General features: G+C 38.7%; 2 protein-coding genes across 3 annotated transcripts; both read right to left on the reverse strand.

Moving 5' to 3' along the window:
- Positions 1-9,245: 9,245 nt before the first annotated feature.
- On the reverse strand, positions 9,246-27,613 carry BLOC1S5 (biogenesis of lysosomal organelles complex 1 subunit 5). The gene is made up of 5 exons (XM_082044851.1): positions 27,406-27,613; positions 26,094-26,176; positions 23,802-23,931; positions 20,212-20,270; positions 9,246-11,296 (listed from the first exon to the last, which is right to left on the reverse strand). The coding sequence occupies exons 1-5, from the start codon at positions 27,518-27,520 to the stop codon at positions 11,117-11,119; spliced, it is 567 nt and encodes a 188-aa protein (XP_081900977.1). The 5' UTR covers positions 27,521-27,613; the 3' UTR covers positions 9,246-11,116.
- A 7,613-nt stretch (positions 27,614-35,226) lies between these two features.
- On the reverse strand, positions 35,227-50,524 carry EEF1E1 (eukaryotic translation elongation factor 1 epsilon 1). Of its 2 annotated transcripts, none has more exons than XM_082044515.1 (4): positions 50,363-50,524; positions 48,433-48,633; positions 42,581-42,676; positions 35,227-35,885 (listed from the first exon to the last, which is right to left on the reverse strand). In XM_082044515.1, the coding sequence occupies exons 1-4, from the start codon at positions 50,507-50,509 to the stop codon at positions 35,745-35,747; spliced, it is 585 nt and encodes a 194-aa protein (XP_081900641.1). In that variant the 5' UTR covers positions 50,510-50,524; the 3' UTR covers positions 35,227-35,744. The 2 variants fall into 2 exon arrangements, with proteins under 2 accessions (XP_081900641.1, XP_081900642.1); XM_082044516.1 differs by having other exon boundaries at positions 50,338-50,489.
- Between the last annotated feature and the right edge of the window lie 21,565 nt (positions 50,525-72,089).

Here is a 72,089-nt window from a genome sequence, read left to right on the forward strand (position 1 = left end):
GCATCTTTCTCCCAGCTGGTTTCAGTAAATTTTAAATCTAGCATATACAAATAGTCAACATTGTTCTTAAAATCACTTTACACTGAAATCACAGCTCCAGCATCATGTCAGATTGCCTGCTCTCTGTTAGATCCTGCTACATTTCCTTCTCATCCTTTCTGAATATGACTGAGTAGTTCTTTTCGGTCATGTGTTGATTTTACCACCCTACTGCTTGTGTCTTCCTCCAAATCAAATATTAGACAGTGCCAGCACCAGTACCTTGGGGGAACTCTGCTTAACCTTACTTAAACTCTATGAAAACAACTTGTGTCCATCTTTTTCCATTATAAGGCCTTAGACCTTCTACCACAAAGTAATCTGAACTGACCTTTTCATGTTAAAGAAATTTAAAAAAAAGGAAAAAAAAATTGGAACCGTGCAAACCCAGATTTAGGCTTGTTGAGGAAAAGCTCAGTCAGGGATGAGTTGGGTAAAAGAGGAATGTCAGAGCTCAGAGGGCATCATTGTTCATCAGGAAGCCAAGCACAGGAGAGAAATGAGGGGAGGAAAATCGCAGAAGTGAATGTGCCCCTTGGGAAAACAACTCTCAAGGGCAAGTCCTACATCACGCAAGGAGGCCCTTCACATGGTGTCCTCCTTTCTGGGTTGTGCCTCTGACAGGCTGCGTGGTGGAAGAGGGGGCTGATCATTGCTGGGAGCGTACCTGTCCTAGAGGAACTCGTCCCCTGCGAGTGCAAAGGCAGCTGCTGTACCCATGGCCACGGGTTTATGAAATGCAAAAAAACAAGTCATAAAAATGTGAGGGAAAAATAAAAGTGCCAGAACTCTCCAATCCTCCCAGGTATAATTAAAGAAAATAACAACAAAAATAGGGTGGCTTCTGGCACTTTTGGTGTTCCGAGGTGTTTACAGTTTTGAGTCTCGACTGCGGTAACGTGTAGGACGCATAAACAGTGAAGTTGGCCAACCAGATGGGGCACACCACCTGCTAATTGGGGAAAGTCCGCCCTAGTATCCGGCCACCGGTTGACAACACAACAGCCCCCAGAAAGTAAGTTTTTACTTCGATTTTTTAAATTATTATTTTGAATGCTGGCTCGACCACTGATCTAAAAATTAAATGGACATCCATTTGGTAGGCTTTTTTTTTTTTTCCTGGATATGTATCAGTTTTCATCACTTCTCTGTTTATAGCATTTAATAGCAAGTACTACAGGAAAACAATCTAACTGCAAATGTCTTATCTCAGTAGTACCACTGTCCCTGCAGGTTTAATTTTCTCCTTTTCCTTACTTACACAGAAGACATACAGATCCCAGGAGCAACATATTACACTTATCAGAAAACACAGCTACTCCAATAAGATATTCAAGAAAAAAAAAAATGACAAAAACACCCCCCAAAAACCCAAACACCCATAGATCCACAGTACAGTTACCTGTTGGAAAGAAGTATGATTTGAGATCTATTCTTTCCATTTCACTTTTATAGAAAATAAATTTTGGCCTACATTACTCAGTTATTTGCAGTGTAAGAAAAGGTGAAAATCCTGTTTTTTACAGACATTAAACCAACAGATAATCAATTCCATGTTGTCTTAAAAAAAAAAAAGAAGAAAAGTTTGCCTAGGTTTTCTGGACCATATATCCTACAATATACTTTGTTTTCAAGCAAGCTGACACGTGAGTCTTCTAATGTAATCTTTAGCTGGTTACCACCAAGTTATTTTTTTTCTTTTATCAAATGGCTTAGCAAAATATCATTATTATAGAATATCAACATGTAATATTGACTCTTAGCTTGCTTCTGTGACTGTCTGGGTCTTTTTATTTTGTATTCCTCTTCTTCACAGATCTGTAATGAAGTAAGGATGTGATTCTCATACCAGGCTTTAGCTAATAATCCTTCATGCACACCTAATTGCATGGGGTCACAAACAGAGTATTATGTAGGTAAACAACATAATTTTAACTGTGAAAGGTAGTAACTGAAATCATGTTCCACATTGTAAATTATCTGACTGTTCAGTTAAACATCTGTTACCAGCTTAATGGCCACTGAAAGTGTTTTAGTAATGGAGATAGTTTACTACATTTTACTCTTAAGATTACATTGCCAACTTAATGAGCCAAAATCAAGCTGAAGCAACAGTACCTGTGAAAAGCAGAGCACCGAGTCCTACAGGAGGCTTGAATCCATCATCAGTCACAAACATCTCTGAGACCGTTTGGAGAGGATGGAGGGGTAAAGCTTGTTAGGTTCCACCAAAAGAACCATGGAACCTATGAGCACATCACCTCTTTACTGTAAGAGTACAGAAAGCAAAATGAGAACAAGAATTTCACCTTTATGTAGTCATGTTCATGCATCCAGGGCTGGCAGGTAGGAAAAGTTCTATTTAATGGTAAATGAAATTTAAACTTACTTTTTTTTTTTTTTTTCTTACTATCCACACTCCATGGGTAGTCCCAATACAGTAGGATGTTCGCAAGGTGTGTTATGAGTCATGAAATATGCTAAAGGTGTTTGGCCACACAATTGATGAGATGCCTATCAACGTTGAAAGCTTAGAAAAAGCTAACATTGAGTTGTGATGGATTATTAAAGCCTGATACAGCAAGCAGCATCATAATTTTCATTTATTTCATAAAACAGAAACGAAGTAGGTAAATTACAAACCAGCAGCAGCAGATCCAATTTGAAAAAAATCTAAATAGTATGGGCATGAAAGTTAAATGGTATGAGAATAATGATTACGTTAATCACATTCTTCTTCATCAGGAGAGTGGTGAGGCACTGGAACAGGCTGCCCAGAGCAGCTGTGGGTGCCCCATCCCTGGGAGTGTTCAAGGTCAAGCAGGATGGGACTTTGAGCAGCCTGGTCTAGTGGAAGGTGTCCCGACCCATAGCAGGGGATCTGGAACTAAAGTGTCTTCAAAGTCCCTTCCAACCCAAACCATTCTATGATTTATTTACTGTGGTTCAGTCACTATTAAAAAAAGGGACTGCTTGTGTTCATCCTTGAAGAGGCATGCCCAATTCCAAAAATGCTAACTAAGGTCTAGCTGAAGTGAAATTGATGGAATTTTTGCTGAAGTTTGCTACAGGAGCAAGATTTCGTCCTTCTCTTTCCCTGGAACAAACAGAATGCACCGTGGATACATGCAAACCCCTTTGCTGAGTTCGGGTCTTTCTGGCCAAATGATCCCTTGTAAATGCTGAATCCACTTCAAGATGTTAACTACAGAGCTAGACTTGGCAACCTCTGCTGGCATGTGCCAAGTGTTGACATAGGAGGCTGGTAGGACTGCTCAGTCAAGTTCTCGCAAGGGAGTAGCAAAAGAAAAACACTCTCAGAAAAGCTATATGATGTGCGCATCTTCTCATTAAATCAGAATGATCACTTTTCTAAATCAATTACATATAATTTATATATTTCCCATTCATGGCCACTTTCTTCAAACTTCATCCAGAAGCAGGAATAAAAGCATGTGCCATTAAGAGCTTCTGGCTAAGTAGTATTTTATTCTAATGCGCATTGTTTTGCAGTCTTCTTGCTAAGATTTTGAAATTTTTTTAATAGTACCTTGCTAAAGTGCTTCGCTTTGTATCCAAAGATACACTTCTTCAGAATTATTTTCCATCTGCTTATTTAGTACCAAAGTGAATTCCTCAAAGATCAAGAGCATCGACTCTTTTCCCAGGAGCAGCATTTCACTTTTCTATATGCCTATATAAGGTCTATCGTATGATCCAAACTTACGGTCCCAGCTAAGAAATATTCAAACTTGAATTAATGGGTAAGCTGAAAATTACGTTTGACAGAGAACCTGTGAAAGCAGTATTTGAATCCTCTTCAGTATATTTACTCTTCTTTCCTATATACTAAACGAAAAATGCACAAAATGAATACGGGCAGCAGATGTACCTGGTCCTTCCTGAGTGACAGAAATGGGACCAGAACAAGGCTGGTAATAATTGCTTTCTTTGAGAGCACAAGAGAAAGTGCTAAAGATGCTTTTTCACTACTCTTCCTCCCCCATTTATTTTCCTGTTACAGCGCAGTTCTCAAACCATATTACTGACTTTATTCCACAGAAGTGAAAAAATAAATCTTTATTATAATTTCCTATCTCTAAACAAATTTTGTTCAAGGTACTTGCTGTCAGGTTCCTGTTTCTTCTACGTGTAATTCAAGCGATTGCTGCTAAAGCCCATTAAGAAAGAAGTCGAGCCCATCACCCGACAAAGGAGGATGTAAAAGCACTTTGTTGTTCCTGCTCTGAAGAAAAACAATTTGCCACAGCCAGACCCCCCTCCCAGCAGTGCCAAGTGCCCGATAATTTATTACCTCTGGATGTCTGATTCCAAGTGAAGGAAACTGAAATGTCATACCTTCATTCATAACACCGTCTCATGGAATTATTTTTTCCGGATTCCTGGGAAGTTGAAATATTTGAGAAGAATATCAGGAACTGTTGTTTTAGCCTGTTTGGCGAGTAGATAATTGCCTTCCAACTCTATTCTTTCAGGAAATGATGTGAGTGTTGTATTGTTCCTAGACGGGGGCAGCAATGTTTTTTAACGAGACACATACATATATATTTTTAAAAGAAACAAAACACAACAAAAACATGCAGTCTAAGCCACTGTACTGAACCAGACTTTTTGAATCTGGTGTAGATAAGAGGTTGGCCCAGACAACATGTCCACGTTTCACATAACTAAAAGCATTCTTTAGAAGGGATGTAAGCAACCCTTTTTGTGGAAGAAGAAGAAAAAAAAGCTAAAACAAAACCCTTTATGATGTGGGAGTAAGAAGCTCATTATGTTAAGTGATATCAAACATGACCAGAAAAGACCCTAGGGAGAAATTACACCTTTTTATTGGATTCTGTGGGACAAACTAGCCTGGGAACTTGAAAGCACTGAGAAGACGCACGTTGAATTCACATCATGTATGAAGAATAATTCCTTACCGTGTGAAAATTATTTGGAAATAGTTTTCAGCTAAAGTTTCTCTTTGTGGCAGCCATTTCAAAGGGAGCACGCTGAGGCAATGACCTACAGTAGCACTAATACAATAGCTGCTGGATAACCTCTTCGAGGAGGTATGTGGTCTCAGTCCAGTTCTGTGCTGACAAGCAAAATATAATCAGCACCGAAACCCTTTAACACCAGAGGCTCGGTTGGAGCCACTCACTCTATTTTGAATGAAGATAATGGCAAAAGTTAAACTCAGTTTTTGAATTTCAATTTAAGTTTGGATAAAAAGTAAAATTTACCCTGAAAAAAGAGTAAAGAGGGAACTACTACTTCTTCAGGAGGGGCTGCAAAGAACAAATGGGCAGCATACAGAAACTCTGCTGTGACTTTTCATGCTCCAGTTTGACCAGGACATACTTCTCTAGATCTTGTGTCCTCTAAAACCATACAAACTCAAGAAAGATTTTGCATTTTGTGATCTTGTGGCGATGGCGACTGCCACCTCAGTGACAAATGCCAACCACCATCCTACAGCAACCTGACGTGGTGGGCTGCACCATCCATATCCTCCCTACTTCAACACATGGCTAGGAAACAAAAAAAGCCCATAATCAAACAAACCTCATTACACAAAATTCTATCTGCTCACAGATGTTTTAAAGTAGATTGCATTTGCTGGACCTCCTGCAAATCACAGCCACAAGAAAATTCCATCCTGGTCACCCCAGGAGGGAGTGGTGGTGTGCAGGATGTAGAGCGGGGTTTATAACCAGAAATGGCAGCCGGTCCTTGTGCCCACTTCTGGATACACAGATACGCAAAAAGCCCTACACAAAATGAGAGGAAGGTCCTGTTCTACACTAGGTATCTGTGCAGTGTTTGTATTCTGCACTGGAGGTGTCCAAGGCAATGCATTCAATAAATTTACCTAATACAATGAGCACCTCTAAACTTGCTCAGGACACAAATATCTAAGTCCTGATACCTGTGAGTGCTTCCTGTTTTCCACTCTTGTGATATATTGTGGGCTGCTTATTCTGAAAAAAAATTTGAACCATTTAGACTTTGATAGTTTAAAGGATAATTGCTCCTTAGGATTCCAAGTGCTAATTAGTTGTTTGAAACCCAACTGCTATCTAGGTGTACTACTGTACTTCTACTTTACACTTTTTAACATTGCTTTGTGAATATGTTCTTAATTATGCTCAATTTTCTTTCAAATCTATACGTTGGATGGATGCACAGCATTTCCTATTTATGAAACTCAGCTTAGAAACTTTCTAGGTGACATAGTAAATATTGGAACAGACTTAGAACCATCTGGAGAGGGGATTTTCAGGAACAGGAATTTATTTAATGAGGGCTAAAAACATCTGGAAAGGACAAACTTGGGTCCACTCATAAAGGATTTCCTATGACCTCAAGCAATCTGAAACTAAATTTCCCGAAGCTAAAGCTACTGAAAAGTGCTCTTGCATATTCTAGAACACATTACAGCAAGTGGCATTTTTGCATATACTAGCGTGGGAGAGCACTGGCTAGGTACCACCCTACGAGCTTTGCAAATGTTTTACAATTAACTCAAAACAACTAGAACTTCTTCTCCAGGTCCTGCAGTGTTTGCTGTGGCAAGAACAAAGGTTATTTTTCTCCTGATTACAGAATATAGGGACCATATGTCATGAAATGCTGAATAAATTTATAGATTATATGCATCACAAAATGTTAGTAATGAGTAACAAGTGAAAGCCATAAATAGTGCTTTGGTTCTCACTAAATTCCATTACACCAAGTTAAATGCAATGTCTGTTAAAAAACACAATGATACTCAGTTGCAGGTCTCCTTGTATCCACCCAGTGAGTCATTAGCAGAGAAGACTGAGATAATGTAAGATATTATTTTAAACCAGAGTTTTAAAATACAGTATTATACCTCCTTTGGTGCAATCGTCTTGAAAGTTCATACTGAAAGGGTCAGCTTTTTTATTTAGAATCATTTTATAGACAGTGAATAAAATCTGAACCAGCCAGGTTCTGATTTGGTCCAGATAAAGCACTTAAAGCGGCCATTTGAAACCTAGGCGTATGGCTCTACTAGATTGCTAGTTAGGAAGCACAAATCTGAGCCCTGGATTTTCAAAGCTACAGCTTTAAGCCCTAGCAATACTTCTGCAAGCCCATCTTCTTTCTAATGCTCACCACTGTCTTGAATAAATTTGTCCTACTTTGCTCATTATGATATAGAAAACTGTAAACACAATGCTAGACACTCTTCAGAACTGGAAGATACGTATGGGGAGAGACGAATTTCTAAAATATTTCTTTCAACCCTTATAAAACTCCATGAATTGCCCAAAAAGAGATTCACAAGAGAAGGGAGAAGTCAAAAACACTTAAGTGTCTACGTTATTTGGAATTTCTGAATAATCTTATGACTAAACTATTTAGGAAGTTGTGTTATTCATTAAAATCCTACTGCAGCTGCTGCACTCCCATCTTCCTGCAGATTCTGCTGTATCTTGACATACAGAGTAGACGGCAGGCCAGCAGCACTGAGCATTCTGCTTCTTTACTACTTTGAGAAGTTCATTTAACTATAAACAATTAAAATAATGGGCCTATTTAAAAGTGCATGGCATGATAATTTTGTTCACGATTTTTTTTTTTAATTAGGGTACAATCTGTATTAACAAGCACAAACTTTTACCTCAGACCTTCAGAAAACCTGATCCGCTAAAATGAACAGCAGTACAATGCAGCTCTTGAAGGTTTTAATCTCTGTCATCGAGTATAACTTCAGATTATAATAAATCTTAACTACAACACATAAATATTGTGAATGACATTGTTCAGATCAGCAGACCTTCCATAAATAATTCTAAGAGTGACTGGTTATAAGCTTTTTTGAGAACTAATGGGGCAAAATGCTGCTGATTAGTGTCATCTTTTATTTAAAAGCATGTGGTTTCATCCACAAAAATGTACAAAATACTGTATTACAACTGAACATAAGCATTTACATTCTGTAGCTCACGTAAAACCAGACGGGCAGAATTTCTAACTTTCCTTCTCAGGCTTCCACTGACACCTACTGGCAAATATTTGTAAATCTCAATATCCACAGGCTTGAGATGGGAAGCTTTTCAGCTCAGGAGTGAGCTGTACATAATTCAATTTATTGCCTGATTATGCTACATACTTGGTATTTCACTACCGAAAAAAAATCCACAGTTTTTGAGGAAAGATTTAACAAGCCATAAATTAAAATATCAGAAGATGAAATGCTCCAGCTGTAATTAAGGAATTTTTCTATAAAAAGTATTACCTAGCATTGAGAGAGAAAGAAACAGAGTAAGAACGAATGCATCAGCTTTCTCTCTGCTAAGATTAAAAAAATCTGATAGGCATTAGATATAAAAGATTCCAAGGAGAACAGCATATGTGTTCATTGTTAAAACAAGGCAGTTAAAAAACAAAACAAAACATTAAGTATTTCTTTAGTTCCTCAGTTTGTTATTACTTCTAAATTCAGGCAAAGATTTTATATAGCAGTTCCAAGGAAGATACCAGTTTCTTGCTACGTATTCATTAGAACAGAAAGGCTAAGAAACTATTCCAGTGATTACATGACATCCAAATCCACTTCCAGTACAATAAACAGCACTAATAGTTAAGCAAAAAGTTCTATGCATAGTCTGGTACAAAGACAGATTTGCAAAACTCACTTGCCACACCAGAAGTTGACTTAAGTGTTGAAGACCCTTTTCTAGCTCCTGTTGGAATCCAATGCAAACTTCCAAAGAGTTTAACAGGGATTACACACATCTCAAGGTTTTTAAAACGATGAAATTCAGTCATGTAAATATTGCAAGTATAAAGTAAAACACTCCCTTCATGCACCAATGACATAAACCCAACTTTTAAACTATTAGTGTTTGGTTTTGTTTGTTTGTTTGTTTTCCCTTAGGCATTTGGACAGAATAGGTTTTCTTGCAAAGTTGGCAAGTTGCTTCAAAGACAATTAAGCATTTCCAAGTACCTCAAAACCTACAGTGCATCATATGAAAAAAGTGAAAGTCACTGAATAAAATAATTTAGCAATGGATGGTTTTCAGGCAGTCCCCACGATGAATAGGAGTAGGCCAACAAGCAGACAGACTATGCAGAAAAGAGTTTTCAAAGGCTCTTCAGCATAGAAACACCTTTTCAGCATTAATATTTAGCAGCTTTTCAAAGAATCAGGAGCACACACCCCAGACAATTTTGGAAAGACAGCTTTATTTTCCAGTGATTATCCAACTTGCAACACTTGTATCATTGCTTAAGAGCCCTCAAACGGACGAAATACTAAAATTTACAGCTCCAGTGCACAGTTAATTAGATATCTTAATAAAAGTTATCAGTGCAAAAGTAAAAAATAATTCAGTATGCAGTTAAATGCATTTTGTTATAAAGATATTTGGGCTTTGAGCGCATATACATCAAATAATCTGGTAAGATAGAAGCCTTCTTCACACTGTGCTCAAAACAATCAAAACTATTCCAGACCCAGTTCTAAAGACGGGCAAGAACTAACTTTTTCTTTTTAAATTAAAGTCTGAGCTTAGTTACCACATTCATCATGGGTACATAAGCTGAAAAATGTTACAGAGGTCACCTTCTATTCAAACAGGGGTTGTTCTACAAGAGGCTTTCCTATTTTTCATGTGTGGGATACTTTTGAGACATCTACATTTTTTCCATCCACAGCAGAGAATTAACAGCATTCCAGCGTGCCCCAGTGTCGGCAAATCCTCTTTTCAATCCAGATACAGCATGATGATTGATGAAGCTGTTTGGCCTACAGTAGTGGGCAGAGCAGCTTGGCAAGAATTCAGTGTAATTGAAAGAAATCTCAAATACTTATTCCATCTCGTCTACTAACTTTAATCACACTATCAACATGCTGCCAGGAACGGAGCCTTGACACCAAGCCATAGACTCAGACAAGCAGCCACTGTTGGCATATTACTGTTGCAAGACAGGTAAAGCGTTTATTTTTACCTGTTTCCATTCTATATTGGACACCAGTTACATTATGGAAAGATATTTCCCGTAGTACTGGTTAGCTTGCAGCAAATTTCATTAAGGTACTGTGTCTCATTTTGCTTGGTTAATGAGCTGATTAAGTTAACTTCTTCAGTTACGTTGGTGTTAACTGCAAGTTGTAAATAAAGGAAAGCAATACAGGAGCTTCACATACCCCGTTAAGAGTAACAGTTAGTAAGAAAACAGATCAGTACTACAGGCATTTTACCACTAATCTGCTCACTTGTTATGCTGACAAAGAAACAAAAGTCTTTCCTCAACTGCCCTATAAAGCTCTGACAAGCTTATCCTAAATAAACCAATAGCATGTCAAATATTTAAGGTAAATACTGTACTAGCTACAAAGCTAATACAAAGCCTGATATGCTTCTCATGATTACTTTTGAGTTTGTTTTGGCTTTGCTTAGAACAGTGAAGCTTAAAAAGAGAGGTCCAAGACATTTACATGGCGAGAAAATAAATGGAAGTTGTTGTCCAAGCCCATTTAGCCATTTTTATGTTAGCAAAAACCAACTCCCAACCCAAAAGTTGGAATTACAACTGGATTTAAAAGTCTGTAGAGACCTTTCATTGCTGAAGCTTCAAAGTAAAGTATTCCATAAAACAAGTTGGTTTTCCTGAAATCTATGAATGGGAGTTGCAGTTTTCCAAGTGGCTGGAAACTTTTACACCGACTTTTTGGGAAAGGGCTGTGGCTGTACACTGGGATAGCTAACGTTACATTAGTCTCTGTTTTCCCAAATGATACGATGGAAGAGAATTCCAGTTTGCAACTCCCTGAGCTGATGTAGTCACACAAGGTAATTTCCAGTCCCACCTTTCAACAAATGAAGAAATACTGGCATTCCACTTGCCCTGAACAAAACAAGCATAGGGAGGCACTTAAGTTGAAAGTATGCAAAACTTTTCTTCCCATACTAAACCTGTAGAGGACATTCTCCTTTTTTCTTCTTTGTTTCAGCTTTCCAAAAGAATCTCAATTCAAGTCAGAAGCAACAGAGTATTGGCACAAACCCAGCATTATTAAAAAAGAAAGGTCTTAAAAAGAAATGTATTTGGCCAGTTCCTTCTCCATCTCAGAATACTGCTCTTTGAGGCGCTCCATAGCTTTTCTGTGCTCTTCATCCACCTCGGCTCGTTTGTTTTGTTGTTCTTTCATGAATTCCTCCCAGTGGGCTGCGCGCTTCTCTTCACGAGCCATCAGCTTGTCCGCCTCCAGCTGCAAGGATGAAAAGGTACAGTTTTAAGAATCATTTCCATACAAAACCAGAAGGTTTAATGAGAGCCATACAATGTTATGGTATCAGAGAAACTGGACTTTTAAGTTCAGTAGAGGAAAGTGAAACAAGCAAGAAAACATACAAAAAGGTCAAATTAGACAGAAAACATTGAATTTTATAAAGCATACTCCATCCAAAACAAATGATAAAATATCTATGATACTATTAACGTGATAGCACCAGTAACAATGGTTTTTCTAGATAAATAATTTTCTATATAAATAAATAAATAGACACTTAAACGTTACTACCTCACTTAGTTCGCTTCTGTTAGTTTCTAAAGATCATTTCTTTTATTATTTGCTCCTCTGATTACTGACAATGTTCGAAGTATTGTAAGTAGCTGATACAAATCCATATTATAACACAAACATTTTCTTTCAAAATGAACTTCTGATTTCAGGAACATAGTATTCAGTGTTTTTAGCCCTTTAGTTATGGGAGGGGGAGGGAAAAACAATCAGCAAATGGACACTGCTTTTTAAATTTTTTTTTTCTTTTATATTTTTTCCTGCCTTTCTTGTGTTCACACAGAAAGAAGCCGCCTACTGTCACGAAGAGACTCGGTGTCCACTGTACTGAAAGTAACCAAAAGAAAAATAACTTAAATAAAATACAGCTAATTTCTGGTTAAGTAGTCTTAAAGAACTGACAATCTGCATCTAGTACAAGGAGTACGGGCAGGCCTGTGTTATATATGACAAAAATGCACTGGAAGCATTACACAGTCTGAGTTACAAGGAAAACACCAGGCCCACTATATTTCATATTTGTGAGTGCCAGAAAAAAAATTTTGAGAGTTATGTATGTCTAGTATTTAGGACTAAATACTAAAGAGACTAAAGGATCCACTTCAACACTCAAGACAACACTTGAGATTTCATGTCGAGTACATGCAAACAGAATGCTTCTATGTTTCAAACCAAATTATGATAGTCAATAAAACTCCTATAACTTATATGTCAGTCAATCCTGCAACACATTGTTCCTCTTTTATTGATATTCGCTACTTTTCCCTTGAATGTCTTGTTTGTTGAAATAAATTGTTTTCTACATTCTTGAACACATTTTTAAAACTAGAAACAAACCTCATTTCTATTTTACCACAATGCTTAGATTCAGCGTAGTCATCAGATACTAGTCTTGATGAAAAGCCTTTAATACAAAAAGGAAAGAATGAAACAGAATATAACGACATAGATATTCTATGTTTTGAAACCAGCAGTTAGTGTTTCTGCTTTAGCCAGCTAGCTCTCACTGTGATTGTCTTCCTTTATAAATACGTTATTTTTCCCTTCATATTTTCATACTGCTTGGCTTCTAGTAAGTCTGATTTCCTTCACTCTCTGATCTTGAAAAAAGAAATCTAGCTATCTAGAAAGACAGAGCATACACACATTGAATATACATGTCAAAATGAGACATACTTTTGTGGATTCCTTGCACACAGTATCAACAGTCTGGCCTCCTCCTATTATAGATGCTGAAGTCACAATAAATCTAGGCAATTGTTCTTATAGTTGTTCCATCTTCCAGCAGAAGAGAGGATTAATTTTTTACTTTTCCCCCCTCTTTTTAAAACATCAGCAATGACTATTTTCTATGTACAGTATTTCTGTGTAGGAACAAATATTATCATACACCTTTAATAGACATCTGGCATTTTTGTCAACTCAAGGCAATGGAAACCCATTTATGTATTCTTCAACACTCTGTCAGCGCTGCTCTGCAAGATCACATATGGTGGGTTAAAGACAGTGTTCTGGCCATGGAGCATTTTCTGTACATTGTAACAACATTATGTCAAGATACATTGTTTGCAACAGATGCAACATCAGCTACCAAAAAAATACACCAGTGTACACTAATAATTTGACTAGTACACTACTTGATATTCAACAGGTTTCAAAACTGTTGGTGCATCACACATTTTTTGACAGGATGACACAGCAGCTACCCAAACCACACTTCAGCTGGACTAACTCATGGCCCTCACAACATTAACAGTTTGCAAGGAACACGAAACTCATGTTACTACTTTCTATTTTCATTTTCCACTGCACCATTTTTTTCACCAGGATTTAAATTATTTACCTGGTAAAACAACCAAAGACAGTTCTAGAACATGAGATAGCAAAGTTTAGTTTATCTAAAGTCTGCAGTCTAACTCCTTTCTTCTCCCAAAAAACCTCTTGCCTTCCCCTGCTCAGTCTTTAGCTTGCTCTGGCACAGGAGAAGGAACGTTGTGAATTAAAGGGATATTAACAGCCAGGCTATGTATATTGCCTAATCTATGCCTAAATAAACGTGTAAACAGTTGAGCAGTGAGAATCAATTGCTCTAAGTACTTACTCTTTAAATACAAAAAGGCGAGCAGCATTCCACTTAAATAGTAACTAATTCTATAGAGTAAGACTTATTGGAAATAAAGTAACTCCAAAAAATTGCAATTTACACCTTGAACAAAAGTAAAAAGTTGCAGATATTAATAAACACTTTAGAAATTAGAAAAATAAAATTAAGATATGCTAGAGCAAACAAGTAGGAGTGACAAGAAAACCAAGTACAAGACACCAAGGATTTGAATACTGTTTTCACTCCCCGATCCTGGTAACGCTTTGGAAAACCCCACTGTAGAAGCTCAGTGCAAACCTAGGGCGCTGCAGCTCCCTCCTTCCTAGAAAAATTCAAACCCAGCTGTTCCCAGCAGCACCTCCAGATCATTGACACTGACAGCTGACAAGTGGCTCTGTTCGTGTGGGCAAGACAGTCATCATCTTGAAATCAAGATTCCTGTTCCTACCAGCTGAATAGCTGCATGAACAGCAAAAATAATGAAGTGTCATTCTTAATGGATGCGTGCCTTAGGATACAGACCATTCCGCCAAAGCATATGTTACAGTGTAAAGTTGCTTCTTATCAGAAGTTAAAGAATCCATGAGGGAGAGACCTGTGAATGCTATAGCTGTGGGATAAACTTCAATGGGCACTTCAGTCTCATTAGGCATCACAGAACAATATGAGAGAGAAATCCTGACCAAAGACAGGTTCCTCCTACACCCGCATCCAACTGCAAGACCCAAGCTACAACAGATACCACCCCTGGAGCAAAGGTGCCAAAAGGTTTCCCCCATCCAAGTCTTCTCCGGTGACTCGTAACAGCTGCTACTGTGGTACAGCCTTTTGCTTAGCAGAACATCACTCACAGTCTCTTGAGGACCCAAGCTCCCACACAGGACACTGGCACCTAGCGCTCCAGCCACAACAAGATTCAGCTTCTCAGGACAGAAAGATGACTTTCACTACGCAGCTCTGCAAGTACCCTTCAGGTTTGCCCTATATTGTACTTTCTGACCACGATGCTCTCTACTCCTACCACATCCTCTTTGCCCCCAGTGCTATTAACTTCACTGCTTTATCCAACTGACCGTGACACACAGGAGGAAAACCTAACAAAATCAAGACACTATGCAAAAAATATTGTGCCCTAACTGTAGTTGCAGCTGTAGCAGAGCTAGAAAACACAGAGGTCCACACAGGTAGATAAACAATCTCTCTTGTTAAATATGCCATTGACAGTAATGAAAAATCTTTAAAATGCAAAGTTTTTCAAGATGTATAGACATCTTGGCATATATTTGTGTTGGTTAATCAAAAGTTGCTCTCAAAAAGCAGTTTTCAAAAGTCAGCATAATTACGTATATTAGTGATCTGTAGAGACAATACTGAGTGTAATTTATACTATCAATTCATAATTTCCAAAAATTTGTTTTCCAGAAAACAATACACATAGAATTTGATAGTGTGCCTGGCAAATGAATTTCCAGGGTGATTTAATAAAAGTGAGGAAAATAACATCTTCATTTTAAGATAACAGAACTTCAGGTTATTTTCCATTGATTTGTTATTTAGGAAGCTTTCAAATATCATATCAAATTTCTCACTCATCAAGGTCTGACTACTTAAAACCAAAGAAATAACCTCAATCAGTTTGAATATTAATACAAATTGGTGCTGCTATCTTAAGCATCAGGATCCCTAGTTATAAAGCATTAATCCACTGCACACTTAAACTCATGCTGAGTAGAAAAAAAGCACATGAACATCATCTAAGAGGAGTAATCTTTGAAATATATACCTTCTCTTGCTAAATAAGAACTGAAAACTGAAACAAAAAATTAAGGCTGTAGGTATCTCATACAGCTTGCTGACACAAGTATGACAACATTAAGAAGAACAATCGATTTCTAGAGATCTGTATCACCTCAGTGAATACTTTTTCTGAAGTCCACTTGCAGTTGTAATAAATAACTTCTGATCTGTTGAAAGGAATACTTCTTTATTGTAATGAAAAAGGAAATAATTCCTGCATGTTTGAAAATGAAAGTATATTTGCATGAGAAAGCAATTAATTTTTTTCCTTTAAAAACAAAAACCCACCACATTTGGATGAACAGTAATTCAATGTTGATTTTCATTATTTTTAAACTTGTAACTTTGCAAGAGCAACCCAACTTTGTAAAATATAAATTGAAATAAATTCTGGCCCATGCAGAGTCAGAAAAAAACTTAAAATGAAATAAAGATTTATACGACTTGCAAATTGATGAAAACTAATCACAAATTTTGCATTGCTGGTACCCTGTTTCCCTACCCCAAAAATATGCCCTAACATAATTTTTCAGGTTTTTTGACGAGGCTCAAAATATAAGCCCTACTCCAAAAATAAGCCCTAGTTGCAGTTCATTAAAAAAAATTCATTTAAATAGTGTCCAGGCAGGTGTACGTGTAAGAAAGTAAAATTAATTGGCAATAGAATGCAGCAGGACAGACAGACCCTTCACCAAGAAAAGATGGCACCTGACAGACAACTGACAGTTGCCAATGTGCTATGAGCAGGCTACAAGGACAAGAGGTGCTCATTTAAGCGAAGTGCTGTTGCTAGACATGAGAAATTGGTGCCGATGGTTCTAAAGGAAATAGGAGTCACCAGAAATTCATGATGGAATTCAAGGTTTGGAGAGTTATGATGATGTTCCAGAATGTGATGACATGACTATATTTGAATAAATGTTGATTTTTTGTTCAAGAATAAACACTGACTGTTGTTCGTGGAAAAATAAGATACCCTCTGAAAATAAGCCCTTAAGCATCTTTTGGAGCAAAAATTAATATAAGACCCTGCCATATTTTGTGCGAAACAGGGTAATGACTCAAAAAACAGAAACAGGTGAATCTGTGTTTTTGGTTTTGTGTTTTTTGTTTTGGCTTGTTTTTTTTGGTGTGTGTGTGCGTGTGTGTACGGTTTTTGTTGTTGCTGTTGTTCATTCTTCTGTTTCCAGGGCTGCCAACTGAACTTGTAGACTAACAAAATATCACTAAGAACAGCACATGCAAACATGAAAATCAGTATACTTTCATAGAACAATTTTTCAGAGGATAGCCTAATTTTAATTCCTACCTTTTGCCATCTCAAATGACTGCTAAAACAAGCAAACAAATCTGTAAAATAAGTAAAACCCCAGCCAAACAGACAGAAGTCTCTTCAAATAGCCTTAATTATAATTTAGAACTAGCACATAATAAACCAAACACAGGCACCTCAGAAAACATGTAAGTTTCCGCTAGTCTCCTCAGACACTCAAGAAGTGTCTAAAAAGCTATTTTGGTATTTAATTTTATAACTATAGCAATGCAAGATAACAAAACAGAAGCCAGTATTATGATATCACCACCCAGGCTTCAGAACACCACATTTTATTCTTAGGTAAAACCTTTGTAATGTAGGAAAATTGCTGAATGAACTAAAGTGTGTAGACAGATGTACCTGAACCAAGAGGAAGCCTGAGGCAATTCATGGTATCAGTACAAAGGAAATTACCTATAAATTATAATGTTTTAAGCATTAAACAATCCAACACTTCTTGCCATGCTGTAGATTTCTATTTGAACCAAAAAATGGTTAAACTGTCAGCAACAGTACATTATGCTTTAGGCTTTTATTGTGTTACTGACTGGCATTTACTATCATCTACTGCACAGAAAACAAAACAAATTTACCCCACCTGAAAAGATCACCAAGGTAGTACAAATTATACTTCTCCATGACTGTTAATTTGACAAAATTTGGATAATTTGTTTGTTTGTTTAATCAGAGAATCATCTCCTCACCCTCAAACACTCTTAGAACTCTAGCTCTATCCTCCAATAGAGTTTCCAGCTCTGGACCTCACTGATAGAGCTTTTGCCTGTCTTTGATTGCTGGTTACCCATTCTTCCAGCAATTCCGCTTCTCCAAAGAGCATTTCAGTTGTTCTACTGCAAGTTCCTGCAGTCACCCAACCAAACACAAGCCATAGCAAGCTGCTAAACTTCACTTTTCACACACAACCTGAATACTTGGCCTCACTGTCTTTTAGTATAACTACATAAATAGAAGAGTTTGGCAAATTCTAACTAAACTGTGTTCATAACAATGCCTATTACATTTATGAGTAGTTGTTTTCTAAGTTATTTAGACATTATTACATTTTCAGCTTTAATCTTCATATAAAAAGCTGAAATTAGTTTTGAGTTAAAGTTTCATAATTTGGTTTAGATATAAATCAAAGCTTGTCTAAATTACAAACATAGCTATTGCGTTATTAATTCCTGTCCTGGGGATTCCCTTTGGTGTGTTAGCAAATGTACATATTTTGGCAGTGACCTCTTTCGTATTCCTTTTATACCAACATCTAAGTTCAGACATTAGTTATTTGGAAAAAATCTAATCTGCTTATGAAACTATTTTTTCACTCAATAGCACATACTGCTTGAACTTGCAAGAAAGTAAAGCCGCCTTGTATATAGGACAGACTCACATGAGTTGGTTGCATTTATTTCTACCCCTGTTTTATAGTCATTGGTTATGCAAGAACTTAACATTTGTAAAATCATAAAGATTTTCAGTAAACATTGTTCTTAGTATTACTTGGGCTATTTTTCCTGAAACTAAAAAACACAAAGAAAAACCAAACACACATCAGAACCCAAACCAAAAAACCCACCACTTGAGGCAGACACAGGCTTTGAGAAATGCTACCATACTAGTTCATGCCACAGGCAATTCAGAGGTAGGACCATATGGCAAGTGTTAGGTAGCTTCCAGTATAAGCCTGTATCCTTCTACATAAAAATATTTAAAGTAAAAAAAAACCCCAAAACTAGTATATAAAACCACGTTTACAATATTTCTTTAAGTCTTCTCTAGTTTCTCCCACAAGCTTAAAGTAATCCACAGCTTGAACTACTAAGTAAATATTACTGATCTGGATGGGCAGACTACTCAATGAGATAGGAGATTCCAAGAATACTCCTTACACTGACACTCCCGTAATCTCAAATTACTTTACACCATAGGTGAGAATACTGTAGGGACAACATCGTTTCCCTTTTGTTACTTGGCTGATACTAGCAGCTGAAAGGAACTGCAAAGTAAAAAAGAATTAGTAAAGCAAATAATCTTAAACCTCATTCTATTCAGCAGAAATTGAATTCATTTCACTGAGGCCTGTTCACACTAATCACTTGACACTAGATCTTACCAAAACCCTCTAATTTTTTCATAACACATGATTTTAGAAAGGAAAAGTATTTACCCTCAAGTGGCTCCACTATCATGACGATTCTTACCTATAATTCAAAAAAAGTTACCTACCTGTTCTGACTCGCATTTTGAAAGTTTCAAGCCAAGAAGTTTTACTATACAAGCTTAAAGAAATGCTACAAATCCTGAAGATCTGTTAGTATTCCTACACTGCATATTAAAAAAAAACAAACCAAAGAGTGGAAATATACAGCTAATATTTTTTAAAAAAAGAATAGTTACAATTCTTATTGAGTGTTCATTTTATAAGTTATAATTTATTTAATTAAAGTTTTACTTCAAACAAACAGTGGCAGAACTATAAGAATTTCCTACTTAACTTCTCTACCAATATCTATGCTAGTGTTAGACAAAAGCAAACTTTGTCAGGGTTCAGCAGTGTGCTAGTCGCACAGTACCAGTATTCAATGGCAACTGGACTGCCCATCTTCATCGATTACTAAAAGGAAAGAAAAACATGACTATCGGCTTACATAAATCAATGTGCAGCCTGTTTCGCGTGATGGCCACAGAAATGTCTTTGGTTTTTCTGAACTAAATGATTATAAATAACGTTTTGCAAGTCAAAAGATAACACAGGAACACAATCATCAAGGAGTAATGGGAAAACATAAAACTAATTACTTATATAATTTTCCAAATTTTAGATTCAGAACACATGTATTTCAAATAAGCAAAGTGTAGCCAACTGAAAAGATTCCAGTGATTCACATGTTCCTATAATATAGTCCTTCATTAAATAACCCATCCACAAGTGAAAAACACACTTCCTTTTCAGCAAGCAATATATATAATATGGTCAATGTTCTTAGCTAACTAGGAAAGATTTACATTTCCATTCTGGTAGGTTAGTAGGTGCTTTTTGTTCCACAGAAAATAACTTTTTTATACTGAAGCTTTCCCTTTTTGTGACAAATATTGTAGTCTGAGCTTGGAGGGAAAATAAAGCAAAGGAAATAGAAAAAAATAGTTTCCATACACCAGGAGATTATAGGAAGAGCTAGCAATCCCTTAACTCTGCAGCTGAATACATATATGGTGCTGCCGTAAGCGTTTTATAAGTGCAGAAATCACCCCAAAAGAAGTTTTACTGCAAGTATATAAAATATACTTTTAAGTTTTGGTGTACTGAAGGCAGACAGACTTGCTGTAGAAGCACAAGACTCTTAGTTAGATCCCATTATAAGAATCTAGCCATCCATCCTTTACCTTCCTCTCTTCATGCTCCCTCTCTTGGAGTCTATGCATCATTTCATTGGCAGCTTGCACTGAAATAACAAATTGCAGTACATCAGTCTGTTGTTCTAAATCAAAGAAACTTGCCTGAAAGGGATTTAAAAGACATGAGGCAGTTGCAAGTCAAAGACTATATTCCACTGTGTCACTTAACTCTGCACAAAAAAGATTTGTCAGTATTTGCTGGAAATGCTTTACACTGATAACTGCATGGGGGCATAACACCAAGTTCAACTCTTGTGCATTCTAGAAGCCAAAAAAAGAAAGGCAGCTATGTCCTCTTGTGCCCATACTCCTTAGTGCTGCTGATGAACTAGAGTGTACTAATCAGCACCTCAGAAGACAGGAAAAAACCCTCAAATCACTAAGTAGAAACAAGTGACCAGGCTCTATGTTTAGTTGAGTTTTTTTCTTATTTTTTCCCTATCAAATGTAAGAAGTGATTTAGTATAAACTATATACATGGAGAACATCTTTATGATGGTGCCAGTCTCTTCTCTTGTGAGACTAAGCCTAGGAAAATTTGTCAATAGAAACAGGAAGAAAACCTGCATAAGAATACAGTTCCTAACTTATTTAACACTTAACACAGAATTAAATAAACTAATTTTCCCAAAGCAGGCATTTCTCCCACTAATGCATCCTAGTATTGAGAAATACTGTACATCGTCTTAAAGCTGGTGACTTCTCACACCAGGAGGCAGCCCTCGTAGCTGATGAGGAGCTGGGAGCACCATGAACTGGAAGATCTCTGCTGGCTGACTTTGAGCCACTCAGGACCATTAGAAGACAGTTGCAAGTGACAGTTATAGCAGACTCTCTACAGCAAAGGATGGAGGCTCCCCATCTGTTCATGTGATTTGTCTGTCATCTAGAGAGGCTTGCCAGGATGTTGCAGAGAGGCTACTGAGGCTTGGACTGGTGTTCTTCCATGTAGACACCAGTGGTACTCAGAGTGACCTGCGAAATATCAGGAATGACTACAGGGATCTGGGTGCAGCGGTCAAAGGCACATCGGGGTCCAGGTAATGTTCTCCTCAGCCTTCCTGGTGACAGGGACTCGATGGATCTTTGGGGTTAAAAGCTAGTTGCACAGTTGGTGTTGGCAGCAGGGGCTAGTTTCTACAATCATGAAACCCATTCTGAGCATCAACGGTTGCTTGGAAGAGATGGGATCTACCTGATTAAACAGGGTAAAAGTATCTTTGCCAACAGGCTGGCCAGCCTAGTAGGGACAGCTTTAAACTAGAAATGACAGGTGAGGGAGTGAAAAAAAAAACAAAAACAAACAAAAAAACATAGCACCCTTTCCAAGGATCACGTCCTCCAAGCTCAAGAAAGGTCCATTCCAACCAGTAGGTAATCAGCAGAGGGAGCAGGAGATCTGCATGGATGAACAAGGAGTTTCTAACTGAATGGAGACTTAAAAAGTGTACAAGAGGTGGAAGCATGGGTAGGTGAGCCAGGAGGAATATGTAGTTGCTGTATGATCATGCAGAGACAGGGTTATAAAAGACAAGGCTGATCTGGAGTTGGATCTGGCAAAGGATGCAAAGGGCAACATGAAAGGAGTCTACAAGTACGTAAACAGCAAAAGGAAAACTAGGGAAGATAGAGCTCCTCTGCTGAAAGGGGCAGGAGAGCTGGTGCCGAAGAACATGGAAAAGGCCAAGGTATTCAATGCCACCTTTCCTTAGACCTTACCATAAAGACCAGGCTTCAAGAACCCCAGGCCTCTGAGACGAGAGGAAAATTTGGAGCAAAGACAACTTACCCTCGGTGGAGGAGGACGAGCTTAGGGAACACTTAAACCAGCTGGAAATATTTGAGTCCCCAGGGCCTCACAGGTTGCATCCATGAGTGCTGAGGGAGCTGCCTGATGTCACTGTAAGGCCACTCTCTCTCTCCCTCTCTCTGAAGAATCACTGCAACTGGGAAAGGTTCCTGAACACTGGACTCCGACCCTTAAGAAGGGCAGAAAGGAAGATCTAGGGAACTACTGGCCAATAAGCCCACCTCAACCCTGGGAAAGGTGATGGAAAAAATCCTTTCGGAAGCATTTCAAAACACATGAAGGGGATGAAGTCATCAATAGTAGTCTGCATGAATTTATGGATGGGAAAACACGACCAACAGGTCTTCTACAATGCAGTGACTAGCCTGACAGATGTGGGGAAAGCAGACAATGTTGTTTACCTCAGTTTCAGTAAGGCTTTTGACAGTGTCTCCTCTAACACCCTCAATAGACCAGCTAACAAAGTATGCATTAGGTAAGTGGACAGTGAGGTGGACTGAAAATTGGCTGAGCAGCCCAGCCTAGAGCCTGCGATCAGCAGCACCAAGTCAAGTTGGAAGCAAGTCACCAGTGGTTTACCCCAGATGTCAGCACTGCAGTCGATACTGTTTAACATCTTCATCAGTGACCCAGATGCTGGAGCAGAGTGCGTCCTTAGCAAGTTTGCAGACGATACAAAACCAGGAGGAGTGACTGACAGATTATATGGTTGTGCTGTCATTCAGAGGGACCTTGAGCAACTGGAGAATTGGGCTGAGAGGAATCTTTTGAAGTTCAACACAGGGAAATGACAAGTCCTGCATCTGGGGAGAAATAATCCCAGGCAGAAACACACACTGGTGACCAATAACACAGCCTTGCAGCAAAACAAAGTGGCCAAGAGCATCCTGGGCTGCATTAGGAAAAGCATTGCCAACAGGTCAAGGGAGGTGATTCCTCCTCTCTGCTCAGTGCTGGTGAGGCTGCACCTGTGGTAGCGTGTCCACTTCTGGGGTCCCCAGTAAATGAAAGAGATGGACTTACTGGAGTAAGTCCAGCACATGGATGACTAAGGGAGTAGAGTATGTCTCATATGAGGAGAGGCTCAGACTGTTCAGCCTGGAGAAAAGAAGGCCCAGGCAGGATCTCATCAATGTGAATAAATATCTGATTGAAGGGAATAAAGATGAGAGACCCAGAATGTTTACTACACTGCTCACTGACAGGACAAGAGGCAGTAGGTACAAACTGAAACACATGAGAATCTATCTGAACACAAGAAAACACTTTTTTCCAGTGAGAGTGGTCAAACACTGGCATAGGTTGCCCAGAGAGGTTGTGGTGTCTCCATGAGTAGAGATATTTGAAACTCAACCAAACATAGCCCTGGTCAACTAGGTCTACCTGCCCTTGCCTGCACAGTGATGTTGGATAAAATGACCTCCAGAGGTCCCTTCCCACCTCGACCATTTTGTGACTTTACTACTAATGATCTATTGCACAGCTGACCATTAGAAAGTCAGGTAGTACTCCATTCAGAAGGCATTAGAGCATATGCATTAATTGCATAGCTAAACTTTACGTTTCAAATATTTTCCTGCCATTGTTTTATGTGCATAATCTACCATTTGTAATTCTGCCAGATGCCATACAAACAAGTTATATGGAATTAAATACTTATTCAACATGTTACACATAAAATATAACAAAATCCACACACTGTCATGTTTCAACTGCATAAATTTGGCAGCTAAAGCTATACAGCCAGAATAAGAAGCAATGTGCTTACATCTCTTGAATATTTCATTCAAATTGCCAGGCATGGCCTGCTCACACTTAGGAAGAACGTGTTCATTTGTTTCAAAGATTGTGTTCTTTAGATTTTCAAGTACTCGTAGTTCTCGGAGGCCCCGTTTTTCCTGCCAGAAGAAATGAAAGAAAATGAGTGGCTAAGAAGGAACTCTACTTTCAAAATAAGATAGTTTCCCAGTTGATAAACAGATATCTTTAACTCAAAGACTAAACAGTTTTCTATTAAAGTGTTACTCTATTTATTTAGCACAATTGACGAAATTAGTTTTGTGAAAAACTAATTCTTCACAATGAAATACAGTAATACTTTGAATGACACTTCTAGCCTTTGTGAGAAAAGTTAGTATTTACTAATGAAAACATTATCTATACAAACCTGCACATTTTTCCACACAGTGTAGAGCAGTGATGCCAAACTCATTTTCACGGGGGCCACATCAGACAACCTTTGAGGGCAACCGCGAGGCTGATGTGGCACCCGGTGAAAATGAGTTTGACAGCCCTGATCTACAGGATATCAAAAACAACAGAGAGAAACAGAGCTTAAAAGTATTACATTTTGTAACTCAGCTGTTACAGAGAAATAATACAGCAGTGATTTTGCTTGCTTGATGTCTGACCTTCCAGATATAGCATGGTATGAAGTTAAAACAATGCAAGTAAAATTGTTTTTACTGAAGTAATGCAATGAAGTCAACACAGCTGACTAAAGAGGCAGCCCTTCTTCTGGTCACTGCTGATCATGATTAATTACATGAAGAACAAGCTTTGCTTTATTGCTCTGAAGCTATGGCACTACTTCCACTCTAAATTTCACCTGTACTTTCCTTTAGATAATGAAAAAAATTCTGAAATCTGCTGCAGGCTGCTGCCTGCCCCCTTCCCCTTCTTCAGAGTTATGAGTACAATTACACACAAGCATTCCTGCACTGAAAGTTGCTAATCATAATGCAATTCTAGATGATAAAAAAAATGCTTCAGCACATGAAGTGGGCAACTGGATCACCACGCCCCATTTTAAAACTTCACAGAGGCACAGACAAGTAAAGCTTCTTAAGTAAACAGGTTCCCAGCTTCCTGAATGCAAATCTACATTCTTCACTAGATGCTGATCACTGAAAGAAGGAGCTTACATCCTACTACAATTAAAAAATATCTGATGTCTCAAAGTTAGAAACGTGTATTTTTTTGAAGAAACTCTAAGTTGCAAAAATGTAAATAATTCTCTGGTTTTGCAAAAAAAAAAAAAAAAAAAAAAAGATTTAATACATGAAATTTGTCTAAGAAATTCAACAAGACACTGGGTACAATGACAGAAATATATGAATTATAATTATAAACACATAAGTTATAATTCTGTGACTGAGTTTAAAATTTTCCTTTCTATGAAAAACCATGTGAAATTATTTACTCTATCCTCTAACTTATATAGAAAAGTTTAGTTCACATACTTCTTTTGTACAGAGACAAATGAGACGTGCTTGAAATATTAGCTATGGGGTGGGGGGAAGACATTTTAATGTCATTTTTCATAAAAACAGCTCTGCACACTACAAGTTTGAGGTATAACTGTATTTTCAGGACTAACGTTAAGATTTTAAAGTCCGCTTTCTGTAAGAATGAAAATCTACTTTGAAATAGCCTTTTGCTGACACAAGATTCTACTTTTCTAAACTTTTGCTGCCATCTTGTGGAAACCATATTACACTCCCCAAGCAAATTTGGATATAAACGCTTTTACACCTTCAGTACTTCAGCCTTATTTGCAGCCAATCAGAGAACATTCATTCCATTTTTAATGATTTTCTCATTTTGCATAAATTGTTGCTCTTCTCTTCTAGAACTATTATTTTCTTTCACAGAACAAAAATTAAAGCAAAATTAAATCACAGCTATGCCAGCTGAGGCAGAAAGCAGTTTCTTAGTCAAATGTGAACCTGTATCAGCCAACAATATTTTCCTTAAACCAACCAGATTTCTCTAAGACATTAGAATTACATCACTCTCCTACATCAATATTCTTGCCAGACTTTCACAGGAAAAATATCTGTGACCCCTTCAAAACTTTTTAAATAAAAAGACTTAAATTACTGCCTTGTTTACTAAAGTTGTAGATATAGATTATAGGTGTGTCATTTTTGGCAAGAAATACACGTCAAGTGTTTCTGAAGAAAATTACATGCATATTATAAACTCTAAAAAGATGCTAACACTGTTTAAGGTCTCAGATTCTGAAAATTACAGCACCCAGTAATATACAAATACTTACTTCAAATTCTTTAACAAAGTAACGTATTTCTCCCTGAATTACTGGTCTGTGATCCAGTAGTCTTGAATAGATTTCCCCAACATCTAGAAGATTAATGGAAGTCAGATTTTTAGTTTTTCTCTCACACTACATACTAAGCCAAACGACACCAGGTAGCACGACATACTTGCAATGCAATAGGCACTACTGCTCACCAAATACATGCAAAATCAGAAGAGCACCACAATAACATCTGTAGGCTGCTCTACCTAATCAGTAAACTAGCGGTTTAGATAAAATGCAATGAAACAATGTTTTAGGTGCCATAGACACCTTTCTGTGAAACATTCTCCTCTGCTTCTCAGCACCCTGTGTTTCAGTCCTCTGCAGTACAGCTTCCATATCTGACTGTTAACAGTGGTAAAAATTGGATGCAGAGCAGAACTAAAGGCTACAGCTCAACAGAGATTCACAGTTTAGGATATGGGAGTTTTCTGCAGTGAAAGACAAGAAGAAAGCTCACTACCAAGGAAGCCTGTTAGCATTTTTTTTTTGTATTCCAGGGTCAAAGATTTAAAACTTACTCTTGGGGAAGAGTATTAACAACATAAATATACACAAGAAATAATCTTGGCTATCACACAGAAAAAAAAAGCCTACTCAATTTAAAAGCAATCTGATAGCATAGCATTTAAAGAAATATACACTGTAGTTCAAAAAAGCACTTTAAACTGATGCTGAACTGGCAGTACCATCTGAAAAACAGTCCAACTTTTCCTCCTGCCACCAGCTGTCTATTCCCGCCGTGTGGCTCTCCCTGTCTGCTGCACCAATGAGGATTTCTTCAGCAACCTGAATCTCGCCCCATTCCAAAACCAAAGTGCTGAACGATGACTTCAAATTGGGGAAATAACACGGTTACAGTAAACAAAGCACAGGCTAAACCACTTTCAAGTTCGAACGCTTCTGTGTACAGGTTAACTAAGGCAAAACACGGGTGCATAAGTGAACAAGGCACAAGAGTTTCCCAGTGGCGAGGACTCAGCTTCCCGAAACAAAGCCACGCAGCTACCCGAGTGTCAAACCAATAAATAGGTTAAAATAAAGCCCGCTGAGCTTCTTAGGAGCCTCACGTCACACTTGGTGGCGCCGCGGAGGGCCGGGGAGCGGTTGAGGGGCCCGTCACCGCCCGTTTCGGCCGGGACACCCCGCCCCGCTCAGGGGACGCGCTTCCCCCGGACCCGGCAGCCCCTCAACGCCCACCCCGCCCGTGCACCCTGGGCTCGGCCACCGCAGGGACTCGCTACCGAGCCGGGCCGGTCCCGCTCCTCACCCTTTATGATGGGCTGAATCGGGGATCCGGCCGCCAGCGTCTCCCGCTTCCTGTCGCTGGGGGGCGGCGGGGCCGCCCCGCTCCGGCCGGGGGACGCGGGGCCACCCTCGCTCATAGCGCCCAGCGCCCCGGCTCCGGCGGCGGCCCCCGGGCAGCCCGGGCCCTTCCCCGCCCGCCGAACTTCCGCCTCGCCTCGCCGCCTCGGTGTGAGGTCATCGCGGCGCGCCCGCCGCCTCGGCGCCCCGGCAGCGGCGGCCGTTGCTGCGGTAACGGTGGCGGGACCGGACGGGCCGAGCCCGGCGGCGCCCGCCGAGCTGCGCTGGGGAGGAGGATTTTCACACGGAAACAGCCGCGGAAACAACCAACCCGCGAACGAACCGAGCAGACAAAACCCCGCCGAAACAAAACAGGGATGGCTTGCTTACTTGTTGGGTTTTGTTTCAGCAGAAGAGATGAGCGTTCAGATAAACCAGTTTGCTTCTGGGTGTTGAGAACGCGAATAGCCACTGGTGGACTTGTGGTCTACAAAAATTAAGAGCAGAAGTTTTTTAGTAACTATTAACAAACAAACAAACAAGGCAAAAAGTACTTAAAAGCTCTATAGGTTTCTTTTAAAACCATTTGACAGTGTCAGGGTATTTTCAACATACTTCCCTCCCTCCCCTTCCCCCAAATTACAGTATATTGACTTTCTTTTAGTGTTGTGTGTGTGTTTGTTTGTTTGTTGGGGGGTGGTGTGTTTTGTTTGTTTGTGGTGTTGTTGCTGGTTTGTTTGTTTCTTTCTTTGTTTTCCCATGCTACACGTACTCAATAGAACAGCTTGATCTGCCTTTAGGTCATTACATCTATTGTTTTATTTATTCAGATATTTTTACACATTCTTTGTACTTGCAGTTCATACCCTGCACTGTTTGGTGTCTGTGGTAAATGAAGGAAGAACTGGACCACTAATTCAGCTAAAGCTGCTACGACCGACAGTGTCGTGACCTGGAAAAAGCCACTTCAGCTGGAACAATTCCTGGTTTATTAGTAGAACACAGGAGTAGTAGTATTTCTTTGTTAGAAATTAGTTCTGCCCATGTTGTATTCTGCAAAACTTTTATAAGTAAAAGCAATTGCCTGGCTGAGGAAAATAAAACAAACTTTTTATGCTTTAAATTTTATGAAGCTATTATGACACTCACAAAATGATCCTATTATTAAATTGTGTCACATCATCAAAGCTCAGAAACTGTTCACTGAAATCACTGTAATGTTTTTCGACAATACTTCTAAACTCAGCCTTGAGAATGAGTGAACTAGTTTTGCTGAAATGCTTTCTCCCAAATCAGTCAAAATATGGTTACAATCTGAATAAATAATAAATGAATCTTACATTGGCAAGTGTTGAATGCTTCAGCAAACATTATTAAATTCAGTATAAACATAACCCAAAATAGTTTTTCATTCCTTCACTGTTACATAGTTTGCAAATACTAAGTTAAATAGACAATAATTAACACAGAAAAAAAAATACTGTTCCCTTTCACATATCTTTTTGTCCCCCCAAAGTAACCATCTTTTGCAATCTATAGATTAGTATTTATATTTTTCCACTCTGATCTAAAGTACGTACGCACTTGACAATCACTAATAAATCGCATTAGTGCTCATATATTAGTAATATTTGGAGGACATTCCAGCTGGCTTAAGGATCACTAGTAATGAGGGATAGAATTGTTCAAATGTTAATTTTATTCCCTTCCAGTGTAGCTGCCATCCTTTGCTAGTCTCTCTCTCAGAGAAGTTATTTCCCCCTCTAAGCCCTGCACTCCAGCTATCTTTTTATTTGCTAAGGAGGAAATCCTGTGGCAAAGGGGGTTAATAACTACTGCATTTCTAGGAAAGATTTTTTACATCACGAGTAATGTCAGGTTCAGAATTACGGGACTGCAACAAGGGCAAATCCTGTGGCAGATAAGTGCATTGGTTTCTAGGATTTCTGTCCTGAAACCATTTCTCCTCTTTGTTTCAGTACTGTTTGCTTTGGTTTTTTTTAAAGGAATATGCTTTATTTGCTGCATTTATGCAGTTTTTTGTTCTCCCCCGCTTACACTCACTGCCCTGTCAAGCTTATTCTCAAAACATATTTAAAAAAATTAAGGAAGACTTAAAGAGGTGATGGCTATAAAAAGACAATACTTGCGGAGCCCCTAACCTGTCAGTTTGTAGGAAGTAGTGATCAAATCACAAAAACATGGAAACAGCTATGGCTTGGAGCATGAAAATCAACATATGTAGTCATCATGTATTTTTTTGGAAGCTCGGCTAAACAACCTCTGTCACTTTTGCCGTGCAATGGAACCCACTTTCTCTTTGAGGGATCACCCTGCCACTCCCCATTAGCATCAGCCACACTCCAAATTGCAAAAATCTCAGGCTGACCGTGCCGAGTCCTGTCATTTCCCCCACAGGCTGTCTGGCGACGATAATCCACTAAAGGATTGTTTCCTCCCAGTGGCAGGGTCCGAGTCAAATGCCGGCAACAGGCAGGGAAACCCAAACCTGTTGAGGCAGACGTCTGCCTGGACAGAAGGAATCGGAGCGATGGACCCTTAAGAGGGTGAGGCGGGGGGAGGATGGACAGGCTTTGCGCCAGCAGAATAATTCCATGGGCTGCATCCGAGATGGGAGACTGAGGCCGCCATCGTGATGGCTGGAAGTTTGCAGGCTGCGATGCCGGCCAAAGTGGGCCCCAGGCTGGGCTGTTTGGAGGAGGTGCCTCGTCAGATTAGCCGTGCGGCCACTGTATTTGATGCTTGAGCTGGACGGACAGGCCTGCCAGGCAGAAACTGCTCAGGCAGATGATGCCAGGGAGGACAAAAATTATCCAGCGCCAAGACTAAGAAGACAGATGACACCCAGCAGGAGCAGCAAGCCAAATCTGCAGAATCCACAACGCAGCTGGCTAGCCCCGGGCTACCTGCCTCTTTGAAGTGGAATAGACATCACCGACGAGCTGTCAAATTAGATCACCAGCCTGGAAACGCTGAAAAAGGTTTAGTTCTTCCAACAGAGAAGGGAAAGTTTAATAGATGAAAATCTTCCTAAAGGGGCCAAGGTAATGTGGGAGGGGAAAGGGGAATCCTTCAGATGCAGCAACAATGAAAAATTACTCACCATGCCTGCCTGCCGAGCGAGAGACGGGACGCACGGTGTTCTGCAGAGGCTGTATTCACCACCAGAACCAAAAATAAAGGCCATGCCTGCAGGAACGTGCACAGAGCAGCAACAAGTAATCCTTGCTACAAAATCGATTCCCCTTCCCTCCAAATCTGTGATATCTTGATATGTCACCCTGGAGCTGGGCTCTGAAGTACTATAATACTCAAGATGTGCAGCGGCGGGATACAAAGACCCAGCCTGAATCCAACAGCTCGGCGCAGCAGAGGCACATGATGGCATCTCCCCTCACACATCTTTTGCAATAACATCCAAGCACAAAAAAATGTGTGAAATACAACTCAGTTTCGATAAATCCAGAACAAAAATTAAGATTACCAAGTGAGTAAGCATGTGCTAAGGTGTATAGTGAATACGAAACCTGGCGTTTCCATTAGGGACAGCAGCAGCACGATCCAATTATAGATGCAAAGAAGAAATACTGCTCTTAGGAGGAAAATATTAAATGTATGAATCCATTAAGCAGCTGCACCATTGCAATTACACTTTGAAGTTAAAGACCGTGAAACAGACCAGAGATTAAAAGAAGTGATAAAATAGAAAACCAAAAGAAAAAAAAAAAATCAAATAGGCTTACAGATCCCTCTTCCTAGCAAAAAGCCAAAGAGGTAAAAAAATTACATATGAGTCTCTCTATACACATACAATTATAAAATCAAGATAATGTCTCTATTCCCAACTTCAGCATTCATGTAGCAGATAAACCATAAATCACCTGCAAAGATGCAAACAGAAGATGGTAGCAGATCAGAAAGAATATGAACCAGACCTCTGAAAAAAGAGCTTACAATGTATTTCTTGATAATGATTTCATAGGCGTTATGGATTCCTTTATTTTAATCTCTCTCAGCTAGCCACTTCTTAAGTACCTTGTCTTTGTCTCTTCCAAATCCACAGCACTAAGGAGCAACGTTCTGATCCATCTATTGCTTTTTCACGAAGAGGAAAATAAAGACGTGCAAGTTTTAGAGCTCTCATCTGTAATGTAACCTGGGTGTATTTTATATCACGGACAAAACAGTGTTAACCCTTCTAGGTCACACTTTCATATAAAATAGTTAATATATGTGGGTGCCTTGAACTGCAAAGTGCTCATGTCCATCTTAAACCTTGGTCTCAACCTCCTGCTAATAACCCAGGATCCACACCCATGCTGAAGAGTCTAGATCACTCTTCCCTCAGCTATAATTATAAGAAATGTGTGTGTAAGAGAGAAAGAAAGAGAAGCTGAAGAATTATCAAGACGCTTCAGTGAACTATAACACCTATTAGGAAGTTTAAGATTTACCTTAAAAAATAAGTTCCCCGTTTCTATGCCTATGTTCTTCCAAAGATTCAGATGGTAGTAAGGAATTGCTTGATGGGACTGTTTCAACTGCTAACCAGAAGTGGTATCTCCTAACTGTGTTTCTCTGTCAAAACTTGGATGCCAACCTAGTAGGTAAATCACTGATGACATAAAAGGAACTTGACAAAAAGTATGTTATGCATTTAAGCTATCATAAAAAAAAATTCCTTACAGTTTTGCTGCTGAAAAGCCTACACTTCAGTTCCATCTGAATGGCCAGATTTTCTTAGTATCTGGGTCTAAACTAGAACTATTTTTTTGTATGGTGTAACACAGATCATCAAAAAATTTCTCACTCCTATTCACTCTTCTCTAATCCCATATTAAACCTGGATTTTTCTATAAATCATTGTTGCCCAGTTTTAAGTGTCAGTGCAAGAACTGGCCCTAGAGACAAAGTGAATTCTGACATCTCACTTGAAAGTGAAGTTACATGTACAAAGATGACTAAAAATCATCAAGACATTTCTAACCTGCCTGATGCAATACTTAAACATCTGTTTCCACCTGGATTGCCTGCAAGCAGTGGTCATCGGCATCACAGGGAAAAAGACAAGTCACAGTGGTAAGTGTTAAGATTTCACTGAACACTTACGATTATCGTATTTGTTTCACTGTTGAATTCTTCAGTTGCTGAAAGGTTGTCATGCGGCACTATCTCACCATATGGCAACAACCTCAAGTCCTAGAGGCACATACTTAAAAGACCATAACATGTCAGGTCCCTTGAATAAATTAGATAGAACAATTATGCAAAATAATAATACTGCAATGATGAGATACATTAACACATGAGTGTCACTCTTCATGAAATGCTGTGAAAATAAATTCCACACATCACCGTGGTCGCCATCATCATCAAACTGCAAAGCAACAAAAGTAAAACAACATCACAGTATTTACTGTGCCCTTCAGCAACCAAAATTTTAAGAAAGGAGGTTGCAAGGGAGGAAAGTCACTTTTAGTAACATTCGAGTGAAATAAAATATTACAGAAAGACAAGCAGTAGTAGCTTTAAAAACAGCAGAACATTTACTCATGCACACTCTCTATACAGGCCATCAATGTTAATTTCAGAGCTCATGTACATACCTCATCTGTGAATAATTGGAAGCATCATCTTAAAAAGTGTACCCGACACAGTCTCAGATAGGCCAAGCTATTTTTTTATGATTTTGCATAAGTTTGTTTACAGAAGTAGTTGTCCTTGATGATCAAAAGGCATTGGACAAAGGGGAAGAGGGAAGAAAAATCAGCATCATCTGCTTTTCCTGGTCAACTTCCTAAAAGCAAAGTCCCTTTGCTTTTATCCTCCTCCCCTTTCTGCTTCCCCATGCAGGGGAGAAATAATTGAATTAGTCAAGTTAGCATTGGACAATGACCAAATGACTTGTAGGCAATATAGAGTTAAATTTTGCTAATCCACTTCTAAACATTTCACCTGTTAGCTAAAGGTTGTTTTTTTTTTTTTTTTTTTTTTTTAAAAAAAAAAAAAAACAACCCAACATTTCAGCAGCAGGTAACACTTCTACACCAGAGCAAAAAACTGGCAAAAGAGGCCAGGGGATACTGCAGCAGTAGCATGTAGCCACCTTGAGAAATCCTGATACTTTGCAACAGCAGCTCTTCGGGATTTAAAAAAAAAAAAACACACACAACTTTGTAGCATCATCCCTATAAAACATGTCTAAAAAGATGACAGTGTTGTTTTCTGCAATATTTTTAGTCCCGGTTCTATTTCAGTGTTCTCAGCTGTAACGTAAGCTGCTATGTCCATGGATGAAGGCTTGCACATACACTTTCCAAATGAGAATTACTTCAGTTTTGTAATAGGATATATAATCAAACAATCTTTAAGATGAACATGAAACTTCCCCAAACCCTGACCAAATGCATGATAATTCCCACTCACGCTCCCCTTCAGGAACAGAAAATGGCTCATAAGAGTAGAATTCAGTGGAAGAGCAGGTATTTGAGTCTAAGTATCTAAGTCTCATCATCATTTGCTCCCAGTCATAAGTGGGGATAAAGCAAACTCACTCACATACATACTACTAGGGAACAAACATTTAAAGAAATTTGGACTTGAAATTGGAAACTGAGAACCGACAGTGAAAACCTGAAGCCCTGCAGTAGTCAAATTTGGAAAGTTTGGAGTATGAAGCTTCTAATATACATTTGCACTAAAGCTCACTCCACAGTTCTTGCACAGATCTCAAAGTTTCAGTGAGATCTTCATAATTAAGTACATAAGGGCTGCTTCTAAATAGCAAGGAACAAGATTAACTAACATGAAAAATGGTACAGGATGAGAATTAAGTCCCCTGGGAAATGACAACTTTTTCAAACCAAATAAGAATATTTTCATTTTTAACAATATAAGACATTCCTAAATGTAACACTGTGTGCCTGTTAACCCCTAAGAAGTTCCATATATACAGAAAACACCTACTTGAGAGCCTAGAAATGTCTAAGCTCAGCTTGCTCATGCAATTTTCTTCTGTTCTTTCACATGTTAGGATATATATTAATTACCTCATCTCATTATCTACCTACCTTTTTCCAAAGGCCTTGTAACATTCAAGACACTCAAACAGCTATTCAAGATGTCTTTATATCTACCTTACTGGGTGGGAGGCTTCTGAAGTAGCACCCAAGTTAACACAAAAGAATGTATAAATGAGACCTTGGTTGCTCAAGACTTGTAGAAACTAACACAGAAGTTTATCCATTGAAAGAAATACAAAAATATTTTGATATTTTAGTGTTTTAAAAGAAATGTTAACTGAGTTGTGCAGAAGCTAATTATCTATTCAGATGTATCCTTAGGGCATTACGTTAACACTTTTAAATTTGTTACAAAAAATGGAGGGACCCCGTTGTACAGTGAAATGACATGTCCAAATGTCCAATTCAACAACAGTGTCTTTGTTTTTAAAACAAACTTTAAAACATTTAAAGTAAACTTGACAGACTAGCTCATTATTAAAGCTGTGGAAGGGGGCTTGGTTGATTTTGCCTTTTTTTTGTTTGGGGTTTGTTTGTCAGGTTCTTGAAACTTGCATTTGCACATGTGAGACATGCAAAAATCTTGAAAAACGCCAGGTTTGTTACCCAATTTGAAAGAAAATGCTTCTAGAATCTAAAAAAATCCAGACACCACAAAATGAAGCAGCAAGTGAACTAACCTTTTACAATCTTCATTTTGCTTACTGAAGAAAAACTAAGAAGTTTCACAGCCAAACTAAGACTACAGTTTTTAAATAATTTATTCGGTCACATAAATACTTTGTAACATTTGCATGTTCCCTTTTTCACATCCTTGGCACACAATATAGCTCTTTACTTTTACAAAACTAGTGTAAACATCCATGGCAAAAAATGAAAATAGAGCAAGACACATGTAAAAATTCAATAAATAGCAAAAGGAGTGAATAACTGAAGGAAAGGAATTCTTTTCTACAAAGACCATGTAATTACATTTGAATGTTTACTTGAAATAACTTTTCATTTTTAAAAAATAGTGAATTAAAACTCTATTTCCATCTTTTTACCATTGTTGCTTTTAAGCAGATGCATGATACAATTCATTAACTAGTTCAATTTCTTGAAAGAACAATAATGATTCAATGCAATTGTATTATTTGAGGCATCAACAGTTTTGGTTCACATACAGAAGGTTACAAACTAGTATTCGGAAGTTAGTGGTTTTGGACAGCATAACTTCTAAACTCTGAAACACCCTTCCAACATGACATTAAGATTTTCTTTAATGAGCATTAGTATATAATCTGTTCTTGATAAAGATGACATTAGACAGATGTTGTCGCACACCTGGATAATGCTGAATGTGGTTGAACCAACGCGACACATTCAGGTATTTCTCCTTTTCTTGCACTGTGAGGTCCACCTGCACGGGGAAGAAATACAAGGCACCAATAATACAAGGCACTGCAATAATAACATTTAGTAACATAAAAGTGTACATTTTTACAGCTGATTTCCACTCACATGAAGTTGTTACAGTCTGGCAGTATTCTATCTTAATTTCACATACTAAAATTCACAGCCCAAAATACATATTTACTTTTAATTTACTCCAATGAACAGACCTGGAGGGTGGAACATACATTTGTACAATAGAGAGGGGCAAAAAGGGCCTTAGCTTGCTTGAATTTAATGCATCTATATACTCATGGGGTTAGCATGCAGTATTGGGAGGAACAGGTAAGAATTGCACAACATGAGCAAGTCTTTCACATTAATCCAGCAGGCAGTCTCACAGGCAAAGTGACAACTTTGTATTTCAAGGTGTATTGTAAGTACAAGAATAAGTTTTTTCAGGCAATTTCAGACTGGATAGAAAACTTAAGTTGTTCCCCATTTTGAGCAATAGTTATACAATAGTTACTAAGAAACAGCACAGCTTCACACTGAACTGTTCAGATATACTGGCTCACATTAAGATAGCAGTGGCATGACTCAAGTTACTACAGTAAAACAAACTGAAAACCTGTCCATATTTCATAAGTGTATTTAAAATACCATCGCTCCTACAGTTTGAGGTCCTGCTTTTCACCAGAGTTCTCAAGTCAACAGCACACGCTTGTTTTAACCCAGATCTAAATGCAACAGCTCCTTGCCACAGGAATCGTGGCTGAGATTAATGAAGGGCTTCAAGCCTACCTATACTTTTGTCTGAGGACTGGCACAGCTGAAGTCATCTACAATTACCCATCTTAACTATACCTTTCTAAGTCATCTACATTCAAGTCAGCAACATCCTCAAAGCTTCACTACAAAGTCTCTCATTACTTTGGAGTCTTTTGAGACAGCTGTAGAAGAACTATTCCCATGCTGCATCACCTGTATTCCTTAATGAGCAGTTCCAGGTCTCCTCATTCTTCTGGAATGAAGTTCGCTTATCAGTTTAGACAATAATCCGCTTCCTCACATTAACCTACTAAAACTGAATTGTAAGTGAGGTAAGCCTCAAAACAGACTACAAAAACTGCATCCAGAACAGAATGTCATCTTCACACGAACTACCCTATCTTATCTCACCAATGCTTAAATCAATCAGTGCAAGATTCACCTCACTTCATTTTCAGTTAGCTAAGCTAGCCATCAGGCTTAACTTAGTCATCTTGACAATGCCTGCAGTCAACAAAAAAAGGGCACACCTGTAGAGGATAGTTTTAAGAGACAAATCACTAGACATGCCTCATATTTTTCATGTTTAGACTTCTAAAGCCAATGAAGGTTAACCCCCTCCTGAAAAGCTAGCCAGATGGTGTATTCCTTACATCTTGTTCTACACACACCAGATTCATGGGTAATGGAGGTTCACTGCAAATTTGATCTTGGGCACAGGACAGCTGGAAACAAATAGGCTCCCATAGACTTGATATCACATACTCATTTACTCAGCTGTAGGAGTGAAAAGCTGGTGTTCAAAACTAAGTCTCGTGACAAATTTCACCTCATAACACGCCAGACCTTTCGATTTCAAGAGCTGGCTGTAACATCTGCCGCTTCTCCTTACTGTTCTCTCACACAGCCCAGCACTTGGCTTAGAATTGGAAAGCTTTAAACATGTAGAGGTAAAAAGAAGATAAAGGATATATACTAGAAGACGAACCACTGGAAAAATGCCAAGGAAGAATTTCAAGAAGTTGCAGGAAGGAGTTCTAAACCAATGCCACATAACATTAGAGCTCTAACAGTAAGTTAGAGCATAGCAATTACACCAACAACTGAAAAGCAGGGATCTCGCACCTGCTCCTAAACCAAGTAGCTCTTCTTCCTACGGAACTCACTGATAAGGGGAAAAACTCCAGAATTTTTCAAGGCATTACAAACAAGAAGTGGAAGCTATCAAAATGCAACACCTGAATGCTTCACAAACTGCCTCAGCTTCTGCACACACAGCACTCTCAGGACAAAAAAAAGCCCATGCAGTACCATTTAGGGGAAGATAATTTTGATCACCTGCCGTTTGTTGTAAGCAGCAGCAGCTGGAAGCTGCTGTTTGGTATGAATCTGTAGAACCATTTACAAAGCAGCTCAGAACACGAAAAGAGCAACATGTATATCCTAAAGACATCTAAAATTACTGAAAGTATTTAAATATGAGTATGTACTAAAAATACCATAATTTTAAGTTCCATGAGTGCTGCACAGTAAAGTTATAATTACAATACCCTTTATCAGTCTTTAATAGGTAAGCACTTGGAAGTTTAGTTCAGCATTTTCACAGCCAATTTTGGAGCAGATATTTTCTCCCCATAATTTTATACTGATAATTCTCAATCTTCACATTTCTCTGATGTAAATTAAAAATGAAGTCTAGAAAACTAGTCCTCCTCCATTCTGTTAGCATAGTGAAAAAACATCTGAAGGGCAAAACAGACAGCTACTCTAATAACAAAACCCTTTTTGTACTCCAGGCACAACAAGCAAGATATTTTTACTTATTTACATAATGTACTCTATCAGTGAAATATATTAAAAAGCACTCTGTGGCATGCTCTACTTTTTACTCTGAACATAACTCTTAGGTTAATTGTTTAGAGATCACTTCCATGGCTTTTTTTTTTTACATTTTGTTAGATGGGTATTTTCTGTTCTTCCTCATTAAATTAGAGAATTCCCCCAAGTTAAGAAAGGCTGCTGTTCTGCTGTTAAAATAATTATTTGCTATTAAAGCAATTATTTTAATAGCAAAGAAGCAGACACTCAATTTGATAGGCTTTTTTTCATGTAATGGAAAAAAAGTCTTATTCTTCAACCACAAAACTCACAAAGGGTAACCAAGGTGGTCATCATACAATGCAGCTAGAAGAGCTTCTAGAAAGGCTATAAATACACAAACTTTAATTATATCTGCTTTCAGTAGCATTGGGGATGCAGGCATAAATTCCCATTCCCACAACCCGCCTGTGCACCGGAAATCTAAAAATACCTGCCTGCATCTGCAGTTCTTCTTACTACTATCTCTCTCAAATTTAGCCTTTAGATAGGAGGGAAAGACAAAACACAAACACAGTCGAATTGTGTATTTCTTAAAATAGTGTACTTTGATGTAGTTTTAACTAATTTTCTGATGTTAAAGAAACATACTGGAAATCTTTTATTTGAAGTAAAACTGTTGTTTGTTGGTGTGGGGTTTTTTAAAATTCTGTTTAAGCACTATGTCTAGCATAATTCTTTAGAAGGAAAGCCTGTTTTCCCAGCAATAAGATACAGAGCTTATCAGTGAATATCAACAAAAGTTCATGGCAATCTGTTTATTACAGGAAATGTTCAGCATGGAAAAAAATAACTGGGAAATAAACTACTGCAGTCGCTTTATAGTTCAGTATTAGTAGTTCTGACCCGAGGAGAACTTTGATTTGTAGTTGATTTGACCCCAAAATTTTGACTGAGGCTTCCTCCATTGGCAGATACAAATTTTACCCATAAGTTATTTTCCAGCCCTTATTAAAGAAATTTCCAAGTCAGACATAAAAATTTGAGACTACTACTTAGGTTTTGACAAATTTTTCAAAGCATAAAAAAGATCAACCTTTGTATTGATTATTTCTCTTAAGGATTTTCAAACAGCAGAATAAAAACATATGGGAACTCTATTTTAAATAATAATAAAAAAAACCAAGTTAATTACCACAGGGGGAATTTAATGCTTACTGATTGCCTTCACTATCCTCAAGCAATGCTCCCAAATTCACGCTTTCTCTGCAATCCATGTTTTACCCTAGTAGAACTTCACTGTTCATCATATTTATCCACATGTATATTTAAGTAATGAAAGTGTCTAAAGACAAGAATATTTATATTATATAAACTACACATGACAACGTAAGTCACACTGAAAAGCTCCTTTAGGCAGCTAGTATCAAGCATTACACTTTTTGGGTGTTTGTGACCTATAATACAACGAAGCACAATGTATACTATTTAGTTCCTGCCTCATTATTACAAGCATATATTTCTAATTAATAGATTCAGTCTGCAAGAAGCCTGAAACGCTACCTGTGAATCTGATTCTCACTCACTGAGATACTAATTCCTTTCCCACAATATGGATTTTAGACACATAGTACTGTTGTGCCAATTTAGGTAATTATATAGGAGAGGAAGAACGAAAGGCAGGCATACAACTGCAAAATTAAGAGTTGCTGTTGTTCAGTAGACAAACTGGTTAGTAAATTCAACTGGATGAATCCGGGCAGTGAAGAATCAGGTTCCACAATCCCCCCAGATAATGGGAAGGGCAAAATGAAGGTGGGAATGAGGAATACAGAGATGTACAATATATATTCAGAAATGCTAAGAAAGGGAAGTGAAAGCCCAGCTGAAAAAGGGAGCAACAGGATCAGGTGGTCTTAAAAATATTTCCAATGAAATGTGAATCAGAATGTTTTTAAAGTTTTAATAATATTTGCCTCATTCAGTCCAATCATAGCACACCACTAATATTCACAGTATTCTATGCCTAATGTCTGTGTTAGCATGTAGTTATTGGTTTGTCAAAAGCAGAGAGAATAATCCAAAAGGTCATTATAGTAGCACTTTCAGATCAATTTTCTAGACAGCGAGAACTGTGGGTCTGGTACCCGTGCCCCCATTTTTCCCCTCACACCTTGAAGGATTATAGGAAACATTTTTTGATATTTTGCATGAGGCTTAGCTGAAATAGCACTGGATACAACCAACTGTAACCATGGACTGTATTGCATTATGAGATACAGCAGCTTTCCCTGTCCTCTTAAAGCTTAGGGCAGAAAAGCAGCTCTGGATATATTCTCTTATCACAGGGAAAATAATAAAAAATCACAGGATTCTACAGGTCAAGATGTTACCTCTGTACTTAAATACTAACATTAATCAATTCTGAAACCTTCAAAATACATGTAATTCCTAGCTAATAGCTTCTAGATTTTCTTCTTTATTTAGGATACTTGCCCCATTATTTGCCCTTTATACCCTTCCAATTCAGAAAGTTATCCTCCATAAAAATCAAATGTTTCAGAAACAGATGTTATACTATAAACTTGTCCCAAGTAGTGTCTGGATAGTTGCAGGCACCCAGGAGCACCAAGTCATTTGTTTTTACCATCTGTTCTATTTCCCAAAGCAATAACTCATATCTTTTCTTCTTGATTAGGTGGCCTACTCTAGAGCAAACTCTAAATTTAAAATACGCTTCATTTTTCCCCTGCCTAAGATTTTTAAAAAGTCTCATTTGAACTTGTACTCTCTAACAACATATACAATCATATTTTTAGAAAGTACTTACATGTTTTTTCTATGCCTACGTATCATATGTGAAAGTTAAGCCATTCTGACACTCTAGTCAACACATCTATCCTACTACTTAAGATATTTTACAAGGCAAATATGACTTAACAGAATTAATTCTAAGTGACTTACTCTAACATGTTTTCAAAAACATTCTGAAACAAAGCTTCCCTTCCCTTTCTCCTCTGCTTGACACTTTCTCATTTGAACTTTTACTCCTGGACAGTCAAGATTTTATATAAAGTTCTTCCTCATTTTTTGGCAGTATCTTCCCCTCCTCAGCCTCTATTTTGAAGTTCTTGCACACTTCTCCCAGATCCCTGCTTTTAAGTGTGTAAAGTAACCATTCACCTAAGTTGATTGAATTCACCAATTCTCACATGTACTTGCATTTGTCAGAGGCATCTTTTTCTATATATCCCACTCCTCCCCAATTTTCTAATGTAAAACTGACCCATTGTATCATCTCCCAAGAATTTAGCAGATGTTTTTGTAGAAGTCCTTTGGTTTGTTTAATAGTACCTACTCCAGAGAAGGACTGCTCATTTACAATCACATTCCAGCCACCAAAATACAAATAACTTCTATTGCTTCTTCTTTAAATAACCACTTGAGGCTCAGAACTGAGGTGCAATGATTTAGATGCACTTTGCAGTAAACCCTGAGCTGACTGGGAAGAATCTTGGCATCTTCTCCACTTGGTACAAACTTCCTCAACTCCCTGCCTCCTAAGAACCAACCCCTCACGTTATTTTCATACTCTGTATGTTATCAAGTCTTATCATTAAGTCTTGAAAAACAAATGACATTTTTATGGCTGATACTTTTATATGCCTTCACCCTTCAGGAACTTAATTTACATCCATCTTTCAGAGCACCAGCAGCATTTCTCTAATACTAACAAGGTTAGTACTTCCAGTTGGGACACATTCTTTCTGTTTCATTTATCTATTTCCCCACGTTCTGTTAAAGTCATGTTTCAGACTTGAACAGATAGAGTCCACGTACCTAGAAACACAGGGATAAGTATCCTCCTTGTTACTTTACACAGAGGAAACTAAAGCATTCTGGACACTACAGATCTATTTCTTTTGACAGATCTATAGCTAAATATTTAAAAAGTAAAAAATGAACAACTTAAAAACAAGCTATATTTGAAGTTCTTACAAGAAATCTCTCAATTTTTATTCTGTTATTGTCACTGATCAATTTAGCAGGTCAACTTCTACAACAATCAACTGCCCTTTAGACAGACAACAATTATGACAGTAGTACATATAAAAAAATGCAAATAACACTTACCATGATATGATGCAATCCATAATACATCAAAATGTCTGCTAAGGTAAAAGTGTTTCCTGCAAGGTAGACTTTATCTTCCAGGTGTATGTTAAGATTCTGAAAAAGAAAGAATCATTCTGCTGCTGTAGTATTGACATTGTAAGACAAAATAGAGGTAGTAGTTCAAAATAATAGCAAACTTCCTCTGGATACCATGCATTTAAAATAAATACCAGTTTTAGTGTATCCTAGCTCCGCAGAGACAAAAAAAAAAAAACACACAACAAAACTCTAAGAAGTGTCAAGATAATAAACTAAAATATTATCATTCTTTGACAGCGAGAATTCAACAAAATTTAAATGTTGGTCTCTAAACAAAGTGCTAGCCAGCTTGCTGCTGGCACATAATTTTTCATAATCCCCCCTTAGATCCACTCAAATTTTTGTAAATACAAGTGCTGATTTATTTTACATATTAAGCTGGCTCCACAGAAACACTTTAAAAATCTGTCTTTTCTTGGCTTCAAATTACTGGAATTAAAAAATGCAAGACCTGTGTATTTTTTATTAGTGCATATGACTCAGAAGCACTGCTGTTACAAGTTTAACTTCTGATACATGGAAAATGCAGTCCTATGATCAAAGGAGAGCATATTGCTCTTCCAGCAGCAGCCATTCCTGTCCTCCAGGGCTCACTCCATGCAGGTGGTCAGCAAAGTGCTGGAACTGCAAATATGTAAGGACCAGGGAAACACAAAGGGGTGGGAGATAAATGTTTCAAGCTCTATGCCAGAAACTTGATACCCATCAGCTGGTATCATCTAACATCTGCTTTTATTAATGTTGAAATAACTGCCAGCAATTCTTAATGACTGATACTGTCAATTCCAGTTGCTATCTAAGTCCATGTGAAGAGAGCACTGCTTCAACATTTTAAAATAATCTATCAACAATTCCATATCAGAGGCTATAAGGCTGGGTAGTAGAAGGCCTCCATTCAGGTTCAGTGAATAAATATTTCAAATCTGTATTACAGAAAGACCTTCTTTCATGGCTTTTTGTATGCAGTTATTCTCTGCCAGAAAACAGGAGGCTGACAGACTCATTGTTGCTCAAATGCATTAGAGAACACAGCCATGACACATCAGCTCTACCTCTTTTCTTGTCCTCCTTTTTCTCCACACTTCACCTACTTCTTATTCAATTTATGCACCAGTCTGCCCCCTACTTCTCTCTAAAGAAAGAAATGTAATGGTAAACAAAATTATGTACTTTAACTCTATCCCGGCACAAAGAAGCTTTAGTTTTACGATACTCTTTTCAGAAATGTAGGAAGACAGTTTCCCAGCTTTTCCTTACATTTGGAAACTCTCCCTGATGGTATTCCTCTGTTGGTTGAAAAAGCTTATATTAAATGCACTCCTTTTTCCTCAGAGATCTCCTTAAACCACTCCCTTCCCCCAGGCCAGAAACAGTAGTAAACAGCTTAAGCATAGCTAACACTTTTCAAAATGTCCTTGAAATATTTTTTCAGTCTCAATTACAGCACGTTCCATTTTAAGATAACCTTTTATTTAAAAATAAGAAGTCTCGGGCAAGGGGGTTAATAATTAGTAAACAATTTAAAGTTACATTTAGCCTTAAGCATATTGCAGGTTTTGTGGTTCCGTAATTTTACTGATGTAGAGATCCCCTACAGTGTGGACATAAATAAATAAAACCAAACCACAAAACTAAAATGCTGAGACCTTATGACATCTGACCTCACATTTGAATTTGACAAGTTTGACTCCATAATGCCACCTTACTATTCTTTGATAACCTCTTTATGACAGGATGCCTGTACTTCTGTAATATTCAAACATCCTCACATCTGCTTGGATGTTGCAATCCCTCAGGAAACCCTTGGATGCTTACTGTTGCAATCCCTCAGGAAACCCTTCTCAAATTTCAGACTGGTATTTAAGGCATAACTACAGTTCGATGCACTAATACGCATTGAACAATTGCAGCAATTCAAATTCAATTTTTGGCTATGTGGGGTGAAAAAGCAACAGAAAGATGTTAGCATTATTTATAGCCTAACTGATGGACTTCCATTGCTTGTTCTATGGAAAAATATCCAATTTGCAGTCCATATCTAGAATGACAGCTCAACACATCCCATCCATGGCACACTTCTGGCTACCCCACAATATTCCTTACTGTCTCCATAGTATGCAACCTAATGGCCTGTAATCCAATTCATCCATTAAGGTGACTGAATCCCTTCCAGTCGCAGCAAGTTGAGACAGCAGCTCGGGCATGTAACAGTTGCTTCTTGCACTGACTAAATAGCTTACAATGGATCTAATCATACTCTAATTTTGTTTTGGATATTTTGTCCACAATAACACTCTGGTGTATGTGCTTCCCTTATACACAGAAGCACATCCCTTCAGTCAGTAATATTCTCGAGGTCATTTATGCCCTAAATGCCTTTGTATCGCACCATGCAAAGACAAAGAGCTGAGCACTCTCAAATGCCCCAGGCAAACCTCTGACAAATGCAGAACCCAAGAAAAGGCTTCTGCAGCCACATCCAAGCAAAGCACAATTTCACTGCTGGGGCATAGCTGTATTTTTAATTCTAATGCAAGACTTTTCTGTTTAATGGCAAACTATGAGCTAAACCTGGCCTGGAAAATATTATATTCAACATACTCAATTTGCTGTAAAAGACATAAAAACAATCAACCAATGTTGCTCAAATAATAACAATTCAATCTTCTACACCTGTAAGTGCACAAAAATATCCCGGTGCTAACAGAGAAGGGAGAGTAGTCAATACAGAAAGTCAAAGTTTAAAAATGCTTGCTGGACAAGCTTGCCAAAGTGGACAGGCATCCCATTTAGAAGTCTGTCAATGAACAGTGTATAAGTACTGTGAATTAACAGGACAGACAGAGCATGGATTAAGCTGCTTACATATTTTGGAAACAGTGATTTTCAAGCAAGCACATTAAATAATAATTGAAGCTTTTATATACAGATTTCTAATTGGATTTCACACTTACAGTCAGAGAGCACAGGAAATTAGGACAAATTTTGTCCTGTACAGGAGCTCAAATCAAAGTTACACAAAACTCAAAGACCACTTTCATTGACCAGTTCTGACGAGTAAGGCATTTGGTCTGAATGAATATAAGCAGCATGGTGGAGATGGTCTTCTGACTACTTCATGAATGTGTTAATGTCAAGTAACAGCTTTAGTCAACAATTTAAGAACATATTTTCCTAAGGCTAATGGAAACCCCTTACTGTTCAAATTAACAAACATTAAACCAATTATTCACTGATGTTTTTCAGAACCACATCACCTCAGTTAAGGGTTAAACAGAGGCAGTCTAAAGTTTGTAGTAGAAGTGACTGAACTGTTTTTGGCACAGCTTATTATATATTGTGGCTCTAGGCTGCAACTGTCCCAAGACTGCCATTGTGTATTCCAGACACGTTGTAAAACTTACAATCTCAGACTTGCCTCCTTATTTTAGTTTTTCTTCCACCCATACTCCCTTTTGGCACAGTACACTTTAATGGTAGGCTGCATCTTCTTCTGATTAATCATGGTGGCAAGAGAACAAATTAAAAAAAAAATCTTAATTGCTATACTATGAAATTATTAGTGCTGGAACAATTCCAGAGCTGCCCTGTGTCAAAAAAAAAAGTCTGGCCGTTCAACATCTGCTAACAAAAAAAAAAATCCGCAGGAAAATTTTAAAGTGGCAATATCTATTAGAACAGATCTAAAGGCAGAGATTTTCCCTCAAGTGACACTGCCTGCTTTTCAGTAAGAAAATTTTGTTTGAAAAAACTTGACTTACCTATGTATTCATATTTCAGTATACTGCCTTTCCTACACTGCCAGTGTTAAGGCTAAAACTGAAAAGAGATACTAGCTTCAGCATGAAACCATCATCTCTCTCTGTCTAGTTTTAATACTCAAATGCAGTTCTGCAAATATCTGTTCTGTCAACACACACGAGTGTCATCACTTAAGCCATCCAGAATAGATGGATTTTATTATAACATGACAGAAAACTTGCTTTTGGTTTTTATATGATAGAAGGGTAAGAAAGGTAAATAAAAGTTACTTATTCTCATATGGTCTTTCCACAGTTTGGGAGAAAACAAAAGGCAACACAAGTTCATTTGTAAAATCTCTAAAATTCTTTACACAGTATTTGTCATAAAGGTTTGTTTTTCAATTAATTCGACAAAAAAGGACCTCTGAGAGACATCTAGTCATACCACCTGTTCAAAGTACAGCTAAACCTGAAGTTAAATCCTAATTAGTCAATGCCTCCTTCAATCAAGTTCTGAAAATTCCAAACTGTAGACAGTTTTCATGCAATACCTCTAGCGTAACCTTGACTATAATGATTTTGATAGCATTTGCATGGAGAAAATAAGACCAGAGAGGTTACCAAAAAAAAAAAAGAAAAAAAAGCAATATAAACAAACTCCTGCTTTAACCAATGGAAGAGATTCCATAGTTACAATGAGATCACCATAATCCAGATTATCTGGGCTGTAATAGAAATGGTTCTTTTAGGGCTTTCACCAAGTTGATCCTTGTAAAATGCAGGCATGATATTCCAAGCCCTCACAATAAAGGAGGCTGCCAGTTTGAAAAGGACAACAGATTACCAACAAGGTTTTGCTTTGCACCATTTTAAGATGCAATATTTTCCTTGATTTTAAGTAAAAAAATGTGTTAACTCTTGAGTGCTGCTTCAGTTTATCTTCCATTTCTGTAATAGTTCTAGTTGACTCAGAGTCATCACACCTAACAACAGTCAGGAGTACAAATTAAGACTCTGCAAGCCTCAAGTAAAGTCAACCTTCCTAATACCTTGCAGCATACAAAGCTATTTTTAAACCCAGACTCACCAGTAGCACTGAGCATTGTGCACTTTCCATCTAAACCATACTTTTAAAACTATGCAAAGTAAACACTTTAAAATTTGATTGAATTTCACTGCTGTATCATCCACACCTAGTAAACAGAGCCCTTAATACTTAATGGTGTAAAGCAAATTTTCTCTTCAAGCTCTGTTCCCACAAGACTGCAAAAATACTAATTGCCAGTCACAAGGAGTTAGAAGGAAAATAGAATAATTTTTTTTTTGTCTACTCCTTGCCATCTGGCTGCTCAAATAACTGGGTGACCCTTGAGATTCTCTTTTCTGCTTCCACCTGTTTAAGAGGAAGTAAGCTTCAGACTACAAGAAAGGTTCAATACAGGAGACCAAAGCCTCCATACCAAGTAGCTGGATATGATGGACAGTTTTGCAGAGGTTCCTTTATTATTTCACTTTTCTCACACAACTCTGTCCGGTAACTCCTTTTGGTATCAATACCAATTACCACAACATCATGTACGTCTTTATTCCATAACTACCAAATCAATAAGAACTCTTAAAACCATCAGAGTAGTGTTACCTTGAAATACAACGCGACTTGCATATAACTGAGATTTTAATGAAGATACTAGGTAACTGGCTAATAGGAGACAAGGCACCTGAACAATATCTAAACTATCTGGAACACCCTGGTTGGTTTACAGCATTAGAGGTACAAAACCCATAAGAGCTCTGCTGCTTGTATTTTTGGCGTTTAAGCTGTTTTCCCTCCTGTTTCAGGTTGTCAGGGTATTTTTGTCAATAAAAGTGAAAAGCAGCAAGCAGAATAAAAGCCAGTACTTAAGGACACTGTCAAGTCTTCAGTGTTTGCTCAGTTTTATTAACTGGCTGTTCATACATACATCAGCACTGTAATCTTCTTCAAGCTCTAGTCACTCCAAAATTCAGTGGCAATCAAGGACTCCTTACCTTCAGAATTGTTGTTGTATCTTCTTTACTAGAGCCTCCATCTACTTGAGTCACTCTATATTCCAACCACTGCTGAACGACAGCTTTCTCTTCTGCAGTACTTCCAAGCAGTTGGTCCTTCTTAGCCTGTTTAACTAGGTGGGCAGCGATGGTCATTAATCCTGTCAGACCAGGACCATTGTTTGTCTGAAGAACAGGAACCTAGAGAAGAAACAGAAGTGCAATACTAAACAACTCATTCAAAAAACAGTCTCTAAGAATAGCTACTGTTTTATTATAGCCTCTCAAAAGGATCTTAAAAGCAATATATCAGAAAAAGCATACATTCTCTTTTCACTCCTTGGTGTGGTTTATTTTCAGTTTTTACAGAAGAAACTTATTTAACACATGCACAGACAAACCAAGACACCTTTAACTCAAATTATGCAAATTCTGCAATTAACAGCAAGAAATAGTACTACTCATTCTAACACTGGCAGAAATCTTATTCACTAACTTTTAACTCATTTTCAAATTCAAGACTCTGACTTAAGATTGTAAAATCAGTAGCATCCAATTTCTCTCTGAGCAGACTGCAGCAGTCAGACTTACTGAAATGCTTACTCATACTTACTGTTCTATTGCCAAATACAAGTTAGTAGCTCACTAGTTTCAGGACAGGACAACACAACACACTTCAGTTTTTTTAACAGGCCTTTGTTAGCGATATTACTGCATGTTAAACTGTGGGAAAGTAAACTGAGCCCCTGAGAGTCAGAAATGATGTCAATGAATTGAAAGTCACTGCAACATACTAGAGCTCATTCAGTCATTTATAGCATCAAACGATAGAAGAGGAAGTGATTAAAATGGAATACTTCTTTTAAAGTGCCTGACCACACAGAGTAGCCTATGTTCAGATTTAATTAGCATAAGATTCAAGTTCAAAGCATAATATTCATTTTGTAGTTGTACCAAGAGTCTTTGACAACTGAACATGCAGTCTAACTACATAGAGATGTAGTTACTTGATTTTCAAGACTTATGCTTTACAGTAATAGCATTAAAATAGCAATTGGGTTGTTAAATAATTAAGGAAGTTTTTGCAACCAATGAATGTATATGTTGCTATTCAGGACTTTAATAATAAATAGTAAATAAAATCAAGAAAAAAACATACAAAAACCTTAAGTCAATCAAGTAGCTTATTTTCTCTGGTGTCCTTCTCTGAGAGAACCACCACATAAAAGCCCTCACACATTTACGACATCCTCAGCCCCACATTACATTTTTCATGCCTCAGGTACCTCTTAAACCATAGGATTAAATGCCACCATAAGAACTTAAAAATACCAAGACATGTACTTTAAAAAAAGCAAAGCATTTAAGAGCACCAGTTCTTCACAACAGATAAATTTCTGATGGCAACAATATACTTTATAACGTATTTCAAGCATATTTTTAAAGAATTTAAACGTAATTTAATCACACCTGCATAGATATAACTACACTGGCACCAGGAAAATCCTGAGAGAAATGGGATAGCGTGCAGACAAGTATATATTTTAAGCACACATCCCTCCAACGACACACGACAACCTTTCCACAGGCAGAATTAAGAGGCTTCCAGAACTTGCGAGTAGACAGCGAGGCCCTACAGCCACAACTAAAGGGGGACGGTGAAGGAAGAGGCCGAGGGAGTGAAACTCCTCAAGGAGAAGAGCGACGGTGCGGGAACGCGCAGCTGAGGCCGACACAAGGCCCGCCCGTCCCGGGGAAAGGGTGAGCCCGGCCACCGTAACACCGGGGGTGTGGGGAACCGCGGAGGCGGGAGGGAGGTGGCGAGGTGAGAAGCCGTTGGGAAAGGAGGATTAATAGGTGCTCGCGCGCCGCTGGCCGCTGCCGGCCCCTCCTCGCTCCCTTCACCTTCCGCTCCCCCTGGACGCCGTACTTGTTCCCTCTCGGCAGCCCCAGCAGCTTCTCCAGCAGCGCCAGCTCCTCCACGCCCGGCCGCCCGGCGGCCGCCATCTTCAGGACAAGCCCGCCTGGAAAGGAAGGGCGGAGACAGCCGCCACCTGGCAACAACCGCCAGCCTCATTGGAAAGACGAACGGACCACACCGCCGAAGGAACCGCCGCTGCGATTGGCCTGAAGGAGCCAGCCAGCCAATCAGAAGCTCGGCTCAGCCGACTCATGCGCTCGGCCGGCTTTTGCTTTGAAACCCCGCGGAGGCGGGGGAGGAGATGCGGTGAGCAATGGCGCATGCGCAGCTGCGGACACAGCCCAGTACACGTAGCTAAGCCACGCCCCCGGGGCGCGTCCTCAAAAGGGAGGGGCCGCGGCCGCAGGCCTGGGGAAGGAGGTGTGTCGGTTGTTCGGTTTGCGGAGGCCCGGCCCGGCCGAAGTGGGGGGGAAAAAATATCGACGCTGCGGCCTCCTCGCCGCTCCACGGCCAGGCCATCGGCGGCGGGGCTAAGCAGTGCGTTCATAACCGGGGTGGAGACAGCAGCCTCCCTCCCAAAGGAAATAGCGGCCGTTTTCCGCCCGGGAAGGGGCACGATCTGTTAATGGGTTTGTCGCTGTGTCTCTGGCGGAGGCGAATAAAAGGAGGAAAGCCGGTGGCTCCCCCGATCCAAGCCCCACGCCATCCTCGGTTGCCAGCTCTGCTGCCCGGCCCTGCGGGTGTCTTGGGTACTGGGGACGTACCGGGGCCACCCCCAGCCGGGGGTTCCCTGCCGTCGGTGTCCTGGGCAGCCCGGCCCCTCGCTGCCGGCTTCTTGATTCGGTGTCGCTCAACCCAGTTGCAACCGCTGTCTTATGATGCGTCTGGGATTGAATACCGCCCGGTGTGTTAACTACACAGTGCGCGTCTCCCCACTCAGGCTTCTCAGGAACCGAGGCTAACGACATTACACTTGTTTATCCATCTGTTTACCAGTCCTGCCTTCTTCCAACCGATAAATTTTGAACTTGTCCAAGCATAGCCAAATTGAGAAGGTGACGTTTCAGAGCAAGTTTCACTACTGGAGATTTTGTGAAATGAAGGAAGTATGATAATGCAGAACCGAACCATTATACACACCGATCAAAGGAAGAGAACAGATAGAAGTAAAGCAAAGCATGTTCATGAACCATGGTTAATGTCAGTAGTGATGTCAACAGATAAAAAAAACACAAAATCTGAGCTGGCCATAAAATAACCTCATCTAACTGCACATTAATGTATTTAGGATTGGTTCGAGACATGAGTTAATCACCTTTGTAATTGAAGATACTCTGCTGTTGATGTCATACCTCTACATCTGCTCATAAATATTAGAAATAAAAACAATTTTAGATTGCCATGTCTGTTCGTGCAAAATATCAAAGTGCAATTTTTGATAGAACACTATTAAATACCAAACTAGAATTTTTACTAGAAACAACAAGCTAATCTTGTCGTACAACGGATGATTGCAGACTCAGGGCTATCACTTCATTAATCATCTTAAATAAGATGATGCTGACAAATGTCCTGGTTATTCAATGAAACCTTTTATCTTGATACAAGGTGACATTTAGATTTGTACCTTCTGTTGCAGAAAGTCTCAAAGTGGCCACAGAGCCTTCCTCTGAGTGAGGAGCAATTCTGAAATCGTGAGTGGATTTTTAAGCCTTTGCAGGAGTTTGTCTGATCTTTTCTGTTAATACCTGCAAAGCACTTAATTTAAAAAAATACTCTGCTATGAAAATGCCATCGCTCTTTGTGAAGTTTTTTTTAGTTTTTCTGCTGCCTTCCTGCAGCAATATTTTGAAATGCTAGTGTTCCAGCTGTTTTCCAGTGTGATATCAATGAATTACTTAAAATTGTACAGAAAGCACTATTTTTCAGGCCCTCTTTTTCAGTGGGTGAACTGATAGAAATATTTTGCCACTTTTTTAAAAAGCTAGTTGATTGTTTGAGTATTGAAAAATTTCACTTTCAATAATGAACCATCTATCAGTAAATACATACCTACATTTAAGTGTTATTTTATATATTCTTTTTTTTTTTTTTTTTTGTGCTTTGGAACCTAGAAGGTGAGACATATCAGTGTGAAATATTAGTATCAATGGATTGAAATATCAGTAACAATAAAAAGAAGGTTAAGTTTCCAGTCACATGAAAAGATAAAGCTTTTTTTTTTTTTTATGTCTTTCCTCCCACCTCAAATTTTTAAAGTTCTTGGAAGGGGAGACCTCATAAATTAGGTGGAGATGAACTGCTTACAGTTGTGTAGTAGTTTTCCCTTCATAACAATGCTTTAGCAGGGTTTCCCTTTTTTTCTGTGCACAGTTCTCCTCTCATTCCATTAGGTGGAGCTTTGTGATTAAGACTGCAGAAGAAACTTGCTTCAAAATGCAAAATAATTCACCACAGAATGGCTGGGGGAGGAGGCGAACGAAGCCCACTTTGCTTAGAGGTATCAGTGTCCTGTACCCAAGCTCCATACACAAAAATCTGAATCAAGACCCTCACACACAAGGAAAATAACTTGAAAAATCGATTCTGTCAAATGGAGTGCTGCTCTAATCTGCTGTTATCATAGCCAAGTTCCAAACCTAAAATACCTTAGGTTATAAATTAAATGTCAAATATAATTAATTTGGCACTTGAAACATGAAGTGGATGACTGTCCTTTAGAGAAGGCCTGACAGCTTTATGTATGTCACATTGGTATCTGTTAAAACGAGCTTTACATGCCAGACAATCCTTGTGTGAATCATTTTGCTGTTAGCTGTACCAGAGGTTTGTCAATGTAATAAGTCTCACAACAGTTTTCTCCTTAATTGTCTGAAGCTTTTGCAAGACAATATAAATCAAGTGTCATCTGCCTCATCTGTGCGAAATAATGGTTTTATCATACATCGAATAAGTAATTTCTTTCTTATTCATTACTAGAGAAGTTATTGTTGAATATTTACATACAAATCTATATTTTATAGACATGGATAAGGTTTTCTGCCCTGTGCCCTGTATGCACTGTGATTACAATTTGAATCCAGTTTTCCTTCTACTTTCTTAACTTCAGCAGCCGCAGCTGTAGTCCTGCAGAGCCCTTCCACCAGGAGGTCCAGGTTGTAGCTGCGTGTACCGCTGCTTCCCCAGCCCACTGCCCCAATGCATGGAGACCCCCTTTTTTTATACACTCTCTTACCTTTGTCCCAAACCAGAAGCAAAGGGGTCCTTCACTTTTTTTTGCAGTTTGTGTCCGTGCTTTGCGCAATGAACTACTATGAATAAATAATCCTTAATGCTTATTTATTCACAGGTACCCCTGGGGAGGTGGAGAAGGCTGTTTTGCCCAGTGGACACTGTTACACAGTTGTTGAAATAAAAATATCAATCATCCACATTATTTCCCACTAACAGCACCAGTAGGACCTTCCTAATCCAAACCTCATAAAAATTTGCCAAGCAAAGACGTAATAGCAGAGTGCTGCAGCAAGGTTTCTTCACCTCTGTAGTTTTGCAGTTAATTGTTAAATATGTGTAACAAACTGGCTAAATGCTTATGACTGATACCTGTTATACTGCCTGATCTAGAGCCTCTGTCAGTGGAGCTGTTCCTTGTTCCTTTAGCTTTAGAGCAAAAAAAAGAGGCGAAAACCTTGTTTCTGGTACTCCACTCACTGAAAAGCGGGGAATGTGTGCTGTCAAACTGTAAGATGCAGACTGATTCTTGGTCCCTGCAGTGGCTGAATGAAGCAAAGATGATTTTTTTTTTTTTTTCAAGTTCTCTTGGAAAATTGAAAAGAATGATTCTTGTACCAGCCATCTCTCCTCTGCTTCATCTTCTCTTTTATTCTGTTCAACCTGGTGCCGTACAACAGAAACACAAGCCCCAGGTCTGTGTTAAAATTTAGCCATTCTTGTCTGTGTCAGGCAGAAAACAACTTAACTCAAAAGCAATATTTTAAATGTAAGAGGCACAATACTTTTATCTTTTTCGTCTCATTTACGCTATGTTACACCAACAGAAGGACTTGTAGTTAGAGGACTTTCTGCAGGCAGTGACTCGGAGATATTCCTGCCCCAGCAGCCAGCAGCTGATTTTAGCCTAAGCACATATTGAAGGAATCAGGGAAGGGAAAGTTGCCATGATGTTACTGCTGTGATAGTGCGACACCAAAAGTGGGGCAAGGGAGACTTGTCATGCTCCTGAGAAGACTGATCTCATGAACATGTATCTCTTAATTTAGCAAAAAATGCTTATGTTTATATCCATTGAAGTTGGAGCAACAACAGGATTCACCACGTACTGTTACAAAATTAACTTAATTCTTTTTTCTTCTGTTCCGTAGAAGATGACTGTAAGTCATGGCACTGCCCCTGGCATTACAGTGATTTCAGGTCATCATCTTAGTTGCAAGGCAGTGCCAGATCCACAGGTAGGGTAGCTGCATTACTGTGCTGCTGCATAAAAGCTAATTAGCTCAGGTAGGCAGCAATTAGCTCCACACTGCTGTGCCTGTTCTTAATGTGTTCCCAGAGTTGACTTGCTGAGGGTTTTCTGAACTTTTTTATAGGTGTGTCTCCATTTGGATCTCCAAAGCATTGTGACTTGCTTTTGAGATTAAGCAACTGTTGAACATGTGTGTCAATTTGGGATTGATAATTCCCAAATAATTTTGACTATTTTCTGTGGATTTGGAGACCAATCAACAAAGATCATGTATGTATCCATATATATATATATATATATATATATATAAATTTCTCATTGTTCCTTTGAAGTGTTTTTTGTCAGAAAGCCCAGGAACTTTACTGTTCAATAAGGAAAGAGTCAGCTCTTAGGAACTCATTGTTATAAATTTGATTTCCCAGAGACAAGAAAATATGAACCCACATGGAAAATTTACTGAGATCTGTAGAGACATATTGTACTCTCAGTTCCACTCTTGTTTCTTAAGTCAAATTTACTATCCTTTACTAATCACCTTCCAGATTAGATGATTTCATTAAAGAAAACCAATTGAAATGGATGGGTGTAGGGAAATGAAGAATTATTGAAAATGACTGGTTGTTTGGCACACAAGGGAATGAACTGATGCCTGCTACACGCTAATCTGAGCACTAGGGTTTGGTGTGGCAGAGGACTACTACTGGTTAGTTCAGCATTTGTGCATATCTAGCACAGACAGTTTTGTTCCAGAAAGGCAGCTAAATAGATGAATCAGATAACTAATTTTAAAAGTAGTATACCTAGAACCCTACACCTGCTTTATCACGTGTACATGTGGCACATTTGGTTGTTGAAATGCAATCTGCGGCTTCTTGTACACCCGAGTGCTGGGTTTTGTCTGCTGTGTTTTTGAGGACAAACATGTTCATTGTAACTGAATTGCTGCTGGCAAGCTGATTTTTCGAGGTATGCTCTGTTTACACAATGCAGGATCCTGGGATGAAAAGGCCAAGCTATTTCAGCATATGCTATCAGTGGTGTGCCACGTTAGTTCTTTGTTATCCATTGATTGCAAGGATTACTGCGCTGAGCTGGAAATGCCTCCTGAGCACACACTAGATGGCAGGCGGGTCAGGTGGCTGGGAAGGAGCCTTGCCTGTTCACCACTCAGCCTTCTCTCCTGCCTCCAAAAGATCAATTGGTCTTCCTCGGGCCTATATGAAAGCGCATTTGGCTCACTGTGCTGGATACGAACACACAGTCAGCAGACTAGAAGCTGATCTAGCCCTCTGCCCATAAGATGTTGTTTCCAACAGATTTGCTTTTGCCTTTTAGCCGACAAGGAGAAGATGCCTGATCAGTAACAGCTGGATCAGTAGCAGCTGTTGTTGAGAATAAGGCTTGTGTTAGAGAAGTGGATGTGTTAAAGAAGCGCTGTCAGCACCTGAGGCAGGCTCTGATGGCTTGTCTTCAGCAGTAGACTCCTGTATTTGCCCTGCAGGAGCTGATGGCAGCTTGTCGCAAAATTTTTGTAGCAGAACATCTTTCCAATGCTCTGTGTTGGCCCCAGGATGAAAGATGCCCTCAATGTTGCCCTTAAAGTGGAGATCACACTCCAATGCCAGCAAGTACAGCCTTGAATACATCAGTACTTACTGTAGGATCTTTTGGGAGCTGTCGTGACACAAGGAGAAATTCAGCCCTTGTGTAAACTGGTGTGGTGCTTACTTGACCCACAGCTCTGTCAGTGTAACAGAAGTGCTGTCAGCTTTCACCTCTGCTGATGTCCTTGAGGAAAGGACAGATTTGAAAGGAGATGTCACACCACTATCAGGTTATGCTAATGTCATTGGTGAGTCTCACAGGGCTTTAAAAGTAAACCACAGTAGTGATGTTTGTAGGAATGCTGCGAGGGGTTATCAATTGCTTTTTTTTCTCAAACAAAAAGGTTCCTCAGTGTTGGAGTTGCAATCAGATGCAGTTAGGATTCCTGCTGCGGTATGCAAATTCCTGAACTGGTGCACCTCTTCTGGTTTTAATTACCAACTAATTTCCAGATTTGAAGGACACAACTACTCTACAGTCAGACTCATGCTAATATAGTTATTAGCACAAATAAAACAAGTCTATACTGAGGATTTTAGGGAGTTTTCTTTATCTGTTGTTGAGCTAGAGCACTTACAGAGAAGCAAGATAGTTTTTGTTGCCGGTACATCTAAACCCACTCAGCACATCTCTGGACAACAAATGGTGGAAAACCTGCTTTATTCCAGTGAAAAGCCTGGCTTTATTCCATACAACTGCACTGACTACGTGGTTATGCACAGTTGTTCAGACATACCTTGTTTTGGAGGTGTGTCACATGAAATACCAACCCTGCTGGCTCTCCAGGATGGGTATTGCCTTTATTGCTGGGTACAGGATGCATTGTGGTTATTAATCGTTGTGAGAGGATTCTACCTCTCCCTTTATGCTTCTCTCCCAGATAAAAAGCCTTTATGGCCTTCAGTATTGCACCTTGTAGCATTTAGAGAACACGTTGGTTAAATCAGTAACAATAAAAAGAGGAATCTGCCTTCCATTGTTGCTGGTCTAACCATCTGACACTTCCTAGACTGTCTGTACATTTTCTCTAATAGGACAGGAATTATTAAATACAACACACAAGGACATCTTTCTTTTGATCTTTTTGAGTCAATGAGGAACCACTTAATAAAACTATGAAATGTTGCAGAATAGAGAAATGAGCAAAAAAATAATACAGACACGACACAGTGAATAGGCAGATGTATTTTTACAGACATGAACACCGAGAGGGTCCCTCACTGAGTGGCAGCTTTTCCTCCAAACATGGTTTGAGACAAGTTGCATGAGGACAACAGGAGCAAACATCAGGACACAACCAGACAAATGAAAACATGGAACAAGGGAGTCACCGTAGTTTGAGTTCTCTCCCATGTACATGCAATCACAAGGTTTATCTGCAGCAAAGCACCCTGAAGCTGCTTTTGCTTGTGAAAATAAAAGTTATGTTCCTTCATTTGTTCTTTGCTTCTCTTTATGGAGCATCTTTCAACTTTAACTGCTGGAGCTGTAAATCTACAAAATAAGTAAACATATTCAAAATATAAAATTGTAATTAAAGCAGTACATTGTATAACTTTTAAAATGCATTTTTTCCATTAAAGCAACTTTCTTAAAGATAAAACACATTTGGAATATACAGGGTGTTGTTTCAAAAAGATGGACCCCGTTTCAAAGATACAGCAATTTCAAATTGGATCCATCTTTTTGAAACACCCTGTATATTACAGACCCAGGCCAACACAAATTCTGCCTGTGGGATGCTGCCTTTGTAAGAAGGAATTTACATTTGGCTTTTGGCAAGTGTGGTTTTTTGACATTGGTACATACACCACCCAAAGGAAAATCTATATTAGTGTGGAGATGTCACATGATGGTCTGCTACTAAGACATATGATACTTGACCTGGGTCTGAGGAAGAATTATGCAAAAAGCTTAGGAGTTTAAGAACTTCAGGTTATGTTGTACCATAATCTTTGAGTTTGATAAAAGATCTACCAGAAGAAAACAGGGCCCCAAATAGAAGATTATCCTGTCCTCTGGCACATCTACAAAATAACACAGTTCTTCCTTTCCTGGTTTTGTTTTTTTTTGGTTGCATTTTTTGTTTATTTTTGTTTTGTTTGTTTGTTTTTAATTTATGTTTTTGTAATGAACTCTCCTCCTCTTCCTTGCTGTTCTCTGGAATGATCCTCACACTTCCTTCCTGTCTCCATTCAAAACTTGTCAAAACCATACTCGGTGATGCTGACTTTTTTTAACAACTGTTTATTTGCTGCTGTGTTTTGGAAAGCATTTTGTGGAGGTGAAGAGCAAGGCTTATGTGATGATGAGTATTTGAATTGATTACAGCAAGGAAGTATAATGCAAAAGAAGAAGGTTATGATTATAAGCTGCTGGGTGTTGTTCAACACATCAATGACATTGTGAAAAATCTGGTTTAAAATTATTTGAGCCCACAATCTGGGTGACTGTAATTGGGTTTTACTCCACAGGAGATCACAGAGGTTCAGACAATAGTTTATAACATATACACAGAGATCAAAGTGGCTTGAAATTCAGACTGATTTTCTATCTCTTTTTTGGTGTGGGAAAATGAATAAACCCTCAAAACACTTTCATTTAAGGCCAGTTCCTGCCAGCAAGGGAAATTTAATCCACTCAAGCCACCAAATCATTGAGTACATTTATTCATTAAAGTAATCAATCAGTGGAAATAGGTTTTTCTTTTTATATATTAAATGGCAAAAATGATGAGTTCATAAAAATGTCAAGAAATTTTCATCTCTGCTATCTCTTTTCTTAGGTCAGCTGTCTTCAAATGTATTATCCCATTTGTAGGAATCTTACTTATTCTGCCTTTCTTGTAGAAAGCTGAGTATTGAGTATTACAGAGAGCTTAAAATTAAGTAGAAACTATAGAAAATGTCAAACATAGCAGAAATCATGACACTTGCTCTTTTGACTAGTCACAAAAGCATCAACAGTTGTTAATTTTTGAAGCAAGTACTCTGGCAGTGTTACATTAATACATCAGTCACAGCAACTTTTTGTTTACATTTTTGCTAGCATCTACAAGTTTGTCAAGATCTATCATCTCTTTCCCTTATGCGTTTGGCTTCTTTTATTTTGACAAATGGATCCTTGCCAAGAAGTTATGTATGTGCCTTGCACATCATCATTTGAAAGCAGGAGACAGCATTGTGATTATCATTTTTCTCCACTATTTATAACACAGGCTGCTTCTTTGAGATCTTTTAGTGGAAAAGACTTGGTGAAGAAAAACATCAACTGTCCATTTGCCACGGTAAATAAAATCACATGCATTGTTTGTCTGACATTGACTAAACCTGGAACTTAAGCTCCTTGTAGTTTGGGAAAGATTAAGTGCTTCCTAGCTTCTTCTTCAAGCTCTTGTGCATCTAGGAAAGTAGGAATGTAAAGGGACCAACTCTGTGTCATGAAATTCAGTGTCTTATATCTGCAGGCAGTCCTGTAATATAAACTAATCAAAATTTATAAAATGTATAAGTCCTTTGAATGAAAGTGTGTAAAATTGTTATAAAGGTTCAAAACCTCAAAAATGGTGTCAGAGGTAAGGAAGAGATGAAATAAAGGGCATTGCTGATATTTTGGTGAAGCAGGAATTTCTTAGGCAATGTTTCCAGATGTTTTGGAAGTCATGGGACTATGTGCCATGCCCCAAGCTCCAGAGGAGGAAGGATATTCCCAGCTAATTTCCTGAAGTAAAATTCCATCCTGAAATGTGTTGTTATCAAATCTTCTTTTGCTACTATTGTGTTTGGTGACAGATCTAACCCCAAGAGTGTGAAAAAGACACGCTAAAGAAATAACTGATCTTCCTCAATATTGCCAGGAACATCCACCACCTCCACCAGCACTACAGCCCCATCTGTGGCCAGTCTTCAGAGGAAATTGATTGACAGCAGCCCTGAAGTATGGACTAATTAAATATATCATAAGTAGGTTGCAGTGAACACAAATCAGCTTGACCCAAAAATTTTTGCTTCCCAGATGTCATCAAGATTTTATGTTTAACTTTTCAATATGGTCAGGGTCCAGAAGCAGTGTCCGTAAATAACAGGGGCATCTTTCATGCAGCTTCTTACCACTCACCATTTTAAAGTTGACTAACAAACATCTTTAGAGCAAGCAGACTCTGAAGGGCAACCAAAGGCCTGTTTATATGGGGAAATCAGCGTGTGGTAAGGTAGGATGAAAACTGATGGTACGGTAGCTGTCTGCACTCATTCTTCATGGGGAGTGTGGTGAGCCCCCAGGGCTCCTTCAGGTGGCCTCTGCTGGCACTCACTGAGGTAGCATAAGGGGTCACTATTCCTGAATATCTGCCCTGTGCTTTTGCTAGAGATTACAGCCCCTATTCCAGTGGTGACAGAAAGGAGCACACAGCCACACTTCCACCATCCAGCCTGCCGCCTTCATTATAATTACCAATGAAGGTGGATTTGTGTTAATGAGCTGAGCTGCTGTCGAAGGAGACTGAAGACCTGCACCACACTGGAGTTTGCTGTCCCAGCTGAGGGAAGAAAACTGCTGTCAGAAGAGTGGGGCACGTGCCATAATTGGGATAACTTTTCAAAATGTGCCCAGGTCTTAAGAACATCTATTTTGGAGTGGAATAAAATATCATGTATTTTTTGATTAAAAGCATCCACACAGGCAATCAGGGCAGAGCAGCTAATGGCTTGCATATTTGTGGTTTACATAGGGTGTTTGCATGGTCTTACACTAACTTCTTGGGCACATCAGCAGAAAAAACTCTGGAAGTTTCAGTTATACAAAAACAGAGTAAATTTGTTCCATTTGGACAGAGTGACACCATATTGTTTCACCATTTCATTAGAACTCAGCAGTCCTCATATTCTTGATGAAATGAAACAGAGCAGAACTTTGCCTGGATAAGGGTGCGCTGCTAGAATGCATCCATCATTGACTTATCTCCCTAAACAGGATAAGAAAACCCTTTCAGATCCTGCTGAACATTTCCTTACATGCCTACTACATGCAGTGCAAAACCTTTTTATTTTCCCTTGAGATTTTGATGTGAATCTATGAGTTTTAATACATATCCTCACGTGCTGCATCATCTTTACACAAAGATGCAGTGTTTAGGTAAAGAAAGCAAAGAGGCTGAGGTGCAATCTCAAAGACTAACTATGCAACTTGGTGATCGTGTTGTCATTTAATGAACACTCAACAGAGCTAACAATATCTTCAAATGCTTGGCATTTTTTTAAGGCATTCAGGTATCTTATAAGTATCGAAAAACAGTCAAGTTTCAAGCTACTGGAGGTTGGGCTTGCAGCCTTAGCATCTTAGTTCACAGGCTCAAAATGACTAGTATCATCAGGAATTTCTACAGATAAATGGTAATTAACAATGTTGTGAATACCACTTCATGCTTCCAAACTAAGGTTATCTTCTGGTCATTGCAAAAATAATTTTGGAATATGCAGACAAAACTGCTATATATCTGGCTGTTTTAAATTCATGTCTCTCCTCTATATCTGTATCTTTGACTATGTGTAAACTGATATACCTACTAGCAGGAACAATTCATGAGATTGAATCCAATAACACACCGCACAATGAATACTAAGGCTGTCTGCTGTAGCAACCTCACCAGTGGTGAAGCTTTCTTGACAAAGTTTAATTTGCACTTGGCTAGGTCTAGTCACAGTGGAAGATTTCAGGAACTCTACGAAGGTCTTTTGTAACCAGTTTCCTTATATTAAAAAAAATACCTTGCCATGATACCAATTGTTTTATGCACACCATGAATTCCTACCTTTAAAGGCAGCTGGATCAATATTAATAACAAGGAGGAGAAACCTAAAGACCTGCAGCTTCCCTCACATTTTTTCATGCACCATTGGTGATACTGAAGAGCAGCTGTTTGCCATTCATCATGTACAAGCACTTTGCTGCAGTAGAGGCACCCAGCTCTGCTGGCCTCAGCAGAGATGTTTTACATCCTCCGCTGATATCAATGCCAAAAGCTCAGTTCCAACACATCGGTGTTTGTTTGATGAGCAAATACATGAAAAAGTCCTTGGGGAAGAAAGCAACTCTGGATTTTCTGAATGTTTTGTCTATTTCTATTCTACAGCTTGCCTGGCTTCTGCTGCATTTAATAACATCTGGACTCTGTACAGGCAACAGAGCGTATGTTGGTTGTGTCCTATGCTCTTTGCCCTGGAGCAACAACAAGTGTTGCTGGTCAAAAGACTCTTATTTTGTAGGTCTACCAAAGAGGGAATGTAAGTGGAAATCAGGTGGGAAAAAAATCGTCAGTGCTGTTGGGAAACATTCCTTTCCTATTCCAATAGCTGGACTCGAGTTTTCTTCTTAAAATTACTATATCAACTGGAAATGCTTAGTGACTTGGTACAGAATCCCAGGGAACAGGAAATCCTGTGAAAACCAACCATTTCAGGCCCAGACCTCTTTCCACTCTTGACAAGGAGAGTTTTGCCACTAGTTGAAATGGGAGCTCTTAGGGTATGATCCAAAGCCACCTGCAGCCACCGATTCTTCTTCTCTTCTAGTGCTCTTTCATATGATAACAAAACTACACTAAAACAGAACAGAAGTACTTAGGATTGTTTGAAGAAACACGGGACAAGCCTTTGAGTAATTAAATTAGCACAGTTCCACTCCAGGAAATACTGTATACTGCCAATTTGTCCTAGCCAAGGCTCAAGCTGACAGTGTGTGAACACATCACTGTTCCAGAGACTGCTGCTCTATCTGTACATCTAGGTGGCATAGACTCCAGAGGCCAAATGCAGACCTCAGGTAACTCTTCAGAAGTGTTAAAGAAGGCTGCATTACATGTTGTATAAAAAAAAAAAGTATTTTCAAAGTGAATTTGGTTCATTTTTTATCACTTAGTTTTACAGAGATGTGTAACTGCAGCTGGAGAATGGCTGTACTAACTAAACTATACAGCCACGGTGAGGGTCAGATCCCTTAGAGGGCTTGAAAGTTCAGCTGGTAAATCCCTACAGCCAGGTCCCTTGCTGCTTTTCAACTACTTAACCTCAAAGATGAAAACCAGAAACTTCTCAGCTGGTCAGATATCTCACATACATACAAATACGCACATGCATTTATAGGCTGCAAATTACTTAAGTTTTTGAAAACAAACAAAGTGAAAGCAGACACACGATTGTGATGTACTTTGTGAAACGCACAAGCCTGTTGGGGGTAAAGCCCAGTTTCCAGAGGCTACTGACAGCTCCTTTGTGCCACAGGGAGAGGTGCTACTTTCCATAATGCCCAGAGTCAATTATACCAGTGCCTTGACAGAAGGGAGTGGCGAGAAATCTTTTTGTTGACCCTGACAGATGACAAACTTGCACCCTAAAGCCTAATGTCTGATTAGTTGTTCAAGTTTTTTGCATTGCATGACTCTTCAGTAATAAAATAGTTTCTTCATAAGACCAGTAGCATTTAATTTACCAGTATATTATACTATTTGGTGTGTTCCTCTTACCTCATTTCCAACATCAATTTAAAGGTCTGTACCTCCTCTTCTGAAGATGCAGAATTGCAAACTGACAAGCCCTGTTAGTGGGAGCTGAGTCAGTAGTACCTCCAGGGATTAAGGGAGCAGAATATTTACAGGCAATCTACTGTTTCAGAGTAGTTTTCATTTTTTAAAAAATCTAGAAATTAGATACTAATACAAAAAGCACCAAATATTAAATTACTAAAAGGTCATGATTACATATGTTTTGCCCACTAGCCACACAGAGAAAGAAGTTAAGTGTTTGATTCTATTCTGAACTTTATGCCTTTGATACATTTAAGATTATTGTTGTATTAAAACCATTTTATGTCCTCAGTGGGAGTTAAGGCACTCAGTGCTTGCAGGATTGAGTCTGAAGTAAGGACGGGAGCAGTAATGTGACTGCTCTTGAATTGTACTGTTGAACATCTGAGAAGGATCAGGAAGACGATCTTTAGCCCTGAGCATTATATACAAATGAAATAGGGGTTATCTGGGGGCAGCATAATTCATTAAATGTTCCTTCTAAATGTAAAACACCAAATTCCCTCGACACAGTCAGCCTTTCAATCTGCAGTCTGGTTGTGACATAAAAAATGATATTACAATAAGAGTAAACTTAAATTCAGAAAAGCTCAGAACTTCACTGTTAAAGCTCATTCTGTTTTCTCATTGCACCTTGTAACAAATGGCCAGGTCCTTTGAAAAAGTGTCTAATTTTAGCAGATGGGACTCGATTCTCAGCTTGTGTCAATCAGGAGATTTACATTAACTGTAATGCAATTATGTACCTCTGTCAGCTGAGAATCTGATCCAGGAGCTGTAGCAGTCAGAAAGAAATGCATCAATGTATACCTTCAACTTCCCCTTATGCGTCTTTCTGTTTTACTTCAGATCAACACTGGGAAAATATCAAACAAATGTCATAATGAGATTTTTATGAAGATCAGATAAAATGACACTATGACTGCAAAGCATTTTATTTTAAGGGAGGGTATAAGATGATCAGAACATACAAAGTTAAAAAAAATGCTCACAAATGTAATTGTACAGGAAGACTCTCACATCACTCCTGTTAAACAGGCTAAATGCTCTTCTCATCTTTGATATATTTATCCTTTCACCAAACCCTCTCATGACACAAGGAAGGATTATTTGTCCAGTTTGGTCATACATGATACAACTTGGTGATTTGCTCAAGGATACACAGGAAACATATCAGAAGAGCATGAGTCTTCCTTGTGCTGGGCTAATGTACTGGTTCCCAGACCACTTTTGCCTGCCTAGTTTACCTTCTGTTATTCAATACAGGTTCTGTGGATAATCTGTGGAAAGTAAGTTATTTATACTCCAGCTTAACCAACACAGAAAAGTTGAAATGTCTGCATTGTGAGCTGCCAAATGGAGGTTGCTACATAAAGGCAGTGGTTATTGATTTTAAATATACTATCTGTTACCGTGCTATTAACAGCAGTCCAGTCCAACGACTTAGGATGATTCAAAGATGCTCCCCGAGCTCCACTGCCCAATGCCCTGCTCGTATTTGGTGTCAGGCAAGACAGAGGCAGTCAAGTAGCAACGCTGCTCCCCCCGCATTTTACAGCCATATCTGTCCTTGCAAAGCTGGGGCCAAGTCTCAGGGTCTGAATAAAGGCTACTGCTGACCCCAGTGGATGTTTGGTTTTGCCCAATGACACGTGCTTTCATTATAAATAGACAACAAATTGTGAAGGAAAATTAAATAAGTTAATGTTAAGGTCCTGCATAAAAACTTTGTAGGAATCATCCCAAATGAAAATATAAAAATGCTTGTGGAGAAAAAGGAAAGGAAAAACCTTAGTTAAAGAGAAGCTTTTATATTTCCTTTTTTTTTTTTTTTTTCATAATTGTGTTTTAAAATTTCCTCACGGAAACACTGCTGATTAATACACTCTCTGCCTGTTCAGTCTCTCACAGAGTAGGTCAGTCCTGATTCACTGCCCACTAAATACAGAGTTCTACTTCCTTGCATTTGTGTTAAACGTAACCTAGGGATTTTGAAACTGTAGTAGAAATACATACCTAGGGTCCCTCCAAAACTCAGATTACATTTTAACTACAGACATTGCTTAAATCCTTTATGATATAGTGTATACTAACAATGATGTTACAAGCGGTTACTAGAAAGGTTTGGCTCATTCTCAATCTGTCTGTGACCATGTAGCGTTGCAGAAGGGCCCGTGGAAGAAATTGGTGAATCTGGATGCTTACTGGATTTTTGTTACTTTAACATAGCAAGAGAATGAATAGAAAAAGTATGCCCTTTTCTGAGTGATTCCTTTTTTATTCAAAATCCATGAGGGCTTACCTTAAAAATATATGATGCTATTGAGTTCAGCAAGATGCATGATTTATTAAACTAGGGTCACATTTTTTTCCTGTCAGTTAAATGTGATCAGTTATTGTAAGTGCCTATCACTCATTATATATTTATTTATTGGAGGTTAGAGACATCCTTTTAAAATACTTTGACGTGCAGATATCAGTGCAGAATACCCAAGAACTGACTTTCAGCTAGCCAGTGAAATGACTGTTTTGGGCCACATTATGAGTTTACAGAAATCCTTGTAGCCTCATGCCTTTCTGATTTACCTCAGCCCTGAGAGTCTGGCCTTTTATCAGTGACCTCGTACCTGACTATTTTTGGTGCAGTTTTGCTCTGGCATAGTGTGGTGATGCTGAGGTATTTTCCCAGAAACATACAAAATGTTATACACTATCTCGTGTCAGGTATTCTGTACCTCAAATTGGTGGAATACACTATCTCGTGTCAGGTATTCTGTACCTCAAATTGGTGGAACAAAACATGTTATTTCCACTTAGTGGGAAGAAACCAACGTTGTTATTTCTACTGCTTCAGTGTCAGGGCTTTTTATTTCCACTGCAGTGATTGTACAGGCTCTCATAACCAATAAGCCAACATCCACCCTGCCGAAAAACAACAACAACAACAACAAAAACTTGTCTGGTCTGAATCACATTAAAGCACACAAAAGAAGACTAAGTCCAGGCTGCAGCTAGAATGAAAATGTCTATTTTACTGATAGCAGTGGTGGGATTTGACAAGAAAATGATGTTTTTCTGACACATGAGCAACCTCTGGATTCTTTCCAGTTCTCCAGATAATGCAAGCAAAAATTCTCCACAAAAACCACAAACCAAAAACAAAACAACAACACAGCAACAAACAAAACAACAAGCCAAGGGTGTATATAGATTCCATGCTAACTTCAAAGGGGAGAAAAGAAATGTGTACTACTTATTCATGGTTGCGTAAAATAAATGCACTTCACGTTATAGATTCTGAACACAACTGGTCTGACATAAAAGACCCAGATACACCATATCAGACAAAATAAAAAGTCATGTCTCTGTACAGCAGTGTAAATTTTAAGAGAATTTTCTCTGAATAAGGGACTTTGCACCACTTCACACAGTTTCCTGCAATGAGAAGCAGCTCGAGACTCAAGCTGTGGCTCTCTGGAAACTTCAGGCTCCATCGTGGAGCCGACTTGAACCCATACACTGTGAACACTGGCTGTGCCCCATTCCCAGCCCCCTTATCCTGCTTGTTAACCCAAACTGGCCTCTGTCCCCAGCCCTCCTGGCAACCTTCTCTTACAGCACAGCTCAGAGCTGCGACCTCCTCCAGCTCCCAACAACGGGCTTTCTGTTTCACAGCATGTGAACCTGGCCCAGCAAAAGACTGGTTTTAGCTTTTATGAGGAATGGAGAGTCATTGCCCCTGAACACACAAGGCTGGACTCTTTCAGTGCAAATCTATGTCACTTAATAGATGCAAACAGAACAATTTTTTTATTTTATTTTTTTTTTTTTTTTAGCTGGATATATGATCTGTAGATTCTGGGGTTACATGGGATTTATTTGCTGTTGTGAGAAATAAAAGATCTTGGATTTATTGCTTGTTAGTGGAAAAAATGAGTCCCTATTATCCATGAAACTAACAATTGCTCACATTTATGTGGCTTTATTAACACCTGATAGATTTTAAAATAAGGGAAACTAAAAGATGCTGCTTTCTGGTGAAAATGACAATTCTGTTATTTGTAAATATAATGTTCTCAGCTTGCTAAATTAGCACAGAATGTGGGCAGAAATACGAAAATGAGCTCTTTGACAGAGATTATCGTCTTTCACCTTGGAACATGTATGCAAATGCTCTTCATGGCACTGGTTTTTCATGAAGCTGTACTTTGGATTGTGACTTCAGAACTCACAATTCAAGAATATGATACAGAAAACTTTGTATAGCATAGCAATGATTATAAGTAGTTCACAGTAAAATCCTCTATGAAGTAAATTCCTTTTATTTCAAGTCACCACAGTCCTTAAATTTGAGACTGACATCACTGTAAGATGTATGCTGCTTATATTACTAAAAGTTGGGGACACTGCTTCAAAATGCCTCCTACAAGTGCCTGAAAAAAACCTCAAAAACAAACCTAAAATTAATTTAAATCCAGAATAAACCCTTCTCACCTGGGCCAGCTAACATCTGCCCAGTTGCTCTCACACATCCTTACCCAGTGGCAAAAGAGACGTGGTCATCCTGAACCCTGTTTTCCAGAGGTGATGAGAACAGGGAGGTAGAAAAGATCTCAGTCCAGTACGGGCTGTAGCACCTGGATTTATGACAGCCAGCAGCAGCAGTGCCATGGCTGAAGGCGGCAGGAACACACCGAGCTTCCTGCAGCTGGAAACAGGGTCAGGCAGAGCTGTGGATGCTGGTGCTGCACGGTCTCTCCAGCACCGGCTGAGGTCACTGTGGCTCCGCGCCTCCCGCTGCTTTTGGAACAGCTTTTGCTGCTGGAAGAAAGGAAATGGCAACATATTTTTCTTTTTTCTTTTTTTTTTTTTCTTTCCATTTTTTTTTTTTTTTTAAATTTTCTTTTTCTTCCCAGGCACATATAGTTTATAAAAATGGGGACTAACTGATGGTTGTAATTTTGATGGAGATTTACCTGTAGGCAAGACGGCAATCAAACCCACACTATTAATGGAAGGCTGATTGAGTTAATGAATATAATTGTCAACTCTACAAACCGATTCAGTCTGTCTAACCATCTATCAGTTTGTCTTTCCTCTTGCAGTTTGTCCCCATTTATATCTTTCTGTATGGTGAATACCTAAAATCCCCATAAATATAAATTTGTTTGAAGGAGGACTCATAGATGTTTGGGAAAGAAGAGAGGATCTACTGTACAGGGTACAGCAGGGGGTCTACTGTACAGGGAATTTATCACTGTTCAATTAAACACAGTCAATTTGGGCTAGGCAGCGAAAGTGGTAGGTAATGTTACCTTTTGTCTCTATCATACAGCTCGTCTAAACCAAACTCAGGTGTTTTACTCATTGAACTAAGTCTGCAAATGACACATCCTTAAATTAAGGCACTTACAGTCTGATGGATGAGATAGTGTACAGGAAGCATTGTTTATAGATACTGGAGACTGGTGCTCCAAAATAATAACAACATCTTCTGGGGAGTGAGAAAGAGGAAAGGAGATGGGAGGAAACATCAGAAATGCCTTCTGTGGGTCAGAACTTCAGGCTTGGTAAGTCTGCAGCCTGCCAACCTAAACTGAGGCTGCAAAGGCCACCAACTGGTCTGCATTTTCTGGATTTTCTTCCCTACAGGGAACCTGAATGGTCTGTAATGAACAGCTTTCTATCTTCCTCATCAGTCAGGCTCAAAGTTCAGAGAGGACAGAGTGAGGTGTTAGAAGATGAGAACTAAACTACTGGACAGTCAGAGAAGCATAATTCGCAGAGCCAAATCCAATTCTGAAGAGCCCTATCCAGATCAAACAGCACTTCTAGGAGCAGTGACTGTGAATGACCATTTCAGATATATCAGAAAAAGTTCACATTCAGCTTCTGAAAGAGGCATACATATTCTTCTGCCTTCCTGTCAGAACATGACACCAGTGCTCAGGGCTGCCATCACTGGCAAGGTGAGGGACAGCATACAGCAAGAGAGGTACCTGCCTTTCCCCTGGGGTTGTGCACAAAAACAAAAATTAGAGCACAGCCCATGGCAGTAAATAACACTGTAAAGAAGCACAATGTTGAAGTAATAATACATACCTTTCAGATTGCAAAGAACCCCTGCTCTTGCTGGAAAGTCACTTGTGAATACTAGCAATAAAAGAAAGTAGCAAGAACCCCTGGAGAGAGATCAGAATTACAGTTTTAGGGCAGGAGTTGCTCTTTTTGAAGCAAAGTAAGAGATGTCCCTCACCTGCTTGAAAAGAAAGATCAGGTGGAATCAGATTTGCCACAGCTGTATTTGTCTGTGTGCTAGTGAGGCTCTTAGACTACTACCAATGGGAACACAGGCAAGGGTAGGTTGTCCATACCTGCATTTTTATAGAGGACACAAGGCTGCAGCGTGGGTCTCCTCTAGCTGAGCCCATGGAAGAAACACAAATATAGCTGCAGTACGATTAGCGTATAGATGCACTCTGAGTGAGGTATTGCCTCACTGGGGGACAAAGTTGCACATACTTGTATAATTTAAAAAAAAAGTTGTGAGGAGACTTACGTATAGTCTCTTAATAAAGAGATGACCAACTCTTCTGAAATCCAATCTCATATAGCTGTATGTAGGTAATCAGCTAATACTGTGTTTTGTTATCTTCCCTTCTTCTACAACTCTTTTTCAACACAAGCACAACAATACAATATCTGTTTATGTTCTGACCTGCATCTGCATTCTTAAAGCCTTTGCAAGCAGCAGATGGAGAAAGATTTATAATCCATTTTCTCATCTTTCAGCTTTACCTTAACTAGCTCTTGCCTCTTATTCATTTTATTTAATAGAAGAGTATTTTGCACGTCCTGTCATGCAACATTGCAATCTTCTTTCCAGCGTAAAGAATCCTCCCCCCTCCCAAATTTTCTTATGCTGCATCCCTGTGTATGTGTCACAGCTAATAGCTGATTAATACACTTTGTCTGTACAACTGTGAGTTTGTCTTTGAGTTAGTTGGATTAGACAGGGGGTTCCAGAATCTATGCTGCCGTTGAATACACTTACTTCAAATTTAACATGAAGTTTAATCAATAAAAATAACAACAATAAATTTGTCTCATTCTACTTTTTTTTTTTAATGCTGTAGAAATTACTGAGTATAAATGTCTTTCAGCTGTTCCTCAAGAGATACCTTTGTCATTTATTGAGCACTTTGTGCTTCACAAGAATTCCCATCATAATGTCACAACTTGAATTTACTCTGCCCTGACACTCTTGAAATGCCCAGCCATCTGATAGAAAAGTATCTTTTGGTGGTTGCATATATATAATATCTAAATTATCAGTGTTTACAATCTATTTGCATATGCAAACATTAAACCTCCCTGAAAATAGAAAAAAAAGTCAACTAAAAAAAAAAGTCAAAAACCTCTACTCCAAAGAATAGAGTAGAACTGCTTGTTAGGAACTTCAGTGAATGAGTCAATATCTCTTGCTCAAAAATGAAGTGTTAGCTAAAAGTTGAATTAACTGAGTAAGCCAACTAATTGAAGTCTTAACCATGACCCATAAAAATAATAGGATTATTTGCTTTTTAAATTTTTTTTATGCATGTAAAGACAGTCGGACAAGCATTTTTTAAAGGAAATGAGAGGAAAGCAGAAATTTAATGTTCACTATTCAAGTCCTGTCTTGCCTGTCTGCTTGTGAGAAATAAAAAAATATTTAAATTTTAACATTGAAGGAATCAAGAGCAAAAATCTCAAGTGTTATGAGAGTATTTTTTTTAGCCTTGACTGTTTTGATTTTTTTCAGTTTGTTTAATTTTAGTGACTAAAAAGCATTTAGAAAGAGGATGTTTTTATTTAAAATTCAACATCCATAATACTTACATTATGGTGTGAAAGCTGCACTAGATGAGTGATATCTTGGCACGTCTCCCAGAGGCTTAAGTGGGGCAGAATTTTACCCATGATTTTTAAAGCAAACAAGTATAGAGAAAAAAACAACAACAACAAAACATCCCAGAATAAAAATATTCAAATTTTTAATTGTAATAAAATAGTAAAAAGAGCATCAG

The sequence above is a fragment of the Streptopelia decaocto genome (genome assembly GCF_964273445.1).
Source record: "Streptopelia decaocto genome assembly, chromosome: 2".
Lineage (NCBI taxonomy): Eukaryota > Metazoa > Chordata > Aves > Columbiformes > Columbidae > Streptopelia > Streptopelia decaocto.

Bases quoted from the DNA above. Each gene is read 5' to 3' on its own strand.
- BLOC1S5 (XM_082044851.1), bottom strand. From the start codon at position 27,520: ATGAGCGAGGGTGGCCCCGCGTCCCCCGGCCGGAGCGGGGCGGCCCCG. The intron at 26,177-27,405 runs GTGAGGAGCGGG...TTAATCTTCTAG, and splicing joins GATTCAGCCCATCATAAAGG to ATGTTGGGGAAATCTATTCA. The intron at 20,271-23,801 runs GTAAGCACATTG...TTGTTATTTCAG, and splicing joins GAATGAAATATTCAAGAGAT to TGCAAGCTGCCAATGAAATG.
- EEF1E1 (XM_082044515.1), bottom strand. From the start codon at position 50,509: ATGAGGCTGGCGGTTGTTGCCAGGTGGCGGCTGTCTCCGCCCTTCCTT. The intron at 48,634-50,362 runs GTACGGCGTCCA...TTTCTTCTCTAG, and splicing joins GGGCTGCCGAGAGGGAACAA to GTTCCTGTTCTTCAGACAAA. The intron at 42,677-48,432 runs GTAAGGAGTCCT...TTTCTTTTTCAG, and splicing joins ATACAACAACAATTCTGAAG to AATCTTAACATACACCTGGA.